Source organism: Micromys minutus (genome assembly GCF_963924665.1).
Source record: "Micromys minutus genome assembly, chromosome: 29".
NCBI lineage: Eukaryota > Metazoa > Chordata > Mammalia > Rodentia > Muridae > Micromys > Micromys minutus.
In genome coordinates, this window is record NC_137964.1 from 5,500,095 (window position 1) to 5,572,183 (window position 72,089).

Sequence of the window (72,089 nt, forward strand, 5' to 3'; positions counted from 1 at the left end):
AAGTAGTTAACAGTGCTAGATCCCAGACTGAAATGTGCCAGGCTAAGTGGTCTATAGTAAGTGCTGGGAGTACAGGTCTACCCTACCACTTCCAGCTGAAGTAAGAGCAATGAGAAATGAAGTTGGAAAGGTGTAAGACTGTTCATTCACCCAGCTCTTCAGCAAACAGTTAGGGCACCACACTGTGCACCAGGCTCTTCTGCAGACACTGGGCGCCTGAAACAGTGGAGTTCTCTACCTCCGGGGCAGATACTACACAGACTGTAGCTGAACCCAGACAGGTGCTGAAGGATCTGGAGTCACTTTAGAAGGTGGTACGATGTGACTTTCATTTTTTAATGTTCCCTCCAAGGCCCACATGGAGGCTGAACGTGACAGGAAAGGCTCACGCAGTAACTTAGATGAGGAATGATCAGATCCGGACCTGAATAGTGGCCAGTGGGTAGGGAGATGGGGGAAAGAGAAACTCCTCAATTTCACCAATGATGTAATATTAGAGTGTAAGGGAGGAGAGACTCTACAGGGATCCACCCACCCTTGACAAGAAGAACAGGAAGGGCACCAGGCAGACAATCGCCTGATGCGGCTGAGGACAGCGGAACAAGAGAGATACAGCGAAGTGTCTGAATTAAAAGTCAACTAAACTAGACTGAGTTCATTTTAGATCCATCCCAAGAACACTAGTATCAAGTTGAAAACAGATATTTAAATACCAATATAAATGTTTAAATAATACAGCCAGGCATGGTGGCTCATGTCTTTAATCCCAGCACTCAGGAGGGAGAGGCAGATTGGAGCTATAGAGTGAGTTCCAGGTCAGGCAGAGCTACACAGACAAACCTTGTCTCAAACAAACAAAGCCCCCTAAAAGGCAGATTGTAAAATCAACACCGGAAGCAGAAAAAGAAGAACCCTTGAGATCTATAAGCACAAATATGATAAAAGAAAAGACCAGAAAAACAAATATACGTATATACCATGCCAAAACAAAACAAAAACCCAAAACATTTTAGGTTTATAAAGGAAAGGAAACACAACACATAAAAATAGAATACAGTTGATGGTTTGGAAGACAGAGCTGTTGATGATGTCCACAGGGTGGGAAATGTCAAGATGTCCAGGAGAATAGACTTCAACCATTCCCATGAGACACAGAGAATTAATGAAAGATCAGCCGTGGGAAGGAGATACAATAACAATTTGAAAGTTAATAGTTTTGTCTTAGTTAGGGTTTCTACTGCTGTGCTAAAACACCATGACCAAAAGCAATGTGAGGAAGAAAGGGTTTCTCTCATCTTAGTTAACAGTCTCGGGTGGAAATCAAGGCAGGAACTCAAGCAGGAACCAGGAGGCAGGAACTGAAGCAGACACCAAGGGGGACTCTGCTTGCTGGCTGGCTCCCCATGGCTCCCTCAGCCTGCTTTCTCCTGCGCTCCAGGCCGATCAGACAGAGATGTTTGCTCAATTGACAGGTAACCTTAGCTGTGTCGAGTTGACAGGGAAAACAAAAACCAAAAACCGAACAGCACAGTTTGCACAGATATATAGAGATGTAGATATGAAGGAGGTAAAAACAACAAAACACAAAACCCGAAGTCACGTACCTAGGTTCCTGCCCAAAGAAATTAAAGAAAAAGGGGACAAATATAAAGTTCGCAGAAATACAAGTCAAGAAAATAGAAAACAGAAACACAAAGAGAAAAATCAATGTAATCAGAGTTGGTTCTTTGAAAGAGTCAACAGTGACGTTTCTTCTGCACTGATCAAGACAAAGGGGGTTAATGAAAGAGAAAGCTGGACATAGTGAATCAACCTGGATGCCTCCCACACATAGATACAGTGATTCAGTGCTACCCCGTTACATAATACACAACTGGGGCATAGCCGTGCGATTTACTGGCCAGTGTTTCTAGTCTTCTTAATAAGAACGACTCCCCGGTGCTTGGCTCACAGTCACGCTCCAGGGAGACCATGCTAACAGGAAGCAGGGTAGCATGCGGACCTGCCCTCCAGACTGTCTCACGCACCTCGTGGCTGGGGAAGCACCGCACGTGACCCATGACCTTACACCTGCTGCAACAGCCCTGGGAAAACCGCATTCGGGATGAGATGAAACGTTCTGTTTAATTGGCCTATGAACTTTCACAACCTGTTTCTCGGCTCCTTTCTGTTTTATAAGTGTCTGGGAAAGCCATCTCTCACCGTCACCGTCCCACCGTCACCATCAGGTCCGGACATGCCTTTATTGCGCTGTCATTTTTGTGAAGGGTCCGTGGACGGCTCTCAGTTCATCGCAAAGGCTAAAGTGAGCTGTTTTTTTGTTTTTGTTTTTTTGTTTTTTGTTTTTTTAGCATCCAAGAGGTTTAAACACTTCATTGGTATCCAGAAAGATTAGGAAGGCTGTTAGCTGTCAAAGGAATCCTAGTGTAGGAAACCTCGGGTCCTGTTCTCCAGTGAGTTCACCCTGCAAGTGACACTTGGTAACTGAAGTAGAAGAATGCTCAGACACCGAGAGAATGACAGGAGACGAAAGAGAAAAGAGGTTCTCGAGCAGGTAGGTGGCTTAGATGTAGGCTCGGGAGCAGACTTAGGCTCTCTTTCCCAGACATACTTTACTGAATATGAAAACTTTCAACCACAGCATACAGATCCTGGAAGGGAGGATGAGTTCCATGTCCAATTGTCGTGGATGACTTAAAGCTGACCAGTGACACTCCTGGGCAATGACTGTTCTTTCAGAGGACCAGGGTTCAAATCCCAGCACCTGCGTGGCAGCTCACAACTATCTGTAACTCCAAGATCTAACACTCTCACGTAGACATACATGTAGGCAAAACACCAAAACACATGAAATAAAGATTGTGGCGGCGTGTGTGCTCATGCTAACTGTGTTCTCTAAAAACCTGCCTGCAGTGTCCCACAGTCTGATTGGAGCTGAGGCTCACATCAAAGGAGGGAATTCACGCCTGCTACTATAAGCCCATTCAGAAGTCCATGATAAGATTCTAGGCCCTTAATGACAAATTGGGATTCAGGCCCAGTACTTCAGCAGAGGAATGCTCCCCCATTTGGCTCTGTGCCAAGGGATCCGTTTGTGTACCTTACACCAGTGCAGGCCCTCAGTGGACGCCGTGAGAGCATCCAGGGTTACAAGTGGAACCAGATAATGACTTCTGTGTTAGTAAGAATAAGAAGTCGAGCCTCTTTGTTCACACTTTTCATCCAGTATTAGCGACACCAACCAGTCCTTACTCAGCGTGTATGAGACACTCTTGTACCATGGGTTCATGGTTAGCCTTACAATAATCTTACAATAATCTATTAATTTTGTCAACTTTACTGATGGGAAAACTGGAAGATGATGGAACAGAAATTAGATGGAGTTTTAAAACATTAAAAAAAAAATCACAGGTCCTAGAGGGGAAGTGTCTACTGTTGTTTTGCTAAGTGGGCATGCATGTGTCCATCAAAGTGCCCTGAAATATTTATGTTCATATGTATAGATCAGCATTGCTCCAGCACTGGTCAGAACAGCCTCTTTTTGAAGTAGGTGGTGGTTACCATAGAGACCCACAATAAGTGACTGTTGAATATCTAGTGCTAAATGGAACGTCTGTGTCACCCCCTCCCAGCCAAGGGAACATCACAGAGGACAGAACAGGAAGACGGCAAGAGCCCAAGGAGTGCTGTCTTCTGGGTGTGACATGACCGCTGACTCATGAGCTCACAGGGAACAGAGAAAGCTACCTTTCCATATGGCTATCAAGCTGACTTCTGGACACAGCCATCAACTATCTGAAATGTGTAAGCGTCCAAAGATGGAGCTTCAAATTCAACGAGAAAAACCTCAGTGGAGGCCTAAGACAGTCCAGCCAGCTCAAGTAAGGAACCCTAAAAAAATTCCATAAATACAGATAGAGTATTCAACATTCTTCTCACTGGGAAAGAGGAGCAGCAGAAAAATCAGTGAGAACGTAGATGAACGAAACAAGAGCATCAACCTACTGCACCCAGCTGACGAGGAGGAGCAGGGTGCAAGGACGGCAAACGGGGTACATCGTAAGTGCATAGGACATCCAGATAGACAAACCCGTGAGCCATACAAACCCACCTTAACGAAATTTTAAAAACTAAAATTGTATGAGAGACCAGAGAGCTGGGCTATGAATAACAGAATAACTTAGGTCAGCAGGAGCCGGGTTTTGGAGCTGGGGCGTTGGCACCGAGTGTGCTGGCAGTGTGTGAAGCTGAGCAGAGCCGGGAGCCATCAGTGTGAAGTACCCGAGTACCTGTGACATTCCTCCCATGTAGCCATGGGCCACAGGGGGAAGCGGTTAGCAGGGGCGAATCGCAATCCCACACGGGCTTGTAGCTCGCTGGCATTCCACACGGAAGGATGTGACAGCAGGTCACACCAGCTTTGCAATGAACTCCTCGCTCCATACTTCCACCTCCTTTCTCAGGTCTGACTCCAAGCAGGCGTCTCACTGAAGTTCCAGGACATCAGGACTACACCGAGGGGGGAAAAATCATCTCCAAAAGCAAGTGAGCTAAAATTAGAGTTTACAGTAAGCCCTTTATAAAAGCACCCAGAAGATTCTATTAAGTGTTGGGAGCTAAGCGCCTCTGGCTTTATGTGCTTCTCTTCCCAGAATGAAGAAAGTGAGACCTCATACTCTGGAATCCATCCCAGGGGTACCCTGATCTGCATTACACTAAGTGCCTTAGCTGTGGGCTAGCCACAGACTGAGGTCGAGTGTGTGTTAAGCACATGTATACTCATTCTGAAATAGGATCTCATTTTGTAGCCCAGCCTGGCCCCAAACTCAAGGCAATTCTCCTGCCTCATTCGAGCGGTTGGGATCACAGGCATGAGTTGCCTCGCCTTTTACACACAGTGTCTGAACAACCTAAAAGTAATCCTACAAAGCAGCCACCATTTCTCAAGTTTGATTTGACTCGAAACAGCCTGAATAAGGTTAAGTGATGTGAAATTTACACAGATGCTTAGGCAGAGAAGTCAATATCTGACTCCAAAGCTCCAGGCTTTTGTCTTCACCCCATACTGTCTTCAGATAACCTTCAGTGGGCACAGGAGCTGTGACTAGTGTTGGGATGATCAGTACTTTCCTCTTTTATTTCCTGATAGCTCATGAGTAGAAAATCTGTGTCAGAAGTCCATTTCTCCAGAGAGTGCTGGTGTCAGGACAGCTGCCGTGTGCAAGAGGCTCTCTCTGCTCCTGTATTGCCGTAATCTCATTTTGGAGAACAGCAAACCAGAGGATAATTCAGGGCCAAATATGTTTTTAATCAAGTAGCCAATGCCACTGATTATGTAATAATTTCATTCTCTGGTTATGTTTAATCCTCAGGAAAATAGCAACTCCCCTTATTAAACTCTTTCTGACCCCAATTTTGAAGATTCCTTGCAATACCAGAATCTGACAAGACTCACACCCCAAACATGGAAATGAGGTGCATAAAACATCAAAATGAAGAGAGTCCCTTTAATTGCAGAAGTGTCTTCCTCCGAGAATCCAGACACCATCCTAAAAGGGCTTATGGAGAGACTTCCTCCATTTTGTTTCCACAGTGACAGCACTGTCACTGACAGCCACACTGCTTTGATTTTATAACTGCTGCTAGGAAACCAAAGAGCTTGGCTGAGTGAACCAAACACAGCACCACCTAGAACTCTGATAAAGCCTGGAGTCCTTGGTTGTCAACTGAACTCCATCTGGAATTAACTAAAACCTAATGCTGGGCACACCTGTGAGGATTTTTCTTCTTAATTAGATCATTTGAAGTGGGAAGGTTCGTTTCTTATCTGGATCTTTAGAGATGGAAAGATCCACCTTTAATCTGGTCCACACCTTCTGCTGGCAGTCTAGATGAGAGATGTGGACCAGATTTGCCTGCTTGCTCTGCCCTCACCAGCACATCCATTCCTTCACTGGCATTAGCGTCTACTTCCTAGGGATTCCAGAGTAGCTGAGATGTCCAGCCTCACAGACTGAACAACTACTAGATTCTTGTTGGTTAACAGCCCTAGTTGAACTAGCTGGACTATAGCCTTTAAGCCATTCTTAAAAATCTCCATATACATACACATACATACATGTATACACACATGCATACACACATATACACATATATACACATATATACATATACACATACATACACACATATACACACATATATATACATATACACATATATACACACATACACACATACATACATATATATACACATACATACATATATATACACATACACATACATACATATACACTCATACACATACATACAGACAGACACATACATAACATACATACACAAAGACATACATACACATACATACATATACACTCATACACATACATACAGACAGACACATACATAACATACATACACAAAGACATACATACACATACATACATATACACACATACATGCACTCACACAGACACATACATATATATACATACATGCACACATATACACACATACACACATACATATACACAGAGAGACATACACACACACACACACACACACACACACACACACACACACACACTGTGGGTTCTGCATTCAAATGGATTCCCCTCAGACATATAATAAAAGAAATAAGTAGGGCTCAGCGTTACGAGGATTGCTGCTCTTGCAGAGGAACCAGGTTCGATATATATACGCACTCATTCTGTAAGTTCTGCCCTCTAGAGAACCCTGACTGCAAACCAAAGAATTAACCTTCAGAGGTCAAGGCCGACAATCATCGTGTAGGGGACGTAGACATGAGCAGGACAGGTCGACTAAGAGACTTCAGAAACAGAGATAGATGACCCATGCTGACCCTGACTTTCCGGGTTTGTGAGTCTGTTGTTTTCTGGACTGAAACTGACCCTGAGCGCTCGTGCAGTGGGGTTAGCCTTCAAGGAGGCTCAGAAACAGGGAGAAAATAGGGAGCTGAGGAAACGTGCGATGCGCATCCAACATGTTGGCAGAGCTTTTTAGACATCTAGTCTCATCTTAGTGTCCACATAAGCAGAGCTGTAAAGAGTCCTTCATCCCTCCGCATGTGTCTGGGCCAGTTTTCAAACCAGTTCCGTGAGCCTGACCTTTCTGCTTTGTTTTGTTGAACTGTAGTGCTTATCAAGAATACTGGTTCTGTCGACTGACACACACTAGAATCGGCCATCTTTCTGACACTGCAAGGAAGGACATCGAAACCCAGTCTCAGGACACTTGAATGCTAGTCCATTTCAACTCGATCTAACCTCAAGTCCCAGTGGGATGGCTTTGCCCTTGTGATGTGTGCTGCCCAAGCTCGAGAAGTCTAGTTAATGGCACGCCATCCTCTCATTAGCATCCCAGGCCTCTGGGAATAATAGGCAAAGTCAATTTACTAGAAACAAATACTAGTACCGGAACTCTAACCACCCCGTGCTGTTGCCAGGTAACTGTGGGGCAGAGCCTAGACGAGATGCTAAGGGTCCTCCCCCTGCATTCTCCCTCTTTCCCATCCACCTGGGGAAGCTGGAGAAACGGGGATCTTCTGGGGTGCTCCTCTCCCTCATTTCACAGCCGAGTCCCACCAGAGTCTCATCACAGACACTACATGCCCTGCTCCATACTGTAGCCCAGGGGTACCCTGCACAGGGCAAAGCTTTCTACCGCCCACTTTGGAAGAGCATTATAAACTATCTCGCTCTGTGTAACATCAAGTTAATGTACTTTACTATTAGCTCTAAAAGTTTGGCATGAAGAACAGAATGCCAATGATACAAATTAGCATCACAATGTTCATACTGCATTTGAAACGGGCCTTTCGGAAGGGGGGGTTTGTTGGTGTGTTGGTTTGAAAGAGAATGGGCCCCATAGATAGGCTCATATGTTTGAATACTTGGTCCCCAGTTGGTGGAAGTGTTTGGGAAGGATTAGGGGTGGCCTTGTTGGAGGGGGTGTGTCACTGTGGACAGTAGTTGTGGTTACAAAAGCCACCTAGCATTCCCAGTGTTCCCTCTCTGCCTCTTGTAGATCAAGATGTGACATACTCGGGAGGCAGAGGCAGGTAGAGATCTCTATGAGTTTGAAGCCAGCTTGGTCTACAGAGTGAGTTCTAGGATAGCTGGAATTCACAGAGAAACCTTGTCAGAAACCTTGTCTGGGGGGAGGGGGAAGGAGAGGAGGTGTGAGCTCTCAGCTATTCCTGTAGCCACGCCTTTGCTCCACCACCATGGATTCAAACCTTCTCAATGTAGAAGACCAATTAATACCTTTTGTCATATGTTGCCTTGATTGTGGTATTTTACCACAGCACTAAAAAAATAACTAAGAATGGCATACACACTCAGTCATTGGGCAAAGGTCAGTCGCTTACCTGTAGCTATATTTTCTGGTTTCCATGACTACAGATAAAAATCTGTCCCACTGATAGAAATTTTGTGTGTCTACTTTCTGAGTCATATTATCACCACTACAACCCCCCCCCCCAAATACAGATACAACTCTGGCATATTATAAAATAGTTGCCAGTAAAAGTCTGGCCAAGAACATATCCATTCCTGTGGCCTAAAATAAATACTACTTAGAAAATGGTCTCTAGCCAAAAAGCTCCGCGGGCAAAATTGTGGCTAATAGGTTAAAAACTAAATGGTCTAAATATGCACACAGAATATTACGCTTGCAATGGATGGAGGCTTTATAAATTAAGTGTGATGGTTTGAATGATGGTTCCTACAAGCTCATTTGAATTTTCTCCCACCATCCATGTCTCCCTCCACTTCCCCCACCACGTAGACCAAGCTGGCCTTGAACTACTCAGAGACCCACCCACCTCTGCCTTCTTAGTGCTGAGATTAATATGTGTGCTTCCTTCTTTCCCCTGGCTGTTTGAATCCTTGGCCCCCAGTTGGTGGAACTGTTTGGGAAGGATCAGGTGTGTCAATGGCTGGTAGACTCTGAGGTTTCAAAAGTTTCCTGACGTCCAGTGTGCTGTCTCTGCTCCCACACCTTTACTCAGCTATCATGGACTCTAACCTTGAAACCATAAGCCTAATTAAACACTTTTTTTTCCAGAGTGGATATTTTTACATCAACTGGTTTCAATAAGAAAACAAATGAATACTTAGAAACATGAACTGTTTCTCATAACTGTGGCCAGGGGAGGGAAGTTAGAAGGGAGGTCTGCAGGTTTATCTCTTTGTTAAAGCAGAAGCTGAACCCCAAAGAAAGGCCAACTCCCCTCCATTCCGCTGGGAGTCCAGAAACCACACTAAGGCAAGTTTAGGACAGTTGCTGAGGGAGGGTAGAGGCAGCCAAAGGCTAGGCCAGAGAGAAGGTGGGCCGGAGTCCAGGAACCAACCCTCCGAGGTGGCATCACCATGGGGGTGTCATGGCTGAGGATTCAGCAGACAGGACATCACCACGGCAGAGACAGAGCATGAAGCTACTCATTATCTGCTTAGTGTCTTCTGAGCTGGCAAAGCTGATAAAGGAACAGTGGACAGCTACCCAAGCACACCGCTTCAGCTCAAGCATGGGGCCGCACACGCTGAAGATCACGCCAAGAAGATCCATGTAGTCCGGAGTCGGGTCATCCAAACCGGGTTACCCTCGCTTGGAGGAGGCTTATTCCTCAGCACTTTGTTGGGCCTCCTTGGGCCGGACATAATGTTGGTGGACATAGCAGACTGAAGACCATGACGTCCTTCTTTCACAGGTAGAACAGCAGCCACTTTTTTTTTTTTTTAAGTTACACTGGTCATATTTTGTAACAAAGAAAAGTAACCACACACCAAGAGTAGCATTAAAAAAAAAAAAAACACACATAGTAAAATTGTTTAATTTTTCCTTCAATGTTGTCTACAGTGTGTGCTTTCAGGAACTTACTAGGGAGTTATTAGAAATGAACACTATCACATGGTTGGTCATGTTGCTGACACTTCATTTTGGAGTTAGAGTCTCATGTAGCCTAGGATAGCCTCAAATCTCCTGTGTAGCTCAGGTTGCCTTCGAACCCCCAAACTGCCTGCATCCACTTCCTGAGTGCTGGGTCTGTAGGCACACCACCATGCCTGGCTTCCTTGGTTATTTTTAAATGTAAGTCTCTCATTACAGAGGATATAGACCAAGAACATATCTACATTCCTGTGGCCTAAAATAAACACCACTTGGATTACTTCCCGTGGCTTGCTCAGTTTGCTTTCTCATAGAACCCAGGACTACCACCCACCCTTGATCACTAATTGAGAAAATGCCTTACAGCTGGATTTCATGGAGGCATTTCCTCAAGGTAGGCTCCTTTCTCTGTGGTAACTCCAGCTTATATCAAGTTCACACACACACACACACACACACACACACACACACACACACACACACACACACACACACACACGGCCAGTACTTTTTACTTTTGTTTCCAATATTGCACGAGAATTCTTATATAAAGCACTAAGGGTCCCTACCCCCAGTTGGTTCTGTTTGATAAATAAAATTACCAGTGGCCAATGGTTGGACACAGAAATAGGCAGGACTTTAGGATTCGAGGGCAAGAGGGCCAAGAGAAAGGAGAATCACACCAGGACAGGAATAAGGTCCAGGCTGAGAGCTGCAGGAGATACCAACCACGTGAGAGCAGAGGAGTGGCCCCAGCATCCCTGTCCCCAGCTGGGTCTAAGGTGGCAAAGACAGAATATAGATCTTGGTAATAACTCAGGAGTATCAGAGGGGAGGCACTAGCAACATGGACATTTGGGAGTGGTGCAACCATTGAGCTGATTACGGTATATTAGATATAAGACTGCATGTGTGTCTCGTTTGGAAACTCAGAGCACTGGGGCAGGTAGCAAGGAATGCACGCATGCATGCTGCTGCTGCTGCTAGTAGCAGTCAATGTCAACGGAAAACTGGCAGGCCAAATTCTACGAAATGGAACTCACGTAAAAAGACTACATACCAAAACCTTGCGGGGTTCACTTCTAGAATGCAAGATAGTTCCTTAAATGGCCAGAAGAAATGTGATGTTTCCAATCTGCCCTCGAAATGATTTCCACGCCACATGGAAAAAACGATAGACGATGTCATCCTCAGCGAGAAGTGGAGCTTCACCTGGGGTCAGGAAGATGCCCCACCCACGTCCACAGCTTCCAGAGTGATGCTGGAGGTTCTAGCCAGAGCAACTGAAGAGAGATGCGAAGCGTCTGAATTGTAAGCAAAGAGGCCAGGCTACCACGCTACCAGCCTTGGCTAACACTGCTACAATCTTATGGTCAACGAGTGTGAGAGTGCACAACAGGGAACCGCGAGCCAAACCATTAGGGGATACAGCACTTCACACCTATCTCGATGGTAATTACTCAACCAAAAACCACAATAGAGGTGTATCCTGGGAGGCTGAGAAAGCTGATTGGTGAGATGCTGGCAGGGGTACGGGAAACGGCATGGTTGGTTGTTTAAACTTAGCACAGAATTCCGCATCACCCAGCATTCCCCACATACACGCCCAGGAAGAGAGACACTCAAGGCTTGAGGTTACACATTAGTGCACGTGAATCTCAGCCTGTCATCAAATGATGGGGCAGGGACAAGGAGATGTTATTTAAGCTCTACTTTATGTCTTTGGTTTTGTATGACAGTCTCTGTTATTTAAGCTTTACAGGAAAGGAAATTCAGAGGCAGAAGGATGGCAAGCTTGAGACCAGCCTGTGATATTTAGCAAAACTCAACTTAAAAAAAAAAGGTAAATGTTGGAACTCTACTGCACAACGGAGCCTTGGGAGTCGTTTAAACACAAATCCTTCATAATCCCCATGAGGGGGTGTACAACAGTCACACACAGCTGTGGTGACCGGAGGCTTGGCTGGTGGGAAGAATGAACGACTCCCAGGTAGGCACAGGTGGGGGCCATGACTACGGAATAAAGATGGAGAACTCCCAAGGCGGCTGGCTTCCTTACCTTTCGGATCTGAGACTGGCAGCTTAAAACAAAAGCCTTGAAGGCTCTCATCTCTCTCCCACACCCACACCCCACAGATGGACTGGCTCATCACGTCTGAGGCCAGGACGGGTTATAAAACAGTTGTAGCCAATCAAACATGTATCTTCAATCTGACTGACCCTAGTTACAGGAAAGAAACCTTCAGATACTGAAAACAAGAGACTAAAGTTCTGTTTCTTGAATTTCCCACTCTGCTTTACAGAGGGTCTGTGCCTGTTTCACACACCCCAAAACTGCCTTCCCTCAACCGCTCACTGCGGCTGTTTTCTGTGTCTACGATTTCTCCACTACCACCTGTTATGCCAGAGATTTTTCCCCCTGCCTTTTAATTCTTTAACTAGCAGAGAAAATGAAGCCGGTCAGGACCCTCGGACTGCATCATGAGGAGTCACTGTCTAACATGGACAGACTCTGCCCACATGGACAGTGTGGGCAGCCACACAAAATGCTAGGTACACTTGCTGTTAACTGGACCCCCGAGAAGGGTCAGAAGGGCCATCGTTTTTGCCTCACTACAATGAAGAAACAGCTACAGTTACGAGCTCAGGGACCCAAGTTGTACCCAACTGGAACCTGATGTACTACTCCCGTCTGAGTGTGTCTTGTGAGATGAAGTTGTCATGGCTGACTGACATCCGAAGAAATAAAATACTCGGAGCAGGGCCAGAAAGACCAGTATCCAAACATTCTTCCTTCAGAAGCTCTGAGACAGGCGAAAGCGACCGCCGAGGGCTGGGAGGGACTACAGGTGGGTACTGACCAGTGAGGGGGGCTTCGAGGCTGTGAGCAAACCTGGGAGGCATAATTTCATCTGCTCCCAGTGAACGGGAAATGTGCTACAGACGTGGGAAAAAGAAGTCACCCGAGGTACGTCATGTCCCGGCAGTGGAACTCACTGCTGAGAACTGCTTCTCAGAGATCTAACAGAGTAGACCTCCCTCAGGCAGCTCTCGGGAGTCAGTTCTCAGAACAGAAGGCTGCTGGGAAAACACAGGGAGGCCCAGAGACAATGACCTCACCAACTACAGCTCAAGCTATTCAGACCTGCGCCTGAGCATGCTCCAGACGTTACAGCAGCAGAGGAGGGACAGACGGACACTGGCCTCTGGGAACTTACCCCTTATAAACTAGAGATGTCTCAAAAGGCATGCCATTGCTTAACAGCTAGTCTGGACACAGCATCCCCCAAGGACACGGAGGTAGCTTGCTAGGACCAACAGTAGGGAGTTGACTGTGACTTCCCCGAAGCAAGATGCAACCCTAGACCTTTGCCTCTTGCCAGAGGCTCTCGGTCGACTGTGCCACCATGCCACAGGCCCCAAGTGACTACCAACTGAGGCCCCTAGAACCATAAGCCCAAACAAACTTCTCCTTGATGTTCAACTTGGGAAGTCTGTCATAGGGCTGGAAAGGGAGACCCCCAAGAAGCACTGTTTTACATGTGTGGTTTTCTAGGGGCTCTGGAGAACAAAAGTTGCCAACTCAAAAAGGACTGATACATATTCCTAAAATGTATCTGTCTAATTTCAAATACATTTTAGGCAAAAGGAAAAAAATATAGTTAAAAACCAACAAACACAAATAAGCCAATTTTAATAGATATTATTTTGTGTTTATATAGCGCCTTCTTCAAGAACCTTTTAAATGATTTACAGACTTCCTCTCTAATTAATCCCCACAACAACCCTGTGAGGTAGGTATTACTCCCATTTACAAGAGGGAGACTGAAGCACAGAGAGGCTAAGTGACTTGCCCAAGGTCACACAGCTAAGCTCACTGGAGAGTAAGGATTCCCGCACCTTGCCTCCCAGCTCCCAGCCACATCCCTCACGAGAGAATATTTAATGAAAAGCATCTTTACAGAAAGTATCAGGAGGAGCATGTTATGAAAGTGAGGTCTTCCTACGGCCATCATGGAAAGAAACACCTGACGCTGATGGCTGAGGCCATAAGGCCGCTATAGCACATTTCCGTGCCCTTCCTGAGCCACCGGCTCCTGCCTTGAGTCACCTTCTAAAGGTAAAAGCCCCATGACAGAAGCTGCATGACTCAGAAGTGGGCTTAACTTAGAATATTTACTTTTAGTTATGATAATTCATAGAAACTTTTGTTCTAATATACAAAATCTGGGGCAGCTGCCCGAGCTAACATGTACATAATTACACAGCAACAGCCTCATCTGCACTCTTCATAATCACAGCCAAACAACAATCACCTGAAGTGTGCTGGGCGGGCCACCTTTCTGTCACTTCCTATACCTGCCATCCCCAGCCCCAGCCCAAACCCTGTATGCTCTTTAAGATTACTGAGTTTCTGATGAAATTCCAAATGTCTTACTCAGATCCATCTGCACCATGAGTAAAAGGTAAATTTAGAGCCAACACCCAGGACTCCTTTCCCCGCGAGGCCACAGCGCAGACCTGAGCCCAGCAAGGTGGGCTGGAGCTCGGCTCCCGGGCTACGACTTGCCTCTTGGAGAACTTCACTAGGTTTTTCCTGCCTGTGTTTCACCTTCAAAAAATGTGTGCAAGCAAACACAGTACTTCAGTGCTGCACAACGCAGCCTCAAGGACTCAGTCCTACTTTATGCCTTTTCTTTGAACACAAAGCTGCAGAAAATGCAGTTCTGAGTTCCAACCCAGCTGGTGTGGCCCTCGGCAGGTGTGTGCTATCGGCTCTAGCTCCCACGTTCTCGGTTGCGGTTCTCTGTGCAATCCTCGCAGATCACAAAAGCCAGCCAGGGTAAGGCTTCAGAAACTATCAAAATGAGTTTGCCAAAAGGCCATCTTTTTCTCCCAGCACATCTGTCTACGAAGCCCGATTAGCTAAGTGACCCCGTTACAAATCTGCTTATGGGATGAATAGATGAAGTCATTTCCTGAGCTAAAGGTAGAAAATAAATGTTAATCATAGCAGCACAAAAAACATTTCTTTTTGCTGTTTGCTTCTCAGTCAACAGTTTTAGTAAAATAGCTTTAGGAAACCAGGGGCTTTATCAACAGGCTGCCACCCAGCATGGCATGAGGGGGGCAGGGTGAGGCTACCCAGAGTCTGACAGCTGGGACCTTGACTACAATCCTCAACCACTTCCTGCAAGTTCCATTCAGTCACTGTCACACCACTGATGCCTGGCTTCTGTGCAGACTCCCCGGACTGTTCTGTAAACTCCCAACAGATCTAGCTGTGTCTCAACGCTGTTCTAAAAGGACGCTCATGTCGAGAGGGGGAGGGACTTCTTTTTGAGATGACAACTTTATCAAAATGTAATCTTCCAAAGGTCTTGAGCTGCCTGGCTGCTGGGGTTCTGGCTGCTCTACTAGTCCTTCCCAAGGCCAAAAAGAGACTAAAGAGTGCAGCAGCTGTGTGCAATCTGTGCCCGGTCCTGGGGTTCTGGCTGGCGTGCCGCTGGCTTCACACTGGGGATCCCTTTATCATTCTAGCAACAGGGAATTCCTACTTTACTGAAATTAAAGCTTAAAAAAAAGTGACAAACTATAAGCAAAGAGCAAATGTTCAGCCAGAGGCAGTCCCTCCTGACAGCACTGGCCCTGCAGCTGCAGTCCTCCCATGATTATCTTAGTGATTTCAGCTAGAATGTTCAGTTCACCTTTTAAACAGACACGAATGGCAGGACTACTTCCGCTGACAAACTAATAAAATATGCTAGGACTTGCTGGTGGAGTCACCGGCACGTCATACAATGCTTGGACTCCACCAGTTTAAGTAAAATAAATAAGGAAAAAAGACCATTACAAAGCCAGTCTTTCCCCTTGGGGAATCAAGAAGCCAGTTTTGACCAGCTGTTCCCTCCATGTACATACACTGTATATGATCACACGCTTCTCCAGAGAAGCAGGGTATCCTTGACCTCCTGACACTAGGCTCCGGTCTGTGCTCTGTGCGTCAGGAAGGCAACTGCAAGTGTTGGGCCCAAAGGTACTTTCCGGATGCTGGAAAAGACCGACACTGCTCCCACGCAGTGCACGCATCCCACACGCTGGCGCACAGTGCAGTGTGCTCAGTCAACCTAGCACATTCTAATTCTTCCACTGCCCTCCCGAGGAACTCCAATCATCATTGGTGCAATTACTACAGAAAATGTGTCGGCAGCTGGCAGCTGCTTTGTGAGAGAGCTGGAATCTCTGATTTCACTTCCTTGTGTGGAACTGCACAGACAGCATGATTCCTGAGCAAAAAATTCAACTACTGTGACCGGAAGGGCATGTTAATCCAGTCTTTGCTTTATTGTATGCAAAGTGAGCTACTGCCCTGAGCGTCCTGCGTCTCTCTCTCTTCTTGAACATCAGCTTCATCCTTTCTGAAACAACCAGAGAAGCATGCAGAAGCTTCTCTCCACGGTGGCTCCTTTCAGTCCCGAGACTGATAGAAAAGGATGTACCCAGACTCGGAGTTCTTGGAGATATCAGATGTCAATCCATAGAATTCTTCAATAGCTTGTGCATCTATTTTCTGTGAGGCAGAACAGAAACATTAGCACTTCCGCTTTGAGAACCATGCTTTTAACACCAACAAACAACAATATCCAATGTCACTAAGAATGGGGCAAGCAGTGTTCAGCCATACAGCTGAGAAGTCGTGTTGGAAAAATCTTGAGCAACAAGTCAAAGCTGAACACCATAGCTACCCTTGGGCCAGCACCTCTCCTTCCAAGTGACAGCTGAACCGTGTGAAACACATTAACTGTCCACTACTTTGGGTGCGTAAAAATGATCAACCCAACAGTCTAGCCTAGAATCAAGAAAGGTGAGAGACTCTGTCGGTGAAGCACAAGGAGGACTGTTTGGAACGGTCATCACGGATGAAACCCCGTGTCTCAGTCTCCACTGCTCCACACCGCAGCCAAGTACAGAGTGAGCAGGAGGCTCTGTCGTGGGAATGAATGAAGCTCAGAGAAACATAAGGCCAGGCTCAGAGGACTGTGCAGCTGTGCTCACAAAGCACGGGAAAACACTAATCACCACTGTACAAATGCAAACAGCAAGTGCCGGGATGGGATGGAGGGCAGGCATGTGGAGTGCTGTGCTGGGCAAAGAGGAACAAGGGAGTCTGCCCGGGTGAGGACGCACCACACTTTCTTCTGCCTAGTGGCTGTGAACATCCATTTCAGCACGTTCACCTTTGCAAAGAAAAGTTTACAGTGGGCGTGGTGGTTCGACTGAGAACGGCCCCTATGAGCTCAGACCTCTGGATGCCTGGTCTTAGCTGGAGCAGCTGTTTGGGAAGGAGTAGGAGGGGTGTCACTGGAGTGGGCTTTGTAGTTTATCTTCCTCTCCCCACTCCCAGAATGGTTTCTCTGCCTCCTGCATGTAGATCAAGGCCTAAGGTCTTCCTGCCTCTATCACAGACTCAAGTGTCTGAAACCACAGGCTCAATTAAATGCTTTAGTTATACGGCACGTTGGTCCTAGTATTTATCACACCAACAAAGTCTCACTACACTGGTTTAGACATCTGTACATGAACTCTGACGATCTAATCAATGCCACCAGCCACACGTGAATGAGTAGCTATGAAGGGAAGAAGAGAAACGCACAACTCCAAGGAAATTAAGAAGTTACTTACTTCTACAATGTCGTCATCAAATAACAACCAAAAATCATGACTCTTAACTATTGCAATATAATGGCCTCGATTGGGACCACTAAAACAAAAAAAAAAAAAAAAAATGAGTTAATTTTTAAAAAACATATTTAAATTTTTTTGTTCTAAATTTCAAAGTTAGAAAAATTTAAGTGTCTGTGTGTGATACACACACACACACACACACACACACACACACACTCATGTGCAGGCACCCTCAATAGGCCGGAGGAGGGCTTCTGAGCCCTTGTAGCTGGTGTTAGGGCAGTTGTCAGCCTCCTGAGATGGGTGCTGGGAGTTACCTTTCCTGCATTAGAGGAATGCTAGGCACTCTTAGAGAGATCTAGGTGTGCAGCTAGGTGGTACAGCATTTACTTGGCATGTGTAAGACTCTGGGTTTAACCCCGAAATCACACACCCCTGCAAGAAAGGGCTACAAAACATGTATCCACACAGAGAGCTGGCTGGCTGGGGATGATGAGGCACACGAGTTAGTCAGACCAGTGAACTGTTGAGTGTAACGTCTCACAGCCACTGATGAGAACACACCTAACCACGCTTGGGAACAGTCTGTCTTGCAAAATCTATTCAGGCATTATCATTTCAACACCAAACCCAAAAAGGTACAGGAAACCAACAGATGTCAAGTTCTATAAGCTGTGACATCAGCCTGTAGACTAAGCCAAACAAGAATAAAAATGAAAGCATAAAGTTAAGGTAGTAAAGGTTTTAAGGAAGGGGTGATTAAAGTTATGTATTTCAAAATAAACTGATCTTGAAGGACATCGGAGTCTAGCTGGGTGTGGGAGCACAGACCAAGGACTCCAGTACTGAGGAGTCTAAGGTCACCCTGGGCTTCACAACAAAGATTCTGTCTTTAAAAAAAACAGGGACGTGAGGGGGCTGGAGAGATGGCTCAGGGGTTAAGAGCACTGGCTGCTCCTGCAGAGGACCTGTGTTTAGGTCCCACATGGTGACTCACAACCATCTGTAACTCATTTCAGTGGATGACGCCCTCTTCAGGCCTCTGAGGGTACCAGGCACACATGTGGTATAGAAACATACATGCAGAAAAAAGACTTTTGCTCAGTCACTGTGAATAACCTGAACATGGAATTACCTTCCACAGTGAACCACAACAGCGACCAAGTCATACATTCTGTCAGGGTTGGTTGCGTCTCCTGAAGTGTTAAAGAGACGGAGTTCTAAAGGAAACACCACCCGGTAAGAAAGCTTTGTATATCGATGAAGCTGGTCCATATACTTAAATCTCTTCAGGTGCAGAGCCAGGATCATGGGTAGTTTCTTAACTTTCATTCTGAAAAATAAAGATGAAGACAGAATTTCAGAAAACATTCACTGTGAGCTTAAAAGAATTATTAAGTTGGTGCAAAAGAATTATGTTTTTGACCCTGTTGGAATCTGACTGATACTGGAATAATTTCCCCTTTGTGTAGCCCTGGCTGTCCTGGAACTCACAAAGATATCCCTGCCTCTGCCTCCTGGGTGCTGGGACTAAAGGCGCGCATTGCCATCATGTGTCCTAAGGTTGCTTCTGTAGACAGCATGTCAGAGTGTACATCTCACTCATGTCTGTGATAATTATTTACTTTATTTACTTATATTTATTTTACACTATGGAACTGATGTCAGGCAAAGAACAGATGTGAGAAGCCTTCATATTTGAGTTGAAAATTCCTCAAAAAGCAGCAGAGACAACTGGCAACATCAGCAACTCATCTGACCAGGAACACTAAGGAAGACAGTGCGGTGCTGGGTGAAGATGTTTCATAGAGGAGAGGAGTCCCTGAAATGAACACCACGGCAGCGTCAGAAGCTGACAATGACCAGCTGAGATCGGCCAACAGAGCCGGTCCTCTCTTCCCTAGTGACCCGCTCCTAATCAGACTGTGACCTGGGAACAAGTGGAATGTGACCGGTGCAATGACTGGCTAAGCAGCAGCTGCAGCAACACCAGGGCCCACCCCAAAGCCAGTCACTGACAGTCTGCTGCTCTATGAGCCACTACAACTTTCTGGATCCCAGCAAAGCCCGAGCCTGAGGCAATGCTCACCGCAGAGTGCGCTGCAGAGTGCGCCGCTGCAGACCCGTCTGTTTCTCTTCCACAACAGAGCAGGACCTCACACAGTTCAGCCAATGCTTCCGGTAACAAGTGAGGCTGTGGAGCTTTGTCTCACCTGCCATGTTCACCTAACCAGTGCTTTCCCAAGCATCCTGACTGCATTTTACAGGGAAGACACTTCCCCAAGCATCAGGGTACAGAAAATGCTTTCTAGGAGCTTGATGGATCCCAAAGCACAGATTTTTAATACTAAAGAAATAAACCTATTTCTTACTCACTGGCAAAAATGTCTTGATTGTGTTGGTTCCTACTCCAATGGGTAAACACACGCCTGAACCTGATTCTAATGACTTAAAATTGCTCTGCCTACGTAGCAGGGTGATAACAGTAGCTTTCCCTAGAGCCTCTAACCTAGTCTCAGGTTCTGGGCCTCACTGACAGCATTAGATATGGGTTTCATCTCAAGCAGTGGCCCTTAAATCCAATCAAAATAAATCTCTCAACATGAATCCTATTGGTTCCTCTCCCCAGAGAACTCAGACGACACTGGGAAAGAGAAGACTCCATGGGAGTGACCTGCACACTGAGCATGGAGACCAGGGGTGTAGCTTTCCAGAGTCACCAGCCATGCTCCAGGGAGTCAGCAACAACCTCAACGCTACACCAAGCCAGACGGTGGGATTTCTATCTTCTGTACCTGAGCTGAACTGAATGGTTATCGCCACAAGGAAACGTCCACAACAGTATTAAAGGCGAATTCAGAGTGTTTGCCACAGTTAAGAATCACAAGGTGTAACGATGAGATATATTCTACAAGAGGATAAAATAATCTGGGAGTCAAAGAATTTGGCTTTTAACGTCGAAACGTTCAAATAGTGTTTTGTTTGCTTCTTTGCTGCTATTTCTCCCAATGTTGCCTGCCCTCACGGCCCTCACTCCACAACCAATTCTCTTAAAAGCAAAGCTCCTGTTGCTCCTCAATCCTCCACTGACACTTAACACGTGGGCCTTGATCCTTGCTCCAGCCCCAATCTCATCTTTTTCCCTTCTTTGTATGAGCAATCCATTTGGACTGTTAGGACCAGAATAGAGCAGTTTATATTAAGCAAGGGAGGAGGGTGTCTCCAGGAGGAATGGGAGAGGGTCAGGCTGGGAAAGAGACCCACTACTTACAGGGGTGCTAACCAAAAACAGTAAATGCTGCAGGTTATTTGATCACATTGTGAACCCCAAGACTGTATTGTTTACTGGAAAATCTTGTTTTTTATTGTGGTGTGGCTCAGCCTTAGCACACACCCTTAATACCTCTAGCCTAGTACACACCAAACAATGAAAGTAAAGTTAGTTTGTAGAAGGAAGCAACCATGTTTGCAAGTGATGTCTAATTGAGAGGCAGACAAAGTAATGAAAGATTTGACAGAATAGATATGCCCAACTCTCACAAGAACAGAGAGCAAAGAACAATTAAGTTAGACGCTGAGAGAAGCCAGATTGAATCAGTCAGCTTGGAAAGGAGTTTGAGCCAGAACAGCTGAGGTGACCAGGCAGCCAGAGTTCAGAAAGAACTAGGAAGGGGTGAACTTATTCAACAGTAACTGTGCTGTCAGCTGCAATGGGAGCCACAGCAAAGCCACAGCTTTCAGCACAGATAGGTACAGACGTAGACCTATGTCCATACATCCTCTGCTCAGTTCAGGAAGAGCTCAGGAAGAGTGACATCCGAACAGCAAGGCACACATCCAGAGTCCTAGATGTCATTCCCCTAGGACAGGAACACAGAGCAGCCTGGGATCAGCTAGTTCCAAGGCAAGTGAAGAAGCTCAAGTGAGTTCAGACCGTGATGAAGCAACAGCGCTGAGGAGCCACAGGGACCTGCCCTCGTCACCAGCTGTGCTGTATGTAGATAACCAGAACACGAAAACAGGAAGAATAATGGGCTGTCTGAGCGTGCCTCAAGGTTTTTTGTTCTTTGTTTTAAAATATATTTAATTTATATGAGTACACTGTAGCTATTTTCAGACACGCCAGAAGAAGTCATGGGATCCCATTATAGATGGTTATGAGCCACCATGTGGCTGCTGGGAACCAAGCTCAGAACCTCTAGAAGAGCAAGCAATCTGTGCTCTTAACTGCTGAGTCATCTCTCCAGCCTGTGCCTCAAGTTTTTAAAATGGCAGTTTAATGAAGGGTGGAGTTTTTGCAATCTTTAAATAGCTCTACACTAAATACTTAAAGATTGCAACATGAGAAAATGTAACTTGCATGAAGAATTCTAGGAAAAACCAAGAGTTGGGTGACAGTGGCAACAGTGGTGCCAGTACAGAGACACAGCATGGCCAGCAGACTCCCAGGTAGCCTGGCTCTAGGAATTACAGAAAGTGGCACTTGGGAACACGGGTCTAAGGAGCACCTCAAATCCCATACATCAGCTATCCTCTTGGGCCCAAACTATCTGACCTACGGTATGGTTAATACGAACACATGCTTCCCTTCTGAGAACCTGGAATTCAGAGCAAAGTAACAGAGAAAGCATATGATAAGCATGGAATAGGAATCCTGGGCATGGAGCCTGCAAAGAGCTTCCCATGATGTCACTGGGCAGAGGAAATTCAGTGTCTTGTGTCACTTCACTGGAACAGGGCCTCTTGGAAATCCGCCTGGCTTTGTCCTTTGTGATAACATTAGCTGTGAGCGTGACTGTATACCAAGTACTGAGTCCTAGAGAGTCAGCAAGCATGGGGACGAACACCGAGGACACACTACAGTTACATGCCACTTACAAGACCTGTATCTGCAAGACTCCTTTCTATGACATTGAAGCCCACACCTGAAGATGAGCCACAGATGTAGTGTATGGTTCCAGCCTGGGCACTGCTCATCTAGCAATTCCCACTGAGCCTTACTGCTAACACTAACAGTAAGAATGTGGGACTGGGCTGGAGAGATGGCACAGCCATTAAAGGCTAAGCTCACAACCTAAATGTAGAACTGGAGAGACGGCTCAGTGGGTAAGAATGCTTGCTATGCAAATGCAAACATGAGAATGTGCATTTGGATCCCAGCACCCAGGTGTTTAAAAAAGAACAAAACAAAACCCTGAGCCAGATATGGTGGGGCTCACCTTTTATCCCAGCACTTAGGAGGCAGAGGCAGGCAGCTCTATATAGGAAGTTCTAAGACATCCAGGGCTCCAGGGCTGCATGATCTCACACTCTCTCTCTCTCTCTCTCTCTCTCTCTCTCACACACACACACACACACACACACACACACACACACACTCACACACACAGTCAAGAAGGCGCACTCAATGTGCAGTTCTGCGGATCATTTTCAGATAGAAAAGCCTACTACCCTCAACATCCACGACCAAAGAGTCATGAGACTAATTTTGAAAAGGCTGGCGCAATAGTTCTACCCAAGCCTGAAGACCCGAATTCAATTTTAAAAGGTGAAAGAACTGAGTCCTGACTGCGGTCCTCTCAGCTCTCTGTGGTGCCCCTGCACATGCGTCAGCGTCCGCACACACTCCCAACTGTGAAGGTGGGCCTACCGCTTGTGAGCTTCCTGCTTGCTCCGGCACTCTTCACAGTAGTATTTATATTCACTGCACAGAGTTTCTGTGTTGCTGAAGCCTCTGTGAAAAACAAAAAGTGAGCTTATTAGGTATATCTAATATATTCACTTAAAAATATTCTAAACCAAAAGTAAATATTAACCTGCAAAGGAAATAATTCTACACTAACCTTAAGCAGTGAGTAATCGATGTGTTTTGTTCCACGTCAACAGAAAGGTCTAAAAAATCTTCATCTTTGCTGCTTATCTGTAAAACATGAGTTATTTCAATGACCATACAACCAGTTTCCAGCTGCCATGTTAAAAGAACTATACTCGGAAGACAACTTCAGTCTACAATACCAAAGAAGCACTGAGCAAATGTCCACCTCTTACATCTCCTGTCTGGGAAGACACTGAACACCTGACCATTTCATGGGCTGAGGATGAGAGGACAAGAATTTTGCTGTTCCCCAGAGTGATGACATTCAAAGTATGTCGTGTCTCACACTCTGGTTCTCAGAAGCTCAGGCTACCCTCTGATAAAACAGTATCACTTCTGATCACTGCCCAGTTGCTTTGACTAGATCCTCAAGACCAGGGCGTGTAGGAGGAGCCACCTAGATTGGAGATATAAATGGGGCTCACTGGACCTGTGACAATGACTATGGACTGATGTCCCTGATGCAGAGTGAGAGCCACATACAATGAAACTCGGGAACATCCACACTTCAGGGGAAACAATGGGAAAAGGAAAGGTAAGGTGAGCAGCTGAAATCAACCTTGGAAGAATAGAGGAAAACAGAGAATAGCACAGCAGCAGTAGCCGGCTCCCTTCTGAAATCCTCCACTGTGTCTACTACACACTCAACTCAGACAGAACCCATCCTGGTCTTTAACACTGTCTCAACATCACTGGTCAATCTTCCCTGCTGGGCAATGAAGCTAAGACTCCAGCTCAATAATCTCCTACTACCTTCCACTCACCTTCTTTCTGCCAGAGTTGGTTCTTAAATTTGTGTTATAAAGAAATGATGTGTATCTATACACTCTGGACAACACCTAGATTTCACCCCTAGCTTACTTCAATAAAGGCAGCAACGTGAGCGCTTACTGATGGCTCAATTCTCCAGTGTATGCTACAGGCCACAGAACCTAGAAAAATAGTGCCCATCCCGTACAAGTTACATTAATAAATAGTCAAACACTGGAACAGAATAGCTAATCTAGCTTTCTCCTTCAAAAAGATTTCTTCTCTGTCTTTCCCATTCAATATAAACCTGACTTCAGAAGTCTGGCCTAGCCTTCCACAAGTCTCCCAGAGGCCCCAAAGCTACATATTAGTCTTACCTCTTACTACATTTCTCAACATGTAACTGTTTTGTTTTATGGAAGACAAGTGCGTGTGTTCCACATACATAGGTGTACACATATTTTGATACCTTATAACAGATCAAAGTTCATTATAGTAACAAAATAACGTCCAATTCCCTGATCCTATCTTATATTCCATTGGAAACACTGCTGTAATAACTGGCAATCAAACACTGCCCTGAACCACTGACTGCTGGTTCAGGCAATGAAAAAGGCCCACACCACAGCCAGCCTTTCTCTAGCCAAAAACATCTTCACAGACTGCTGTGGAATGTGCCTCTTCCCTGACCTGGATGAGATCCACCAAGAATCACAAAGGAAGGGCAGTTTTATTTATTTCCTAGTGCAAGGCTGTCTGATTCTTGGCAACTGATTTGAAGCTTCATCTTGACCAAGTGTCCACTCAAAGGGTGCTCCCGTCCTTGAGTGCACACGGTGCTGTTCTATTCCAACAACAGACATGTGTACAACTGTAGAAAGGGGGAAATAAACCAATACCCAGTCATGTGCCACATTGCTGTTGTTAACAGTCCACAGAGGACGGTGACCTTGTATGATTATTATGGGACTGAGAAGTCCCCATCCTCTAGCATCAATGTAGCCACTTCACAGTGTGTAATCATAACACAGGCACTGGAGATGATACCAACAGACCTACTCTGCTGCCAGTCACACCAGAGGTAGAGCACATCATGTTTAACCGACATCCGTCACATGTTTGCTCCACTGTATGCTTCTGCTTTTGGTTTTATTTTACAAGCCTGTATCTTAGCAAATATTCACAAAAGAACACTGTTATACGACAGCATCACACACCCTTATGTTGAGCTGAATAGTCAGACTCAGCAGGAGGGAACCACACCTGGCTCAGTACGTGTCCCTGAGGTCAAGACTCGGAGCTATGCTTCCAAGACCTTTCTGTGTCCTCTGATCTCACCTTACAGAAAGTTTCAGTGACATGGTTTTAAAGCCTCTTAAACTAAACCAACATCACGATGCAGACTGCAGTGAGCACCCTTGCATCCTCCTCATGGGCATGCTGCACCTGACAGGCTACACAGAAGCACAGGCAGGGCCTTAGACTGACAACTACGCTGATGGACTTACAGTTTCACAAGTAAGACACCTGGTTTCATTAGTTAATGTTCCCTGAAAAATCTCGTGGACCCACGTTGGGTCTGGTGTGCTGTTGTTATCCTCACTGTCCACGTCCCCATTACGTAATCGGCCATTTTGCTTCTCCTGTTTTCTTTCTTCTTGTAGAATATCAGCAATTGTATTGAGTAGGTAATTTAAGAATTCATGGGCATCTTGTTGCATGTAGTTGTCAAACAGCTCTAAAAATAAAACAGGAAAGTGAATGTTTGGTATAAAATCTGGTATTTTACCAGAACTAGAAGTACATGTTAATTGCAGACAATCTACAGAAAACAGACAACTATAACTTCTGACTGAATCGAGGGAAATGGAGTTAGGATGCATGAAGGCTTTGAAAACGCAGCACTATAGATCCAGGCTGGGGAGGCGAGCCGCAGCTGATCCTGGGTCCTTCCACGAAGGCTTCAGCAGAGGCAAACCTGTCGGCAGGAGTGACACCGCTTACTAATGGGGCGAGTACTCTGAGAGCTGGCATATGAAAGGAAATTACTCCAGAGTCTGACTTAGCAGGAGAGGGGTAAGGCTTTTCGAGACTCCTAAGGTGACTGACATGCAGTCAGGTGTGGATATGGCACATGCACTACAGTCCACCTGGATTCTGAGCTCCACGACCGGGCCTTCCCAGCAGCCGTGGGCTGACACACACAGACAGGCTGCTCCTTGGGCCCTAAGTGCACGTGAGTTCTCTACTCACATGAGCAGAGTGAGTGCATCTGAGCTCAACAGGCTCAGGCCTTGCTTTGTCCTGCGGACTTTATTCTACAAGGACTGGAGAAAGTAGTCTTCCTGCCAGGAAAAATGGAGCCAAAAAATAAAAATAAAACACACTCTCAGCAATATACAAAGCAGGCCTACTAAGTGCAAGCCCACTAACTGAAAAGAGTTGTACTAGTAAACTTTATTTTTACATCCTCAAAGCATAGTAAGGAAAACCACAATTGTTTCTTTGTAAAGCAAACACAGACCTGGAACTATAGCTCAGTGGTGGAGCACTCGCCTAGCATCATGAGACCCTAGGTCAATTCCTAGCACCTCACTACATGCACACACATGCACACCAACACAAAGAAAAGAACAACAAAAATACATAGTTAGAAAAAAAGTAGGGAATGTCTAAGACAGAAACTACTGAATGCTGTTTTTCAAGAACTACGGATGAACACATAAAGTCAGCTCCGTGCATTACGTCATTTCCAAAGCCAGGGCATTTATTTACAACATTCCAGTGGCAAGTGTGGCTATTGGACCCAAGAGTATCTTAACTCTGCAGGCAATGCCATTCATCTGAGGCGGGGTCTTCACTCAACACCAGGGACCCACCTCCTGCAGCTGTAACAAGGATTCTGAGCTCCGAGAACCCAACACTATACTGTACTGCCCCACAGCTGCACTGCCCCACAGCTGCACTGCCCCCAGGCTGCACTGCCCCCAGGCTGCACTGCCCCACAGCTGCACTGCCCCACAGCTGTACTGCCCCCAGGCTGCACTGCCCCCAGGCTGCACTGCCCCACAGCTGCACTGCCCCCAGGCTGCACTGCCCCACAGCTGCACTGCCCCCAGGCTGCACTGCCCCCAGGCTGCACTGCCCCACAGCTGCACTGCCCCCAGGCTGCACTGCCCCACAGCTGCACTGCCCCACAGGCTGCACTGCCCCCCAGGCTGCACTGCCCCACAGCTGCACTGCCCCCAGGCTGCACTGCCCCACAGCTGCACTGCCCCACAGCTGCACTGCCCCCAGGCTGCACTGCCCCACAGCTGCACTGCCCCACAGCTGCACTGCCCCCAGGCTGCACTGCCCCACAGCTGCACTGCCCCACAGCTGCACTGCCCCACAGCTGCACTGCCCCACAGCTGCACTGCCCCACAGCTGCACTGCCCCCAGGCTGCACTGGCCACCATGGCTACTGTTGATGCTGCTGCTGGAGAACACTAGCTTCACAGACATCAGGAACAAAGGACAGAGCAAAAGAGGAGTGCACACTTCATAATCAGTAACCCATGTGTTCTAGAACAAACATAAGACCAACTCCTAAACCTTTTCTGCAAAGGTAGGAGAAAACCACCAGAAAATTGGCAAAGAAGATGAGCAGGTGACACAGACTAAAAATTCATACACGTAACCAATATTTAACTATTAAAACAGGGAAACCACAATTTTGCCATCACTCTGACATTATAAGAGCCTGGCTTAGTTGGCTTGGATGGAAAGGGTCCTTCACTAGCTTTTCACTTGCTCACTAGTTTTAAGAACCAGAAGAATGATAAAAAGACATTAGAAACTCAGAAATGGTCTGGGTGATTCCTTTTACCTGTGACCTTGACACTGGAGGCTGAGACACAGTGAGTTTGATGCCAGCCTGAGCTACAGAACTCAAGGGTGGTGTTGACCTCAGAGGAGATGCAAGGGAGAGAAAAGGCAGGGGTGAGGAACTGAAGGGAGGGAGAACGGCTTTCTAAGAACAGCTGGGAACCTAGTTACCAGCTTTGGATGATTACCTCACTGTAGTGGGCAGCAGATACTGGATCAATGCCACCCCCTTAAAAACCACTTTCACATACATGCATGTTCTTTCAAAATAACTGCTATGTTTATCACCCAAAAAATGCAAATGAATTTTTAAGGAAAACCTTCTTGGGGTGATTCACGTAACAGTGACTTCAGATCCATTAAAAATGCCCTATCTTGAACTTTTAGAAATGCGTGTTTTCAGTAAATGTTATGTTCAGTATACCAGCATCTTGCAATTCTTGGAAGATGGCTACTTATAATTTAAAGCGATCAGCAAGATTAAACAAGTATTAGCACATAAGCCAGAGGGAAGAGCTGAGGGTTTGCACTGTCTCATTTTAAAACACTGGTTTTCTTATGGGTGGTTTCCCACTCTACTAAGTATTATAATGGCAAATATGGACTTCAAAATTGCTTTGGTAAGTTAAACGAGTTCATTCATTCATTCATTCATTCAACAAATATTTAGTAAGCACCTACTATGTGCCAGGAACTAGGTTATGTGCTAGGAATACAATGGTGAGGAAAAACAAATGGGTTCCCTCCATCACGGAACTCACAGTGTAGTGGGAAAGACAGGCAATTTCATTATTAAATAATGTATGAAAAGAAGCTCCTTAAGTCCAATACAGCTGCAACATTAACACAAAATAGTAAAAATTAAGTCACTGCTTACAATGGCCATGTTTTCTTCCTAATAAGGAAATAATTAGTGAAAGAGAGAGAGAGAGAGAGAGAGAGAGAGAAGGAAAGAACTATAGAGCTTTCATCAGCAAACACTGTGCTGTTCTTAGGATGAGAGAGAACGGGATAAAATATGAAAAATTTACTTAAATCTTTCTAATTAATTTCATTTGCAAACAACTGCTATCTGCTCATTTGAAGCACACCCAGGCTTAAATACACATATTTATGTTTTCATAGACACATGATTTTGTCACCATTCCACCGAACCTGAGACTCGCTCTTCACATTCAGATTCTTTCAGAACCAAGACCCTATTCAGTCACAGCTGCATGGCTCACACAACAGGAGTGGCGGGTGGGATCCAGGATGTGCTTAGCAGTTTTTGAATGAATGAATGAACAACTGAACAAAAGACAGGTGTTCAAACAGTTACGATGATATGTGCAAAGAAAATGTGGCTCATAACTTGAAAAAATGTTATATATACACACATACACACATGCCATATATAGTATAGATGCTGAGGTTTATCCAGTCAGAGCTCACAGTCACTGAGAAGGCCTCAAGCCCACCCTAATGCCTGTGCATTATGTTGTTCAGTTGACAGCTGCCTCACTGACCTGTGCTGCATTTCCTCCAGTTAAAATGGCGAGCCTACAGGAAGCAGCAACGGCTCTGCCCTACCTCTTGAATGCCATTCTTGCCAGCCAACCAATCTATAGAGCTTTTGACCTAATGACAATTACAGCCCCTGAAAGCTTCCCAAGCTTTGGGCTCTGGCCTGCACATCATGGTCTTCAAGGTACCAAACTGTTGCCAACTGTGAACTTTCTGGCTGGCCATCCTCCAGTGTGCCTACATAGCACTTTCTGCTTCCAGTATGCTTACCCTAGGCCATCAAGTGGCTTCAACATGTCGAGCCTCTAATCTCACTTGATCAAGAGTGTCCCAACACCCACACCCTAGATGGCCACTCCCACGTCCACGCCACCTCTGCAGGCTTCTCCTTCCTAGTAAAGCCACGGTGTAAATGTAGTTGTCACCTGCCTCCCCTGTGGAGGGTCAGACTCCTGAGGGCTTATTTCTAGATTCCTAGGCCTCCACAGAGAGATAATAATCAGTGTGAACAATTACCTAGTGTCCAACCTGCCGTAACTGTGGAGATGGAGGAGTCACGCTCCCTGTGGGGAGCCCCTGTGCTTATGCAGATAGCAGGAGTCAAAACCCATGAAAACAGACTTACTGAACTAATAGAAGCCAAGCCTGTCCCTTCTCCAAATACCAAAAACAATCAACAAGTTGAAGTGGCATAAACACAGCCAAGGTGACTGTACTGAAAACGCAGCATGGAGGAGGGTAAGGCAGGTTAACACTGCAGTCAGCACTGGGTACCAATGCCGAGGTGACCAACATGTTCCCCAGAGACTTAAAATAAAGCATCAAAAGGAAACATGCACTGGATAAGACAGTAAAGCACATTCATCTGTGTATCCCATGCAATTCTCAGGGAGAAATCCAAAACCCTGAGGTAAATATTAATGTATACCAAAACATAATTACAAATGCCAGCAATACCAAGAAATAAGAATTCTTTTCTAGCAAACTGATTTCTGAAGTTGAGAAAGAAGAATAGAAAGTTTGAGAAGACACGTTTATCATAAATATTTATTCTGGCATCTGTCTCATTGAAGCAGGTATTAAGTAAGTCTGTTGCTTTATCAATTTATTCTTCTTAAATGCAAAAAAAAAAAAAAAAAACAAAACAAAAAAAAACAAAAAAAACTTTTAAACCCTCTACAAAAATGTCTCAGGTTTTGGCAAACAGGAAAAGTCTTCAAGCATATAAATGAATAGGATGCTCAAACACTGTAACTTCAGGGCTTGGGCCATTGCTTCCCCTCCGTTTCTGTTTCCTGAGGGCTGGAGTTCCAGGCACGCACCACCACACAAGGTAAATACAACCACTCCTGACAGACACGTCAGGTGGGCAGAAGAGAGTCGGAGGTCCTCACTTGCTGGCACGTGGGATTTTAGCTGAGGAACACAGTCCCAACACTGATCACACTTCCTGTGAACCTCTGGAACTAAGACAGGAGCCCCACATTTCTGCCTCCCCACAGGCTCATGCGTTTTAATACTTGGGTCCAGTGTTTGATGCTTTGGGGAAGGTTATGGAGCGATCCAGAACTGGAGACTTTCAACAGGTAGTAGTCACTGGGGAAGATGAGAACTTTTACAACTTGACTCCACTTCCTGGTCTTTCCCTGTGTGCTTCCTGTGTCAGGTTGAAATATGGTCTCTCTAATGGGCAGCCTCTCAAGTTCCTGCTGCTATGTTTTTCTGGACCAAACAAAATACACTCCCTTCTAGATGAAAGTCAGAACAAACTCTTCTCCCCCAGCTTGCCTTTGTCAGAATATTCTAATAAAACAGCTAACACAGTATGAGGTATAAACAGATGATGCTCAAAAAACAACCAACCTGCGTTACGGAATGCTATTTACCTTCCTAGGACACAAGCAACAAACAGTAGCTAGGAAGTAGATGAATTACCGTTTTCCTTCCGCAATCTTGTGATGAACTTCTTGGGCGGGATCACACCAACCTTCTTCTTCTGGGTGGCTATGCTGTGGAAGAGGTCTGCCAGGCAGGTGAGAAGGTTCTCCTTTTTTCTGGGCTGACTCTTGTATGCTAAAACTTTTTCCCGAAACGGACGGCAGAAATAAAGTGCTTGAAGAACTGAGTTGCAGTAGCAGGTATTCCCAAACTGCAGGAGCAAAGAGTGACACCATTAAACGCAAAGAGCTAGTCTGGGGAAGCAGAGGGCTGTGTTCTCTGTCCTATATCCATTATTCTTACTCATTATAAACTGACTTTGGTCAAATCGTAAGTGTTTTATACGATGGTTTTAAAATACGACTCATAGGCCAAGTGTGGTCACCTTTAATCCCAGCACTTGGGAGGCAGAGGCAAAACTGGATCTCTGAGTTCGAGGCCAGCCTGGTCTACAGAGTGAGTTCCAGGACAGCCAGGGCTACACAGAGAAACCCTGTCTCAAAAACAAATAAACAAACAAACAACAGCAACAACAACCAAAAACAAAACTAACACAAACTCTTCCAAGAAATATACTAGAGTAAATATTTTCTTACCCGGTCTCACAGGAGCTACATGCCAAGCACAAACAGAAAACAGAAACTAAAACTCAGAAAGCCTTGGAGGGTCACGGAAGGTGGCAGGCAGTGTTGGGAATGGCAGCACCGTGTAAGTCTTGGGGAAGCGCTGCCACCCCTTACTCAACTCCTACTTCTTCCCTTCAAAAGCACAGTGACACTACCTTACAGACCATACACAGGCTGATAATTCCTTCTCTGAGGTAAATGGGACCATCATATGTCAAGGTAAAGCAAATACAGAATCCGTGTAGAGTAACAGCAGCAAGGCAGGACCAGGCCCAGCCCACAGTTCCAGAGTTTAAACTCAAAGCACAGCAACAACATTCTGTTTGCAGCTCTTCTCCAAGAGACAAAACCCTCAGAATAGCTACAGTCTTTTTTAAAGAAACCTGACTTAAAAAGATAGGAAGGCCTGTGAGAATGTGTAACTTCCATCTCCATGCCTGCTTGGGATATCAAAGCACTGGCTTCAGAAAGACAGTGTAAAATAAAGACTTCCCAAGACAGCTACTGGAGTCTAGGCTATGGCTCACTGGTACAACTGGCTATCTCCAGAGAAAGTGTCCCTGTGGAATACACTTCACCAAGACTCATTATTAATTAGTCAGCACCATTTCATCTGCAAAGTAGAGGTCATACCACAGCCACAGAAACCTAACCATAGAAATCTAAGTCAGTACACTCTGGTTCTGTCAAAGAGAGACAACATCCATGATTTAGACAATAACTAGCACTTGGATATCCTTATCAGAAGATATGTAACATATTTATCAACTTCCACAGAAATAAGAGAAAAACACATCACCTCATAGTTACATCAGAAATGCTTATGACAAAAAGGACTCATCATCTGTCGAAATATAAGAAGCAAATGGCACAGGCTGAGAAACCAGAGGGCACCCATAACATGTACATGTATAGAAAGGAATATAAGCCAGGCTCTGTCTCAGTCAGGGTTACTTTTGCTGTGATCAAACACCATGACCAAAAGCAACTTGGAGAGGAAAGGGCTTCTTTGTCTTATCCTTCCGGTTCACTAATAGTCCATCACTGGAGGAAGTCAGGACAGGATCCTAGAGGCAGGACATGATGCAGAGGCCATGGAGGAGTGTTGCTTACTGGCTTGCTCATCATGGTTTACTCAGCCTGCTTTCTTATAGAACCCAGGACCACCAGCCCAGGGATGGCTCTACCCACAATGGACTGGGCCCTCCCCCATGAACTACTAATTAAGAACATGCCCTACATACAGGCTTACGTACAGTCTGATCTTTGAGCAATTCTTTAATTGATGTTCCCTTCTCTCAGATGATTTTGGTCTGTGTCAGGTAGACATAAAACTTTCCAGTGTAGGTTCCCATTGTGTCAACACAGCCATGAAGTAGCACACACCCAAACTGAGCCCGGCCATCAGATAATTTTCCTTTACTTATTCAGTTCTATTAAGGAAATCATTGAGATGCAGGATTCTTTCTCAACAATCAGCTTATAGTAAATCCTTAGAATAATAACCCCCCCCATGGTGGGGTTTGAATATGCTTGGCCCAGGGAGTAGCCTCGGAACAGGTGTGACCTTGTTGGAGGAAGCGTTTCATTATGGAGGTGGGCTCTGAGACCCTCCTCCTAGCTGCCTAAGAACAGTCTGCTCCTGACTTCCTTTGGATGAAGATTTAGAACTCTCAGCTACTCCAGCACTGTAGGCACTGCTGTGCTTCCCACCATGATGATAATGGGCTTAAAGAGTTACCTTGGTCATGGAGTCAACATGGGTTTTACAACAGTAAAACCCAAACTAAGATCACACTCACACAGAAACTCTCTCTCTCTCTCTCTCTCTCTCTCTCTCTCTCTCTCTCTCTCTCTCTCTCTCTCTCACACACACACACACACACACACACACACTCACACACTTCTTTTGTTTCTCAACACAGGGTTTCTCTTTGTGTAGTCATGGTTGTGGTTGTTCTGGAACACACTATATAGAACAGGCTGGCCTTGAACTCACTGAGATCCACCACCTGGCCTCCCAAGTGCTGGGATTATAGATGTCTGCCACCATTCTTGGCTTAAGAAAAACTTTAGAAAAGGGAGTAAGATAGCCTGGAACTAGAGTTACAATTAGCTGCAATTCTTCCATATGTGCTTCTTGGAAAAGCAAAGAAGCCTGGAAATACAGCAGCTTACAGGTTGATGAAAGTAGTCTATCCTTTAAACAAATCCCTAAGTTTCCTCCCCTTCCTGCAATTCTCCTTGAAATTCCAGAGCATGGAATCCTAGGCCTTGAACTCAGACCACAGTCCACAGTGCTCCACCACCCAGGTTGTCCGACTACACTTCAGAGTTTCTAGAACAGCTCCAAGGATGCAGTACTGCCCACGGTGCACGTAAGTTCCAGAGACAGGAGCATGACTTCAAATACCTCTGAGTCACCCAACCCATTCCCACATCACCACCCCCAGGTCCAACACTTCTGATGTCTTTAAGCAAAGCTGGAGTTTTGATAGAGACTTAACCACACATAATAAAACAGAAATCCGTGCTTGGGAAGGAACAGTTGTGCACCAAGTGTGGGTGCAGGCGTGTCAAGAGAGTTGAGCCAGTCTTGATATTTAAGGGACGTCTGTGAGTAAGTAGTGTTATAAACCTAAAAATGAGAAAGCAGCCAAGCTAGCCAGAGAAAAGCGGAGAGATGGAAAAAGGAAGAGCTGGGAACAAAAGGTGAAAGAGACCGAAGTTGTCTGAAGGTTAAGTCACAGGGAAGCCTGTCTCCTGCAACCAGACTTCTGAGTAGAGCCCACGACTCTCAGCCACCTTAACTCGTGGGTCCTGAGACCCTCAGAAGTGGCAGGATTTGAAGAATAATGAGGCATGAAGAGCAGAGGCTGCATTTCCATCCATCAAACCATTCAACGGTCTCTTCTTAGCTCAACCCTCCTGTCTGTCCTGACCTGGCTGCTGTGTGGCTCCAAGAGAAGCATAAACACTGTCCATGCTTACAGCGCCTCACTTCATTATGGCCTAGGGAGAGCGACCTTCCAGACAGGGCTGTGGAGTCCCACTGTCAAATGTGGTTTTATGCCCTATCTACTACCAACACTGAAATATCCAGGACAGACTTGTGAGTATCAGCTGTGTAAAGAACATGACCAGTTAAACTCCAAAGTTCTTGCCAGGCTTTAAGAATGGAGGCACAGCGGCCTCCCCTGGGGGAAGCTTTTACGTGGCCTTACCTGTGCAACACTGCTAGGTAACTCTTAAATATCAAGCAATCACTCCTCTAGTTACATGTCAAACTTCTGCTATGAGAATTCTGTTGCCAGAACAGTGAAATTAGGCTGAAAGTCTGAAGACCTCAGATAACTTAACCGTCTTTCAACTACAGGTCACTTTAAATCCTAATGACACAAACAGGTTTCCTTTAACAAAGGAAGAAGTACACTGACTCAGTGCTACAAAGCTTCAAGGCTGGAACTACTTACATTGACTAATCCAAAATAGTGCTCGTTGACCGGAAACTGTTCTGGACCAATCTCTTTCTCTAATGCCGAGGCATTGGCGCCCTGTAAAATGAAAACCACAAATATCAGGATTTACAATATTTCTATAATATCCAGTCAAACAGGCTGAGACATCCTTTAAAAGGCCATACTCAAATTACAACAAGCCAACATTATTCAAAAACAAAGATAATGAAAATAAATACATTTTAATCACATGACTAAATACTAGTTTACACAAATTAGTCTGGAATCATGCTCCTAGCACACTTCCCACCCCCAAGCAATCAAGGAAAACTTTCATACCGTAATGGGACAAGACTTTTCTGGCAACCACCTTGGAGCCAAAAGGAAGGAAGGGAAGGCTCGCACTGTGCAGAGCCTAGCCAGCCTGGGTAACAGGACTCCTAAAAGACGGGAGACCTAACTGGACCAGTATCTATAACCCACTGTCCTAGAGAAAGACCCAGAAGTAACAGCAGATGCCACAGGGTAAGCAGCACCAGTGGCCCTGCACGGCACACCAACTCCCTAAAGGAGGCAGACTTTCTGGGACCATAGATACTAGAAGGAAGGGAGCCAGAAGCCAGCCAGCCAGAGCATGCACTTCCCCCACTTACATCAACACCCACGTGGGCCCCTGCTCTGTGCCTGTTCTCCCTTACTCTGCTCTTATCCCCACTCTTCCTTTATCGTGTTCTTCCATGGTACACAGCTGGCCTGACTGCTGGGCCCAGTGTTCCAGCCTCCTGAGAGCTGGCACTTCCTGAGTATATTTATCGTTTTAGAAAATTATTTTTTACTATTTTTATGTGCATGTGTGTATGCAGGGTTATTCTACGAACGTGAGTGCAGGTGTCCCTGGAGCTGGAGTGAAAGGCGCTATGAGCTGCCGACATGGGTGATGAAGTGGCCCCAGGTCCTCCTCAAGAACAGTACTTGCCCTGAACTGCTAAGTAAACTCTCCAGAACCTGGTCCCACTACTTTACCTCTTTCAGTCTACTTTAGCCAAGAAATAAGCCAGTTTCACAGGAAGACAACAAGGAAATGTGCTGCTGGGAGAGCAAGAAGAGGAAACAAATCCCTTCCAACAACTCATAGCCATAAGCTACCATAAGAACTTAACCTTATGCGTGGGTTAGTGCATTAACAGCAGCACTGGACCTTCTCAGGAAAGAAGCTCAACAGCGCCCTAAAGGAACAGCGTTTTTCCTACTCCACAAATGGCAAAATTACTCACACAGTGGAAGGTGGATTCAGTTCCCCACAAAAAAACGTTCTAGCAATATGCTAAAAAGTTTGAGTTCTGAGTGAAAATTACTAACACAGGATAGAATGCATAAAGAGCAAGAAGCAGCAGAACACCAAGCTGCAAGGGCAGAAGAAAGGCCAGCACTGCCAACAAAGAGCAGCCCAGGGCATGAGCCTGAGACCCTAAGGGTCAATCAAGTTCTTAGAAAAGACAGAATACTTAGTGTAGTCATATCATAAGAAAGCCTGTGATGTCTAAGAATCAAGCAAGTGCTTTAAACCATTATTCTGTCAAAAGGTGGCCAACTAGAACTCATTTCATTAAAAACAGTAATGTTGCCGGGCAATGGTGGCACACACCTTTAATCCCAGTGCTCAGGAGACAGAGAGGCAGGTGGATCTCGATAACTAAGTTTTACGCTAACCAAGGCTATTACACAGAGAAAGCCTGTGTTGACCCCTCTCCCAAATATTTTACAAAAAAACAATCCCATGAGAGGATGAATCCACTATGGAAGGGACAGAAAGCAGGCATGCTAGAGCACCACTGAACTGCAAAGGCCTCAGTCTGGTCTGGGAGTGTCTCTGCCTGGACCTGGGTTTCCTGAGGAACAGAATCCGGAGCCACTTTGCCTTCTTTGCAAACACAAGTAGGAACAGCAGCACATTACACTTCACTAAAATATGGACAGCACAATGGAGGACAATCTGCCAAAGGCCAACGTCTAGAACAAAACACAGGGAGGAGCCAGCCTCACAGGTCAAGATTGCTCTTATCGAGAACTATGGTGTTCAAGCAAATTCAGGTGTACCTCTCCTGACTGTTCAGGGCAAATGTCTGGAAAGATGGGGACTTTCCATACAGAGAGATTATCATCAAAGGATGACAGTGACGCTGCAGAGACACCGTGGCCTGTCATTCTCATAATAAAGCAGTAATGTGCCAAACACTGCTGGTAAAGCAAGGACACCATCTGACCGTTTCCCTCTCTGACACAGAAGCACATCAAACAAGCCTTCCTTCTGTTTCAGATATACAAAATCACATGAAAGCAAACTGATAACTTGTGCTGTTTTCATTAAAACAACTCTCTTACTTTAGGATAAACATTACATCAGTAGAAATAACCTAGACATTCGATATCTCCTGCCTCCAGAGCCCATATGTAAAGCCAGATGTGGGGGTGGACGGTGGGGGTATTATGAGACATTTACTTTGAAAAGTCAATTATGACCAATGTTCATGTTACATGAGAAATAAATGAATGCACAGCATTCAGACCTGCTACCTAGGAAATGTCAGTATGCACTGAGTTTGCACGCTGCAGTCATTCTAAACTATTATTTCTCACTGCTCTTGTTTAATATAAATGAGAAAATTCAATAAATTTTTCTCAGTCTCATGTTTCAACCTTATTTTAGAAGCTCACACTTCTCATTGTCAGGTTGAACACTGAAGAGAGTCAGCTGAGGTCAGTGCATTAAAGAGAACAGCAAACCAGGAAGGAAAGAAGCCTCTGTGGGGTGAGGAAGCCAGTGACCTTGGAAAACTAAGAAAGCTTCTGGAGGAAAGGAAGCAGCTGTGCGGCTGCAAGGGCAGGCTGGGAAGTTCTCAAGTACATGGCAATGCAGACACCATGGCTTCATGCCATACAGGAGAACAAAGCCTAACCCTCATACCAGTCCTAGAATGTCGTCAACAAATGATACAAGAAAACAAACCATATTTATGCCGAGTTAAGAAACACCAGAGAAAGAAAGGATGGGGAAGGATCAGAGAAGACTTCTTCTAATTTGATGTCTGTCAAAAGGCTGAGAAGTAGTGAAACTCCAAATATGTGTATCTTTCATCCTCTGGTCTTTCTTGCTGAATTGATTCTTGAAATAAAAGCCACATATGCATTTAATGCTAGTAATCAGGAGGTTGAGGCCCAATGGGTTCAAGGGCATCCTGGTCTACATTGAGTTCTTGGCCAATTCGATCTACATAGTGAATTCCAGGACAAACATAGCTACATAGTGAGACCCTGTGTAGAAAATAAGAAGGGGGGAAGAGAAGAAGGAAAAGGAGGAGGAGAAGAAGGAGGCAAAACAAAATAAAGACCCATGCTCCAACACTGACCACCCAGCCTATGAGCACAGGAGTAGACCACACTCTGGAATGTCTGGAGTGCACATCAGCCAGGCCAGGGTTTTCCTTTAGGGAACCTTACTACAGCTACTTGGTTGTGACACAAACCCCTGCTATACAGCCCACAGGCTGGCTGCAAACTGGCTGAACGGCAGCCGCCCATGGGGAAGTTGCACTCCTGACCTAGTTCTCACATGAACCGCAGCATCACCAGGAATAACCAGGTGGCCTCAGTTATTCCTCAAAAAGGGAGTGGATCTTTAGCATGCCCTGCAAGCCCTCAGCACTGCCACACAGAATCGTAAACGGTGTCTCTCAAGTAGAAACTTAAGGGTTCTTTGGGAAGTCGGCTGGATGGTGCTTTGCCGGGGCAAATATGTGAAGGAACGTTTTCTTAAAGTGGACACAGGTGTGAAAGGCTAAGTGAGACCTCAAAGAAGCAGACACAGGAGAGAGGATGTTCTGCTAAAGCAAACACACGAAGGATTCTGCTAACAGCACGAATGCATTAGTCCACCTTTCATTGCATAGTTGAGCTGCATTTGTCAGGACTCCATGGAGAAAAACCCGCACTAAAAGCTTTTGGTGGTGTGCTGCAGTTTCTTCTGTGAACTCGGTCTGAATGGATACACATGCTAAAGCAAGGCATGTGGAGGACACGTGGTGTTTGGAGGGAATAAATAAGATTCCACAGAACGACAGAGAGAGAACATGGCTTGCCAGTACAGTGCAACACTTGTGGGTTAAGTCATCGCTGACATTCACTTCCCTGAGAGGCACAACCAAGAACTTTTCTCCTGGTGTTCTTGTTGGCCCCTCCTGCTGATTCGAGCTGAGGCCTGGCTGTCTCTGCTAGGTTGTGTCACTGCTGTTGCTAACCCAACTCTACCAAACTGGATTGCTGGTGTATCCATGGAGTGTTTGTGAGTGGACTGTGCTGCCACTGCCTGCTGACCTACGAACTACTGATTTCCAAACAACACAGATGGGAGTTGCTCCAAAAAACCTTTCTAAACAGGCCCAGTCCCACCCTCACCCCCATATCCTTTCTTTTCTACTACCTCTGGTGGTTGGTGGGTTACAAGGAAGGCTAAAACATTTAAGAACCATCATTAAAATAAGGCTTGAAACAAAATAAGTTACAGTGTCCTAGTACAGACACAGCTCTTAATTCCTTAATTCCTTCGAGCTCCATAGTTACAAAGCCACAAAGTTGGGTAAAGACTACTAAATCATGGCCTGCTTCTCTAGAAACGTGCAAAGGAAGATGAAAACAAGTGCCAGCACCACAGCAGGCATCACTGGGAATATAAACGCCCTCTCAGAATGAGGACTTGCCACAAAGTAACCTGGGTAAGCACACCTTATGACTGACGCTGTCTCTGGGAGAGATCAAACTTTGTACAAGCCAACACCATGCTCTACAATGGCAACTGCTGCCTCTGCTGCTCCTCCCAAGGCCTTATGAAAAGGACTGTTTCCCATGGAGCACCCGGGCATGTTCATCCCACCCTACAACCTGCTGCCCACCACTCCCCCAAAACCTCCAACCCCAGAGGGAAAGCGTCCAGCAAGTCCTCCAAGTTTTTGATGTTTTTTTTCCTCACAGGGTAGTACATGTGGCTTGCTTTCTCTTATCCATCATCTCAACAGCCCATGAGCAGCACTGAGCATGGCCACTAGTCAGCTCAGAAAACCTTCAGCTATGACTAAATTAGTGGCCAAATGATGGCATTCCATATATGTACTCCCTCCTATCCAGTGGTAGAATACATACCACCACGTCATGTAAGAACACCAAGCAACAAGTGTCATTTGCCTCTTTTTATAGTTCATTAATAAAATGATCAATAAAAACAATAGGCATGTAACATTAACCTATTATTAATAAAGATAATGTGTATATATACACACATACATATGCACATAAATAAATATAATTTGCTCAGCCCAGATAATACTACTTGGGTATACAATTCTACGGCTGATCAACTGGCATTAGATAACCAATTAGGGTGCTCATCCCTAAAGAAGATGATTTCTTCCGCTCTCAGTAGTCATTAGTTTTCTGTCCCTTTTTGTCTAGGGGTGGGGCCCTGTGAGACGTGCCTTTCCGTGTTAACACGTCTACTGATTGGTGGTGTACTTGCTGTAGTCTTGTTTAGGCAGCCATAGTTAAGATATCATGGGAGAAGCTTCCCTGCCATTTCTAGAAGACTTAATCTCACAGCACATGTAGGCAGAATGTTAGTGTACCCTGTGTAAAGATTATCCTCGTATTAATCAAATGCTGAGTTCTCTGCTCTCATGTCTGGTTGCCATCAGAACATGGCATTGTAATGTTTATTCTAAGTATCTCCTGCCTGAATGCTGTATAAACATCGCTTCCCTTTTATTCTGAACTGTCAAAAAAACATTGGGGATGAAAAGCTGGTTCAGCAGCTAAGAGCACTTACTGCTTTTGCAGAGACCCCAGATTCAGTTCCCAGCACCCACATCAGATGTCTCACTATCTAGAACTCCAGCTCCAGGGGATCTGATACCTTCTTTTGTTCTCTACAAGCACTGCACATACCTACATGAAACAGGCAGGCAGGCAGCCAGACACAATTTATAAATATTTCAAAAAGAAAATAAAAAAATCAGGCTGGAGACATGGCTCAGTGGTTAAGAGCACTGACTGCTCTTCCAGAGGTCCTGAGTTCAATTCCCAGTAACCACATGGTGGCTCACACCAACTGTAATGAGATCTGGTGCCCTCTTCTGGTGTGTCTGATGACAGCTACAGTGTACTTATATATAATAAATAAATAAATCTTAAAAAGAAAAAAAAATCTACAGCCAGAACTTTATATACATCAGCTTAAAATTTTGGAATTTATCCTCAAAACAAACTCTTTAGAGATCCTAATTTTATATATAATAAAACCAGTATTCTCAGTTAAGCCCTAAGACATTATTATTTTAAGATTTATTTATTTTATCTATGTGAGTACACTGTAGCTGTCTTCAAACACACCAGAAGAGTACATCAGAACCCACTGCAGATGGTTGTGAGCCACCATTTGGTTGCTGGGAATTGAACTCTGAACCTTTGTAATACTAATTTGATTTGAAATTATGATAAACTCACAGAAAGAGAGAGGGGGAGGGAGAGGGAAAGAGGAGAGGAAGGAAGGAAGGAAGGAAGGAAGGAAGGAAGGAAGGAAGGAAGGAAGGAAGGAAGGAAGGAGGGAGGAAGAGGGAAGAGAAAGAAAGGAAAGGGGGATGGGGAGGTGGGGGAGAAGGAGGAAGAGAAAGGGGAACACACCAGAAAGCACTGTTTCTCAGCAGCATTCTCCACTGCATGGCACTGGAGTGCAAGGCCATGGGCTGCAGGGGCACAGTTACAAGAGAAATACAGAACAGGACAAGGAGCACAGGACCCTACGTCTGTCAACCACGTGGGGAAATCTGAGCCTTCACTGTCAATGGTGACGAGGTTCACAGTCTATACAGGCAAAGTTCATGCTGCTTTAAGTACATGAACAAATGAATGAGACCCCTCCTTCTTAAAATGAACTGCCAACCACATTCAGAAAACCCTAAATCTAATGAATAAAATTCGATGAGAAACAGCATGTTTACAGTCATCTCTAAAGTATCTCCCCAGAAATTAATTACAAAGTAAAACATGGCAATAATGTCACACTGGAAAAACCTGATGAACTAGTATTTGTACTTGGGAAAAAGTGTATATAATCTGAATCTAATCATGACATCAGCCAAACCCACCTGAGGAACAACATGCAGAATGTCCGGCTTGTCCCACTCATCACGTCAAGATCAAATGAGACCAAAGCCACTGCCAATGCTACAAAAGAAACTATCCAGAGAGATGGAGTACGTGCCAACATCCTATCTACAAAACAGATTTAGCAAAGACGCAAATACAACATAGAGAACATCCGGACTTGCAACTTTCCTAAACCTTCTGATGACCAGGTTAACACAGTTGCCACAATGAAGCAGCCTCCATTCACAAACCTGGAAAAACTGTGCATCAAACATGAAAGTGACTAGCTAGCATGCACTAGCGCATGCACTGCTTCTCAGCACAGGGCCAGGACACTTTCTACCTTTCACTAGGTCCTGTGGGACGGCACAGTCCTAATTCACTCCTCCTTTCGTACTGATGGGCAGATGTCTTCCTGAGCTTTGTCTCAGAGACTGAAGTTGAGGGACAGCACCTATACTCTAAGAGCCAATGCTCAAGCCCCCAGTTTCCAGTCGCTGTGGGCAACCAGTGTACACGTCCTACCCACAAATGCTGTGCTGAGTCCCCTTTACTGATTTTAATGTCATGCTGGAGTCCTTATTTAGGATTGTAGCTGGCTGTTGACTCAGTAACCAATAACTGCCTGTTTTTGCTGTGGAAGGTGCTGGCAAAGCGGCAAGCCCATGACTTTGGCTATCTAGAGTAAAGCGATGTTTACAGGGAAGTCACTTCCAGTCTCCCTCTGGATGCAGTGATGGTTCTCCCAATTCTGTCCCACAGGGAGTCACCAAGCATCCTTCCCAGAACACTCCAAGCCTTTGCACCTACTCCACTTTACAGTAAATCAACAAAGAAGCACATTTAAAGACCACAGGAAACAAACAAACCCAACAAGTCCTCTGTGTGACAACCAGCCTGCCTGCTCAACAGCCATGGAGGAAAGAGGAGGCTGCACTTGGTTAATGGAGACACGGCAACCAAATCAACAGCATGAGTCACTACTGGACCATGACTCCAAAGAACAAAAGAACACACAAGGTGTGGTGGAGACAACCTGATCTGCTGAAATACAGTCTCAACACTAGGTGATCTAAGTAAATCACATTACTGTCCTTCAGTAAGAAGTGGAGATATGGGCTGTGGAAATAGCTCGGCCAGTTTGTGGTTACCAAACACTCTATTTGGAGCCGAGTTCAGTTCACAGAAACCACACACAGAAGTAAAAGTAAAGCCTGCCGTAGTGGTACACACCTTTAACCCAGCACTGTGGAAAGGAGGACAGAGGCAGGCGAATCTGTGTGTGTCTAAGGCCAGCCTGGTCTACACAGCAAGCTCTAGGTTAGCTAGGACTACAGAACTTCTGCCTCAAAAATGAAGAGGAGAATAAATAAAAGCAAAACACAGTGCGGTAGAGTGTACTCTAATGCCAGCATTGGGAGGTGGACACAGACAGCCCACTACTTGCTGAAGTTATCCTCTGGCATGTCCATGCATTTGTGCGTGCACACACACACACACACACAAACACAGGAAACATTCATAAAAAAATCAACAACAGGGTTGAAAAGATGGCTCAGCGGTTAAGAGCACTGACTGCTCTTCCAGAGGTCCTGAGTTCAAGTCCTAGCAACCACTTGGTGGCTCACAACCATCTGTAATGAGATCTGATTCTCTTTTGGAGTATCTAAAGACAGCTACAATGAGTGTATTCGCATGTATATTAAATAAACAACAAATCTTTTTTTTTTTTTTTTTTTTTTTTTTTGGCCTGTTTCCATCCACACAGCACAATTTTACACCAAGAATCTTAAGCCCATACAAGAGTTGTTGGAATAAACAGGCTCTGAGGAGCTGGGCATAAGACATAACTGCTTATTTCTACATCTTCTGCACTCAACAATCTTTAATAAGACCACAACTTCACCAAAACCACCCACATACATGGGAGGAAACGTGATTTGTACTCTCCAAACTCATTTAAAAATAGATAGATAGATAAATAAGCAAATACTCTGCAGACAGACAGAATCAATGCAATCCCTATCAGAATTCCAGTGAGTTGTTGAGACATTGACAAGATGATTTTAAACCCATGCAGAATTAACATGAGACTCAGAAGAGTCAACTGTGATCATGAAAAGAACAAAGTCTAGAAGCCCCACTTCCTGATTTCAAAACTCACTTCAAAGTACCCATAATCAAAGCAGTAACACTAAAGGAAGGTCACATGGGCCCAAGGAAACAGAACTGAGGTTTCAGCTGCAGTGGAGGCACAGGCCTGTCACCCAGCATCTGTGAGGTCATCCTCTACTTAACAAGTTTGAAGACAGCCTTGACACTGTCTAAAAAACACAGAACTTAAAAGCCAGATCCCACAAATAAACCCACATATTCATTCATCTCTGCTTGTTTTCAGCAAGGGCGCTGAGGCCATTCAATGGGAAACAGGTGTACATGTGTGAGTGTGCACTCATGGGTGGTGGGAAAATGTGAACTGCACCACACACATGTAGAGAAGAGAGGACCAGAGTTGGTTCTCACCTTTACAAGGATTCCAGGGATGGATGCAGGCCACTAGGCTTGAGTGGGGAAGGCCTTTTCCTGCTGCACCTCCTCACCGGCCCTAACCCAGCAAGTCTAAGCAGATGCCCAAGATGAGAAGGCAGGACCACCCAAACACTACTTGCTGTACTGACTTCATAGCAGCATTTATCCACCAAAAGGCACAAACAACTCAAAGCCAAAAACGAGCAAACAGGTCAAACGTGATGCAAATACAGTAGAAAACGTATCCACTAAAAGTGACAAAATGCTGGTACATCTTATAACACAGATGGGTCCTGAAAACCATACCAAGTGCAGAGCCAGTCATGACGGGCACAAAAAAATACTCCAATGGTAGTTGCCTGAGGCTAGGAGGGAGGAGAGTGGGAGGAAGGTGCAGAAGGATGGCTGCCGAAGGGGAAATGTTCAACAACTGACCGCTCTACTGTGTCCCATAAACACAGCTCATATGGTTGTATGAGCTGTAGCTGAATGTTTTAAGAGCTGGGCCTGTTGACACAGGCTTGTTGTAATCCTGGCTAGTACAGGCTGAGGCAGGAGAGTGGTAAATTCAAGGCCAGCTTTGCCAACTTAGACTTTTCTCAAAATAAAGCAGTAGGAAGACGGCTGGATTTGCAGATGGTTGTATTTGTGAACCTAACTTGGGTGGCAGGCACAGAAGAATCGGGAGTTCAAGGCCATCCTCGGCTACACATACACTTCTAGGCCAACCTGGGTTACATATAAGACCCTGCCTTTAAAAGTAAATACTAAAGGCCTCTGCCCCCGAAGCATGAGGAGATGTAAGGCTGTGGCAGCAGAGCGAGAAGAAAGAATATGGGCACCAACTGTCCAATGAGTGCCACGGCCGATGTATTTAAAGCTTACAGTGTCCAAACTCAAATCCAGTTTTATTCTTCAATATAAATTTAGTTGTGCACATAAGGTACAGATCCGCACTATATAGAAAGTTAAAGTGACAGAAAGTTCCATAAGCTCTAATAATAGAGTTCAGAAATGGGACTGGTAAGAGTGGACCCCTTGCTTCCAACGTGAATAGCTGTCCATCACCCACTAGTCGGTACAGCTTCAGATCTTGTGACCTGACTTCTCGAAAACTCTCACACATCACACTGTTCTGTCAGATCCGAGGCTCGCCTTGAAGCATGGCCACATCTACCTTAGGAACAGGAAGCACTCTCATTTCATCTAGCTCAAACACAAATATTTGGTGGCTTTTCTTGTACCCTGTCATATTCTGTTGAACAACTTCTAGACTTACAAGGAAAATGAGAAAAATTAAGTTGCTAACTGTCCGTTTTGGTTTTTTCCTCATCCTAACCAGTAGCTTTACTGAGATTCCAAATCTAATCCCAACAGTCCTGTAACAGCTGACAGATCATACCTTGGGATTCTTCTGACTGTACTTTTAGCCATTGACCCTACCTCCTCCCCCACAGCAAGCTCTGAACCTATGACTGGCTTAAGTCAGTGCCCCAGGTGCCCTCTCCTGCCCTGCTGTCCTCAGAGGCAGGATGTGTCCAATGTTTCCTCAAGGTAGGTTTTAATGAAACCCTCCCATCCTTTTGATAGGAAGTTTTAAGACTAGCCAGGACTAGAGGATATCAGGGGAACATAAGTCGCCCCTTACTCCTGCTGACTGAAAATATCTTAAGCTTTAGAACCATGCTTGCAGTCAGTCAGACTCCCTGATGTCCTTGTGAAGCGCACACCCGGAAACACTCCCTTGACCTGTCTGTCTTAAGGACTCATCTGTGCTCTAGGACTGTAACCTTCAAGACAAACCTCCAGTCACCTTACAGTCTCAATCACTAAGTCAAGTTCCTTGAGCAGACAGTGGTGCCTTTAATCCTGGCATTAGGGAGAAGGTTGAGGCCAGCCTGGTCTACAGAATTCGAGCTTCAGGATAGCCAAGACTACACCAAGAAACTTCCTCGGATTAAAAACAAACACATCAAAACATTGTTTTAGATTTACTTTTACTTTATTTTATAAATATGAGTGTTTTGTAGCATGTATGTGTGTGCACCATGTGTAAACTTACTGCCCTTGGAGGCAAAAAAAATAACAACCAATAAACAAACAAACAAACAAACCAGCCCTGGATCCCACAGAACTGGAGTTCCCAATAGCCATGTGTCACCATGGAGGTGCTGGGAATTAAATCCAGTCCTCTGAACGACAGCCATCTCTCAGGTACCTATGAAAACATTTTTAGTTTTTTAAAATCCTTCGTGTAATGCAACTTCAAAAGCCACAAACATCCTATATATAATTGTGGGTCAGACATTTAAATGTGACTCTCTTCCCTTAACATATATTCAGTCTGTATCAAAACACTTTCGTAATAAATTCTAACTCTCTATTCACATTGACTGTTCTATAACTTTTTTTAACCAATGTAAATCAATAATCCCAACTTTAGGGCTAGAGAGGGTTCATCACCCCCGTAGGAACCCCAGCAAACCAAATTCTCTCTTCTGGTGTCTGTGGGCACCTGCACACAGTAAAACAGACACACATATATAAAAATAAAATCTTTAATTAAAAAAAAAAACCTCACAGTAGTGGTGGCACAAGCTTAATCCTAGCACTTGGGAGATGTCTGAGTTCCAGGACTGCCAGGGCTACCCAGAGAAGTGTGTTGGGAATCCCAGCTTCACCTGAGCAGAGGAACTGGTCCGAATGGGGGAGCAGGGTCTGTAGCAGCACAGGGCTGTGTCCCTGCTGCCACTGCAGCCAGACGACGTGTGATCCACTCCACTTTCACCTCTCAGTCATTTCCTTAGATTCTAGCAGCTGATTCCCTCACAAAGACTGCTCTGCTGAGACTAAGCATGGCATCGGACTCAAGTAACCGCTCTCATCTGCCACACTTGTAAAAGCGCAGACTCGAGGCCCATCCTGCAAATGTCCGTGCTACAGTCCTCAGAACACACTATGGGAGCAGAAAGGAAACGCCGGCCACACCCCACCTTGCTGCCACCTCGGTGTCCACACTTTAATCCCCAGAGCATGTAAATACAATGCCTTACAGGGCAAGGGGAAATTAAGGTTGCATAAGGGCTTAAAGTTGCTAAAATCCAAAAGCCTTAGTTTGGAGATTATCCTGGATTATCCAGATGCCCCGCCCCTTCCTGAAGTGTCAGTGACGGACTCAAATCAGTATCTGAGGGATGTAAGAGTGACCAGACGCTGCTGACCTAAAGACACGGGAGGAGCTGAGGCCAGGGAACATGGAAAGCCTCTAAGGTAGAAAAAGCAAAAAAAAAAAAAAAAAAAAAAAAAAACTCTTGGGCTCCCTAACCCTCCTAAAGAATAATCTCTCTAATATTCACTTCAAAGTTCTGGCCTCCAGAAGTATCACTGTGAGCATACAGATGTGGCTAGAACTGTGCAGTTTATAGGAGCCACTGGAGATTAAAGCAAGCACAAATGGTTTGGTTTGTTGTAGACATTGTGTATAGAAACAAATGCACTCTAACAGTCTTAAAATATGAAAACTGAAGTAGTCAGCCCATCTTTGAGAATTACATATTTAGGAATCTAAAGTAGCTTATTTTAAACAAATAGGTTTAATAGATATGTGGTCTCAAAATGCTTGGTTTTAAAAAATAGAAATGTGCTGGGTGTGGTGGCGCACCGCACCCTTTAATCCTAGCACTTGGGAAGCAAAGGCGAGGGGATCTCTGTGATGAGAACAAACAACTTCGGGGGGGGGGTGCCCTCTTCTAGCCCACATAGCTACTGCATACATGTGGTTCACAGAGAAACACTCACACACTTATTAAACATTTTAAAAGTCTAGAAAAAAAGACAAATTCTTCAAAGTCATAACAGACAACAGGCTAAGACACCCACAAAGCAGAAGAATGTCCAGTCTACAAAGTGTCCCACAGCAACCACACTTTCGACCCCAAGGAAGGCTTTGCTTTATCCTCTCCCGGCCACTAGCACTTCCTTTATGGCTTACCTGACTCACACAGGCACTTCTAACTTTAAAGAATTATTCAACTTCGCTTTTCAGATACCCTGAGAGAGCCCAGAAGACCCACTGTACTGTACACATTAACCCAACTTACTTCTACAACTTCAGACCTTTTTAAAAATGACATTAGCATTTGGACTTTGCAGACATCAGAAGTTAACTGCTCTTAGGGTGGAGATGTAGCTTGATTAGTAAAGTGCTTGCCTCGCATTTGCAAAGTCCTGGGTTCCATCTCCAATACCACACAGAACTCAGCACAGACTCCTAGCCTGTGGTTCTAGCACTCAAGAAGACGAAAACAATCTGAAGGTCGGAAAGATGCCAGCAAGATGGCAGTGAGCTAAGACACTTGCTGCAGAGCCTGACCACCTAACCTCAATCCCCCAAACACAGAAGAACTAAGTCTGAAAGGTAGATCTCTGACCGCCACACACGCACCATGACGTGTACATGCACAAATACATAAACTTTTTTAAATTTAAAAATGCAAAGGTTATCCTCAGCTACCAAACTCCATGTCAGCCAGGGATGTGAGGGAACCTACTTTTAAAAAAGAAAAAGGTGCTGGGCATAGCAGCCCAACGCCTTTAATTCCAGCATTCAGGAGGCAGAGGCAGGTGGATCTCTGTGAGTTTGAGGCCAGTCTTATCTATAGATCGAGTCCAGAACAGGCAAGGGTACTCAGAGAGAGACCCTGTCTCAAAAAACCAAAAAAGAGGTTAACTGTTCTCCTGTATCAGCAAAAGAACCAAGCTACAATACCTTACTGTTTGTTTTTAAAGAGGTTTCAGCACCTCAGCCAGCCAGCTCCACTGTCTCACATCACTCTGTACCATCAGCAATCTCTGTTTTCAGTTTTCCCCCAACACAGGGTCTCAACACATGGCTCAAGTTGGCCTGTTGCTAAAGCTCATGATCCTCCTGCCTCAGCCTCCCAGGTACTTTATATGCCCACAGTACTATACCCCATTACAGTCTTGATAGCTTCTTCCAAAACAAAATCTTTACACCATTCCTACCTCCTTTTTAAAAATTTTTTCATTAGATACTCTTTGTATTTAATTTGAAATGTTATCCCTTTCACCCACCCCACTCCCATCCTCCCTCCCCCTCTACTTGTCTTCACAAAGGTGCACTAGCTCCCAATCAGTGTATTGGCATTCCCCTACATTAGGAAAAATGTGCCCTCACTGGACCAAAGGCCTCTTCTCACGTTGATGCCAGACAATGCCATCCTCTGCTACACATGCAACTGGAGCCACGGGCGTCTCAATGCATGCTCAGTGGTTGGTGTTCTAGTCCATGGGAGCTGTGGAGGATTTGGTTAGTCGACAATGTTGTTCTTCCCATGAGGCTGCAACCCCCTTCAGCTCCTTCATCCCCCCTCCCAGCACCCTCACTGGGGTTCCCTGCTCAGTCTGATGGTTAGCTGCAAGCATGCTCAGCTGCATGACTCTGGCAGAGCCCCTGAATAGGCACCCCTATCTGGTTCCTGCTAGCAAGAACCTCCCAGCATCAGTGATAGTACTTGGGCCGTTGGCTGCACATGGGGTGGATCCCCAGGTGAGGCAGCCCCTAAATGATCCCCTCTTCAAGCCCTGCTCTTCCACTTGATCCTGTACCTCCTCCTGTGAGTGTTTTGTTCTCCCTTCTAAGAAGGACTGAGGCTTCCACATTTTGGCCTTCCTTCTTTTTGAGCTTCATAAGGTCTGTGAATCCTACCTCCTTCTATACAAACTGTGCATATTAAACAATCATCTATATGAATTCTATGCATGTTAAACACTCAGATCTTTCAAGTATTTCCCACAACATTGATTCTGAGTATTCAAATGAGTAAGCTCATATTCACATCTAGGACTGAATTATGTTTTTTTCCAACACCTCAAGGTAACATATAGGTATTTAAATAATCTTCAACCCAAAAGACAAGGTTATCTACTAACAGGTGTACCCCAAAGCAAAAAACAGGGCTCTAGAGAGGATGGGCAACCAGGCAGCTCCGTGTGAGCTATAATAGCCTGAGTTATAGCTGGAGAACATGTTGGAGGAAGGCCAAGGCTGAAACTGACATGCCTGCTCTGATTCAAGGGTGGTGTTTGTCATATTTAGAATATGATAATAAAGTAAAAGCTGGCTGTTGGGGTGGCAGAACATAGGCTTAGCATGTGCTTAGCATGTACAAATCACTGGGTTCAACCCTCAACCTGGTTATAAAAAAAAAAAAAAAAAAAGTAAGCATCACTGTTCTCCTCACAGTACTCTCAAGACATCTGACTCCCTAAGACAGGCCGGGTGCCACAGATCAGTCACTGCTGCTCCCCGACAGAACAAAGTAGTTCTCAAACTATTCGAACCAGAAGATCAATTTCATTCTTAGCTTTAATGTTATAATATAAATTATATATATATAAGTGAGCATCCTCAGAGGCAGCTGCTACTAATAACTAATGATGGATGAACTTTGTTAAGTTCAGACTCCAGCAAGTGTTTGCTGGGCTACATTCACCAGGGCAACAGAAACATCTGAACCCCACCCCATCCCGACCCCTGCGATCAAAGTGCACCCCTCTGAGCCAGCAGCAGGTTGTTTAGCCCAAGAAGCCATTTTCTAAAGACAAGCTCACAGTTAGGAAGTAAATATGGATCCTTAAATAAAGGAGCCAATCCAAATGCGTGCTTTTCTTTCCTGTAGTACAGGTAAAAGCTGGAGTCCAAACTGAGAAAGCAGGTGTGGGGTGCAAAGCTGTGAGCCTGAACGTCCAGCTCTCAGGAGCTGGGACACATTATTGATCAGGCACAGGCAGCATCAACTTAAAAGGGATGAGACCTCATTTTAGATCTAAAGAAACCAATTCAATAACTACCAAAAACCGTCTAATTTGGGCCAGCAAGATGGCCCCCTATGTAAAGGTGCTTGTCATTCAGCCTGACAACCCAAGTTCAATCCCCAGAACCCACCGACACATGAAAGGACATGCTCACCACGGCACATACACTTACATGCATGTCAGGTACCAATACCACTAGTAAGTTTTTTTTTTTAAATCAAAAGAAACATCTGACTCAATCCTTGTAGTCATAGATGACGAAAAACAGTTTGGAATTATAAGGAAAGTTTTCCTCACACATACACACATCTAAATGTCAAAATATGGGCTCGAATTTACCTCTTTTATTATAGCATGACACAGAATAAAATCCATAATAAAACAGCATACTGAGTTTCTGGAAATGACTACTGAAAGAGAAGCACCCTGCCCCCAAATGGTTATATCTCAGTTTCTAGAATTATAAGAAATACGCACAATTAGTCTTTCCTGAGATGGCAAGTTGTAGAAGTAGAATTAACATACTTTACAGACAGGAAGAAAGGAATGTGGTCAGGGACCAGGAAACAGCCTCATCTGCAGAAGCTTGGTCAAAAGCATAGAATTAAAAAAAAAAAAAAAAAAAAAAAAAGCCAAGCCTTGTGTGAAAGCAGTTGACACAGTGATTCAGTGACAGAAACTAACCGAGTGGCTCAGGGCTGGGTAGTAATTGACCAACTCGGGATCTCCTTTAATAAAGTTATGGAGGGGGGGAAGGAGACATCAGAAAGGCCACATGGCATGAAGCAGAACCACTGTCGTAGCCCAGTGTGCTGTTTTACTGCAGGTACCTTTACTTGTGGTAAGTGCCAAGATTTGCAAAAGCCTATGTCTTATATATAATTTCATGCGTAGTAACTCTACTGCTTTACCCTCTAATACAGTGGGGTTCTCAACCAATGGATCACAACCCACACAACTTTGTATACTGAGGTGTTTACACTATAATTCATAACAGTAGCAAAATTACAGTTATGATGCAGCAATAAAATAATTTTATGGGTGGGAATCACCACAGCATGAGGAACTGTATTAAAGGTCTCAGCATCAGGAAGGTTGAGAAACACTGCTCTCATCCCGTAAACACAACCTGCTGGCCACCTAATTACTTACCCCTGTGGCCCGGTCCTCTTGCCAAATTATCTTAAAGCATTCAGCTCTCCGTGCTTATTGGTCAACTTTTGAAACAATCATGATAGTGACTGGTGGGACATACTTACTGTCCACCAGAGCCTGGCTTGGGGAGCGGGCAAAAACCAGGCTTATGGGATACACAGCCCAAGGCTCAGCTTCTTCACTTGGGCCTCCATTCCAAGATCTCATAACTGAACCAGAAACACCTGTGGCAAGCTTCAAGCATTTGTGGATGACCAATCACCCAAAATTAATTCCAAAATCAAATACCAGGCTTCACTAGAAATCTCCAGACTAACAAAGACGGAAGGGAGGAAGGGAGGAAGGGAGGAAGGGAGGAAGGAAGGGAGGAAGGGAGGAAGGGAGGAAGGAAGGGAGGAAGGGAGGAAGGGAGGAAGGGAGGAGGGAAGGAAGGGAGGGAAGGAGGGAAAGGGAAGGAAGGAAGGAGGGAAGGAAGGGAAGGAAGGAGGGAAGGAGGGAAGGAGGGAAGGAAGGGAGGGAAGGAGAGAAGGAAGGGAGGGAAGGAAGGAAATGAAGGAAGAAAGGGAAGGAAGGAAGGAAAGAAGGGAAGGAAGGGAAGGAAGGAAGGAGGGAAGGAAGGGAGGGAAGGAGGAAAGGAAGGAGGGAAAGGAGGGAAAGAAGGGAAGGAAGGAGGGAAGGAGGGAAGGAGGGAAGGAAGGGAGGGAAGGAGAGAAGGAAGGGAGGGAAGGAAGGAAATGAAGGAAGAAAGGGAAGGAAGGAAGGAAAGAAGGGAAGGAAGGGAAGGAAGGAAGGAGGGAAGGAAGGGAGGGAAGGAGGAAAGGAAGGAGGGAAAGGAGGGAAAGAAGGGAAGGAAGGAGGGAAGGAGGGAGGGAGGGAAGGAAGGAAGGAAGGAAGGAAGGAGGGAAGGAGGGAGGGAAGGAGGGAGGGAGTGGACGGTGGTATCTGAGGAATACAGCACCCAAGTTCTAGCCTCCGCCTCCCCATAAAGAACTTCTGATTTGGGATCGAGACAGAACATCTAAGAGTTTCTTAAAAGTCCCTAAACACCCTTCTGGCATTTCAAATGACATGTTTTATGAGAAGCAGTTTCTCACCATAGACATAAAGTAAAAGTATCAATCCTGATGACTGCAGAAAGGAAGTACATCGAGAATGTAGAGCCCACTTTTAATCTCAGCCATCCATCAGTCAGCAGGTGGAGGCAGAAGACTCAGGAGTTCCAAACACAGGAAGGAGTTGAGAGGCAGGGGACAGGAAGGCAAGGCAGTGACCCCCTCATTTCTCCACATTCCTTCAAATAATGCATAAGTTTTAAGGCTTTGCCCCCTCCTTTTCTGGAATGATGCTAAGCTGAAACACGCACACCAACCTAGGGGTCAGAAGGCAGCAGGAAAAGGCAAAATAGCCAGGTTTACTTGAGACTGCTTCAGTAAGTAGTTTAAAGTTTTCACAAGAGTCCAGCTCTGCCTACAGTATAACCTAGCACATACCTTGTGGATTTGACACCACACACAAACACACACACACACACACACCTCCCTGCCTAGCAAGCAGCCAAGCTAGTGCCATCTCATTTTGAGAAGCCCTAACCTCCTTGTTTCTGCTCTATCCAATCCCCCCTCCCCAAAAGGTCTTTCCCACCTAGGAATCCCACAACCAGAGACAGTGGGTAGCTTCAGCCAGTGCAACATTTAAAGAACTCCCAGTGGGCAGCACTAGTCTCCAGCAGACATACTGGAATACCTGAATTAGCCACAGGATGCTGCTGACTTCCAACCAGAGCCCTGCGCGAGCGCTTTCTCCGCTGTTTGCTGACTATTAAGTACAGAACTAAGCATATCATGAACTACACTGCACTAACTTCGAGAACAAGAATTTCATTAAGGAGCATCAAGCTGAAGGTGTGCTAACAATAGGCGGTGCATAAATGTTTCTGGAGGCATTGAGAACAGTCTGAAGACAGTCACTCTGAGCCAGGCTACCCAAGACAAACACATCTCACTCATTCTCACACAAAAGCAGAAGAGCAGTGATCTAAATCAAGGCATATCTGAGGACGTATTTTAACCAATAAAGCAACTTCAGGTTTGCTCTTCGTCTTGTTTTGACAAGCGGGTAAGTTGTGTAAACTTCTGTATTTACAGAATAAAATTTCAATTCACCCCAAGTGCTTCTCCAAATGTTTCTGAAGCTAAGTCCAGGCCCTTCCCTCCAGTCTTCCATAGGTTCACTCAGCCTTACCTCTACTGCAAACTCACTCTGAGGAAATGAAGACCTCCATTGTAGAAAGATGTTAATGCTCCAATCAAATGGCAGAAATAAGCAATAAGTTACTCACTTTAAAGCCCTCACAGTCCAAACCTGGTGTGATGGTGCATGCCTGATATCTCAGTGTCTGGGAAGTGGAGGCAGGAGAATCATGAGTTCAAGGCCAGCTACCACGACGTACCAAATTAAAACTCAGCGTGACCTACACATGACCCTGTTTCAAAACACCAGTAAAAATGGAAATCAAACAAACAAACAAAGCCCTCCTAAACTAAAAAGGATAAGGGGAACATATACAGCACAGTCCAGCTGAGATCACAAAAATCCTGTGCAACTGTATAAGGCAAATGGGCAGGTGTTACTCTGGTCAAGTGACCCGCTTTAGAGTTACTTACTCGTTGGACAGTTCACATTCCAAGGAAAACAGAATCTACAGACACAGCAGGACCTTTGCTGTTTCTGGTTTTTACTTTCATTAATCCTCAGAAGGAAAGCAACCTTCCTTACACTCAAAACCGCAAACCACTCTGATGATACTCAGCACCTACTCAGGGAGGGTAGCAGGATTTATCCAAGTAGGAACAGACACACCCAATCTTAATAGCACCTTTGTAACAATCTCACCCTGGCCGGGCATGGATGTCTATGCATTTGCCAAAAAGCATACACACACCATGTGCAATTAATGCACCTGGGCAGAAGGCCTAAGGAGAGCTAGCTTGGGAGTGGACTTCCTTGATATCAGCATCTCACTGGACATAGAACCCTGGCTGGGCTCTGTCCTCTGCTGCTCTTTTCCAGTGCTGTTTTGTGGAGTTGTTGTTTTTATTTTGGGGGGTGGGGGGGAGGTGGTGTTATTGGTTTGGTTTTGGAGACAAGGTGGCTGTCCTGGAACTCACATTGTAGACCAAACTCAGAGATCTGCTTGTCCCTACCTTGAGAGTGCCACCACCACACCCTTTGTTGCTCTGACTGTATTGTCTCCCTCTAGCAGAATGGAGACACGTGAAAGTAGGCACTATCTTTGGTTGGGAAGGAGCAGTTTTTTTTGAGACAGGGTCTTAACTACATCTGCCTGGAACTTGTGATCTTTCTGCATCCAAAGTCCTGGGCTTCTAGAGCACACTGTAAAAAGCCCTACGGTGGGAACTGTCTGGGTCACTGCTGTACCCCCAGTTCCAGTCAGCTGGTGCTAGATATATACTTGATGAAACTGAGTGAATGAACAGTCTACAGGAATTACACCACTCCTGAAACCCTAGACTTAGTCAATGAACCATGACCCCAAAATATGTGGAGCTCAGCAATCTGGCAAAATTACCACTATAAAAGATTTGATTATCCCATATCTAAAAATAATTAGCACAACCAATCCCAGGAACTGTTAATACAGCCCCCTTCTCAACACCAGGAAAGAACAATTATCCACGTGGGAAAATGGATCCTTCAGTGGATTCCATAATCTTGTGACTTTTTTGATGTTGTGGATTGAGCCCACCGATTCCACTCCACAGAATGTAGCAGAGAATTCACTTTTCCTACCTGATTCTCCACTCCTTAAACACACACAACCACAGATCACTTGCAGGTGGAAGATGGTTTGGAGAATCTCCTGGATAAAATCCAGAAGACAAAAACGGAACTGAAGAGTGCGGGGTCTCTGGTAACCAGACCCACACTGCAAAGAGTAACTTTTTTCATTGATTCATAAATCAAAACCTCTACGTCAACGACGTTCATAAAGGAGGTAATGGATTTGCCATATCACCTGGAAAACCGTGGCGCTTCTAGCAATGCACAAAAACACGTTTGGAACCCACCCACGTTCCGCTTTCGAGGGGGGTGGGAGGCGGAGGGGGGGGTCTGTGTACTTCAACCCCACACAGCGGCGTCTGCTCTATTAAAGTAAACAAATGACAGGAAAGCTAATGTAGTTTTTCAAGATTAACACGGATTCCCAGAGACAAGGCTGCCATCTGGACGGACACAGGTTGAAAGTCGCAAGAGTTCCTTTCTCCACAGAGAGTTGAAAATAAGAGAACATTTCAACAGCACTCTTTCAAAGTTTCCACCTTCACACGCCCCCTTCCCGAGCCGGGGCCCCGGGGCTCCACCTAACCCGAGGAGGAACTCTGCCAGGACTTCCGTCCTCCGGTAGGATCGAGACCCTTCCTTCCTGCCGCAGACCCCCGCCCTGCCCGGCTCGGGGCCCCGAGGAAATGCCGCGTCCCTTCCCCCGGCCCAATCCCCTGGCTTCCCGGTACCAGTCCTCAGTTTTAAAGTCCCGGCTCCAGCCCCCGGTCTCTAGTCCCCAGCCCCCAACCTCAGTCCCCACCTCGAGTCCCCAAGTCCCCAGCCCGCAGCCCTTACCCCTCAACCCGGTCCCTGAGCCCCCAGGCCCTAGTCCCCGGCCACAGTCCCTGATTCCCCGGTGCCCAGCCCCAGACCCCGAGTTTCCCGTCCTTAGCTGCGACCCCCAGTCAGTACCCAACCCCGAACCCCAGTGCGTCCTATCCCCAGAGCCCCCGCCCCGCCTGCCCTGTCCAGCACGCCTTCCCCGCGGTCACTCGGCCCCGCGCCCGGTCCGCTTGCACTCGAACAGGCCCGCGGGCGGCGCCTCGAAGGCGGGGACCGGCCGCCCGGGCCGCGCTGCCGCCGCACCTACCATGGTACAGATGGAGGCGAATTTGGAGACTGTCATTAGGATTTCCATCCGCCCGGCGCCATCTTCCAGACAGTCGCGGCGGGCGGGGGACGCGGGGAGCCGGGCCGCCCGCTCGCTCCGCAGCCCGCGGCCGCACCCGGAGCCACCGCGGACCCACGCTTCTAGCCTGCTGGGCCGCCGCTGCCGTCGTCGCCGCGGGCGCTCAGGCTTCCTACGGCCCAGCCCCCGCCCGCCGGCCGCCCGCCCGCCCCCGGCTCCGCCCCGGCGCACGGCGCAGCCGCCGCCTCAGGGCCCGCGCTTGCCCGGGAAGCCGCACACCGCACACCCCGCCCAGCGCGCTGGGTGGGGAGCGAGCTCCGCGCAGGCCCTTCCGCCCGGCGGACCTGGTAGCGTCGTTCCGCCCCGCCCCCTCCGGCGCCGTCACGCCCACCGCAGCTGTGCCACGCCCATCTACCACGCCCTCCCACGGGCAGAAGGCTCCACCCAGTGCGCGGTGGGGCGGGGCGAGACCGGTACCTCGTCCCTCCTGCAGATGGGTCCTAGCGCCGACACGAAGTCACTACCTTAGCATGCTTAGAGCGGGTCTTGAGTGGGAGAACTCGATCCTTTCTTTGCTCTGCGGCGTCTGTGACATCAAAAGGCCTTTAGAGCGAGTGACCCATAGCTCTAAAGGGCAGCCAGGACCACTGTTGAAACAGAAAACGGAGACTATGTCTGGGAAACTGGACGGGTTGGAAGGCAACCCCACCAGCAGCCCCAAGCACTTGGATGTTTTTGCTGGGGTGAATCATCTGGGCCAAGTTCCCTAAGAAAAGACTAATTAGGTTTTTTAAAAAACTGGGAGAGACAAGATTTAACTATGAATTAGCAGTAGAGGAGGAGAGGACGGGGAGCCCGCCCTGCCTGACAGTGGGATACCAACTTGGAATTTGTAAGGGACTGGGGGGTGGGGAGTGATATCCCCCAAAAGCAGAAGCCAGCGAGAGAGGAACACAGGCAGTGTTAGCTAGTGAATGGACCCTTTCTATTTTCTGCCGGCAGAAATTCCTAAAACTTCATCAATTACTACTTTAGAAAGCCTGTAATTTGCTTTGATTGGTGATCTGAGGGTAGGACCTTTTGTGCCCTTTCTACCCAACTCCCACCACACCCGGTCTGTGGAACTTAGGGCCCAAATTCCGAGGAAAGCTCTAAAATCTGATAAGCCTTACTTCATACTCTCAAAGCATTCAAGAGACAAAGAATTTGAGCAAAATTTAGTCGAGAAACAGATTTCTGGTACATGAATACTGTTTCCATAGCAATTCCATTGTAAGCGTTGGGGGAGGGGAACACCCACGGAATACAGCTAAATTCCTCTGGCAGCTGCCTATTCTCCAGGTATCTACCTGCGTAGAGGCGGGACCTCCCTCTTTTCTATAGATACCGTGGCAGGGGCTTGGACTCTGGTTTACCCCAGTTCAGTCTCTGCAGTGTTTGTCTCCTCTCTCTCCTCTCTAGCCTCTACAAGAATAGAGCATGGGCGTACAATATCTATGTTTTAAAGGTCAGGATGGGAGCTGGACATATGGCTTAGTTGGCAAAATGCTTGTGTAGTGTGTAGGTGTTTCACACCCAGCCCTTCATAAATCCTAGTATGGTAAGGTCATCTTCAGCTATGTAGTGAGTTCAAGACCAGCCTGGGTCACTTGAGTCCTTGTCCCAAAAAAAATTAATAAAGTCATGCACCTATAATCCCAGCACAGGAGACAGAGAAAAGTGAGTTCAAGACCAGCCTGGACTAAATAGCAAGTCTACAGATCAGGCCAGATCTACATAGGAAGACCCGGCCTCAAAAATAAGTAAAAGAGAATAAATAGCACATGTATTAGTTGTCAAAAAGAAATTAGCAAAAGTCAACAGGTAACTAATTAAAATGGAGAGCAAATAAAACTCTCACACTGTCAGTTTGCTGCTTCAGAATCCCTGTCATATGCTAGGAAGTCTGCTAAATGTATTTTCCTTTTTAAGCCTTCTTTATTTTTACTTTATGTGTATGGGTGTTTTGCTTGCTCATAAGCATATGGTGCCCACAGAGGCCAGAAGGCATCACATCCCCTGGAACTGGAGTTCTAGGAGGTTATGAGATGCCAGATGGATGCTGGGAATCAACCCCAGGTCGTCTGCAAGAGCAGCCAGAGCTCTTAACCTCCAAGCCGGCTCTCCGGTCCCTTTGAGTGCACTAGGGATATGACCCCAGGGATCCATCACTTCAGGCTTGCTTTCTAAGTGAAGTATGACGTTCATCATTGCAGCCCCGGTGAGAGCAGAGCCCAGGATCATACACACAGAGCACAGGCCCTGTCCCTGAAATCTGATGTCTCTCCCCATCTCTACCCTACTTCCTGACAGCTGGATGAGTCAAGCTCCTTGGTTGCTTTTAGTCAAGTGGTCTAACTGTTCAAATAGTAGGTGTCAATCAAAATAGCGATCGTCCTAAATTAAGTCCGAGTTGGAAATTGTCTTAGGGTTTTTCCATTGCTAGTGAAGAGACACCATGACCAAGGCAACACTCTTATAAAGGACAATATTTAATTGGGGCTGGCTTACAGTTTCAGACGTTCAGCCCATTACCATTATGGTGGGAAGCATGGCAGCGTGCAAACAGACACAGAGCTATAGGAGCTGAGAGTTCTACATCTTGATCTAAAGACAGCCAGGAGGGACCTCTCCACCTGTGTGGAGCTTAAACACTAGGAGACACAGTAACACACTTCCTCCAACAAGGCCACGCCTCCTATTAGTGCCACTTCCCATGGGCCAAGCATATTCAAGCAACCACAGGAAAGAAACCCAGCACCTTCTTTAGGCTAAGCAAGTGTTAAACCACTGAGTTATACTCCCTGTGCAATAGCTTTTCAAAGCTCACTTCTAATCCAGCAAATAAAGTTGAGTATCTATACAACTAGGTATAGGTCTTAAATAGGCTGCCCCAAATGATGGATAGCCTATAGGTCTAAAAACTTGTGTGTATTTATTTATATATGTGAATACACTGTCGCTGTCCTCAGACATACCAGAAGAGGACATCAGATCCCTTTACGGATGGTTGTGAGCCACCATGAGCCAACTCAAGACCTCTGGTAGAGCAGTCAGTGCTCTTAACCACTGAGCCATCTCTCCAGTTCCCATGTTAGTATTTAAACAGAGATTTAAAAGGATTGAAAGGCTAAAATGTAGTTTACAGGAAGACCATATGCTTAGCAAGAGATCTTGGGTTCAGTCTCCAGGATCACCAAAACTAATGTAACTTAACTAAAAGAAGAGAGTTATCAGCCTCTACTTAAAACTGAGTCACTCATTCCTTCTGGGCCTTCCCTGAACCCAGAAACACCCCACCATATACACGCCTCACCTCATGCCTCAAACCCCACCCATCCCCCACCTCCACTCCGGCCATGCTGAGCAGAATACAGAAGCAGCTGGCTGCAACACACTCTCCACGTGAGAGCAGCTGTTTCACAACGGTGTCTAGACTACATCGTCTAGATGCTTTTCTGTTTGTGACAGTACACCTTCTGTAGATGTTCCTGACGGCTGGGTTCGATGTGAGTGGGGAAGATGTCAAGGCAACGAGATGGTGCCAGGGATGTGTGCCTTTACCCCTGGCTGGTCCTGCTGAGAGCTCTCTAACTTCTGCCAGCCTGCTCCATCCACGGCAGTATGCTATTGCTGCTCGCCTGGAGGATGTCTGATCACACCCCCGTGGTCTCTTTATCTCTGACCTCTAGAAACTTGCTTTCCTCTTCTCCAACTTACCCCACATCTTCCTCATACCCTATGGATAGTTCTCCATGGAGTCTGAGGGCTTTGCTGGCTCCCGAAAGGATGTCCTGGACCAAGCCATCCCGGCCCTTGGTGATGTTGGTACTCCTTGTTGCTGTTCATCAGCCATAGTGGACAGCAGTAAATCTCCCGGTGACTTCTGGGAGATACTACCTCCTCTAGATGCATTTCTGCATCTTCTTCCTCGAGGTCTTGCTGCTCCTGGTATATACCCAACCAGGTCTCACTTATATGCTCCTGACTACTGAGAAACTGCTGGTCAAGCCTCAGCTATTAGAACAGCTGAACCACTCTCCCTTTCAAAGGGTTGCTCAGACCCTCCTTCCTCTTCCTGCTAGCTGCCTCCTACACAGGGCTGATATGCCAGATAGGCCCTGGTTCTGCAGACATAGAGGGTCCTGTTGGAGACCCAGAGGAAGGCTTCAGCACAGCAACAGAACTGGAACTACTGTCTGGCCTTGCTGTGTTTGTTGGCACGCTCTGTGGCCACCTATACCCAGAAGCTGCTCATGAACGAGTGCATGTGGGTGCCTCCTCGGACCAAGTGTCTTCCAATCGGGCTTTTTTGACAGCGGCATCCAGATTGTATCCATCTTCTTTCTACCTGATAGTGTCCTAAGTCACCAGGCCCCTTCTACAGCTAACCACTCTTCCCAAGTCACAGAGCATGAAACAAGTCATCAGAAAGCACGTCTATTTCCTGGTCCAAAGCTCAGAAATCTGTTCTCTCTGGAGCTGAACAGGTCTTAGCTTGCCCTGGAAGTAGTGTGTGTGTGTGTGTGTGTGTGTGTGTGTGTGTGTGTGTGTGTGTCCACTCATGCATGCACATGGGGCAAACTTACAATGATTTTTTTTTTTTTTTTTTTACCATGTAGATTCTTGGGGTTGAACTCAGGTTTTTTAGTCTTGACAGCAAGTGCCTTTATCTGCTGAGCCATCTCACTAACTCTGCTAAGTGGCTTTGGACGTTTCAACTGGCTGAGCAAAACTTCTACACCCGGTTCTTCTGCAAAGGCAGCTTTCTATGAGCTTACCACATTCCTTCATCATAGTTGTGAAGACAGAGCTGACAGATGTACAAGCACACACACACATACACATATGTGCACACACATGCACATACACACACACATTCATGCACACAAATTTGCATGTGTGCACACATAAGCATCTATGGAGAACTAACAACAGTGACCTCCAGCAGAGGAGTCAGGAGGAAAAAAAGGTACACCATCATCTGCCACCTAGACCTGGAGATGAGCCCAGGGGTATCTGGAGCTCAGGATGTGGAATTTTTGAAACTGTGGATCAAAGGGCTGCCTGCTTTGCTTAGCAGACTTACCTGTAGCTTAGGACAGAGATTGGTTTGGATCTGGCTCCTGTCTTACACAGCATTTACTGTTGTTCTGGGTCGTACCTGAAGACATGTGTGAAGAGGACAGATTGTCTACAGCATGCTCAGGATAAAGCAGAACCTCAGCGCTGAAGGGGCTTTGGGCCACTGGAGACGGATGCAGGGAGGAAAAACAATAAAGTGGAAGAAGAGGCCGTACTTATTAGCAATAAAGTGTATCTCATGTATACACATATCACATATATAATTATATCACACACACACACACACACACACACACACACACACACGTCTAGAGAAGGTCAGACTCCATTGTAAGAGATGTTGCTTTACGGAAAAGGAACTCAGAGAACAGCGAACAGTACTGTTAGCTCCAAGCGGTATGCCCAGCTCTTCCTGCAGAAAGCACAAGCTGAAGTAGCTTCCCCATCTGGAGCATGGGATAAAGGTCTCCCAGCAGAGGGAAAAGTACATGCTTCAACATGGATGAGAAGGAATGTAGACTGTCTACTGCTGTCACCCTGGATATGTTGCAAAGTGACTGTGGATAATACACCCAGTATAGTTGTCAGCCAGCTAACAGACTTTTTATTGGCATAAACCCATGTTCAAGCAGTCCTCTCTGGTGAATGCCCACAACAATAAAGAACCACTATGGTGATTTGAATATGCTTGGCCCAGGAGTTAACACTATTAGGAGGTGTGGCCTTATTGGAGGAAGTGTGTCACTGTAGGGTTGGGCTTTGAGACCCTCCTCCTAGCTGCCTAAAAACAGCCTTCTGTTTGCCTTCAGAACAAGATGTAAGACTCTCAGCTTCTTCAGCACTGTGCCTGCCTGGACACTGTTATGCTTCCCACATGATGGTAATGAACTGAACCTCAGAACCTGTAAGCCCAGCCCCAGTTAAACATTGTCCTTTATAAGAGTTGCTTTGGTCATGGTATCTCTTCACAGCAGTAAACCCTAACTAAGGCAGAAGTTGGTACCAGGGATTGGGGTATTGCTATGATAGACCTGACCATGTTTTTGTTTGAAAGAATCTGGATTTGGAGCTTTGGATTTAGAAAGTGGTAGAATGACTGAAGTGGGGCTGAAGACATTGGTGCTGAGGGTGATTTGAACTGTTGGGGTCTGGCTCAAGAGTTTTCAAAGGAGAAGAATGTTAATGGCCTAGAGACTGTTCTTGTGGCATTTTGGTGAAGAACGTGGCTGCTTTTTGCCCTTTTCTGAAAAGTCTGATTGGGGCTAAAAGTGAAAAGATTTAGATTAATTGTATTGACAAAGGAAGTCTCAAAGAAGCCTAAGCCTAGTTTAGACTTTATCCTGTGGTTCAATCTTATGAAGAACATTTTGATCAAGCATACTAAGATTAAAAAAGAAAAAAGTACAAAATATATAGTTCAAGTAATAAAGGGATACCAGGAAGTGAAATAGAGCTGAGTTCAAGAAGATGAACAGATTAAGGGAGTGGAGATCTCAGTGCAAAGATTCCATCCAGCTAAGCTTATTGTTTGTGTTTGTGGTTAAAAAATGAATAGTTATAGTATTATTACTTTCATTTGGACATAAGGAGATATGATCATGTGTGAAATTGACATGGGATAGCACACACTTTTGATCTGGATCTTGAAGCATAATTGTATGAAAAGACTGGGCCCAGGGATGGTTGTACATGTCTTTAATCCCAGGACACAGAGACAAGTAGTTCTCTGAGTTCAAGTCCAGCCTCCTACAGAGCAAGTTCCAAGTAGACAAAAGCTTACGTCCAAGTGTGGTGGACTACGCCTAGCATTCAGAAGACAGAGCCATAAAGATCTCTGAGTTCAAAGTCAGTTTACGGAGCAAGTTCCAAGCTTAGGCAGTGAAGGATGGGAAAATAGAAAGCTGGTAATAGAACAAGGGGGCATATTCCAGCCCCAGCAAGCAGTAGAACTCAGCAGCTTCAGCCACGTGGCTCTGGCTTTAGAGTCAAGAATAAAAGGGACCACTGGGACAATTAATGCTGGTCAGCTGAAACTAAGCAATTAGTGGTGATTAAGAAGAGACCAGCATCACTGAGGTGAAATCTTCTGGGAAGTGTTTTCTGAGAGCACAAAGAAGCTGTGTTCCAGAGATAGCCAAGGTTGTACCTCATGCTGTGGCTGGACTTGGTAATGTGTAAGAGTCACCCAGGTGGTACTGGTTTTGAAGACATGAAGGGGTCATGAAGAGCAACTGAGGCTCAGCACATGGACGTGGAAGGCCATTGGTTAAGGTGCAGCCTCAGTTGCAGTTGACAGCCCAGGACTGAAGGAAGGGTCATGCAAAGGACTTGAATCTTGGCATCATGAAGATAGCTTCTGAGAGGCTATTGGTGAAGAAGCCTAGTTGCAGCAGAAGGCCCTGGGTATTGAAAATGCCAGTAGCATGGGGTGACCACCAAGAACAGCAGCAGTAGTGGAATGAAGTCAGCCAGAGCCTAGAGTGCTACAGAGGACAGAGTTGAAGAAGTGGCCCAAGCCCCTTTGGAGTCGCCCAGGAGTTCCAATGTGTGGATTCCAGACATTAGGACAAGAAGCTGTGAAGCTGAAGTAGAAGTTGACTTGGAGACCCCACGATGTTAGAAATGCCAGAGCCATGGGCTATCTGCTGAAGAAAGCTGCTAAAAGGGAGAGGAAGCAGCCCAAGAGAACAAGGTTTGTTGCTGCTGAATGCCAGACCTGCCAATAGTGGTCAACAAGGATGAAAGGAGTTGGAGATCTGAAGAGCACTTGGACATCGGATGTGGAGATGCAGAAGTTGGAGTTTGCCCAGCTGGCTTCTGGTCTTGCTTTTGTCCTGGAGTTCCTCACTGTGACATCTTGAAATGGTGATGTATATCCTGTAATATTGAAAGTATGTCATCTGCTTTTTGATTTTGATTTTATAAGGAATTACAGTTAAGTGACTGGATGAATCTCAGGAGAGACTTTGCACTTTTAGCACTGTTGAGACTGCTATAGACTATGGGGACTTTGGAAGTTGGACTTAATGTATTTTTTTTATTATGCTATGGCTAGGTGTGGCCCCCACAGACTCATGTGTTTGAATAAGCCGATGGGGGCCAGAGAGTGGAATATGGTGATTTGAATAAGGTTGGCCCAGGGCTGGCACTATTTGAAGGCATAGCCTAATGGAGGAAGTGTGTCACTGTGAGGGTGGGCTTTGAGACCCTACTCCTAGCTGCCTGAAAACAGTCTTCTCCTGTTTTCAGCATGACAAGATGTAGAACTCTCAGCTCCTTCTCTAGTACCATATCTGCCTGCACACTGCCATGCTTCCTGCCATGCTGATAATGGACTGAACCTCTGAACCTGTCAGCCAGCTCCAATTAAATGCTGTCCTTTATAAGAGTTGCCTTGATTATGGTGTCTCTTCATAGTAATGGAAACCCTAAGACAAACATAAAGAAATTAATTTGAAAATAATTATTTAGTACACACATAATTTTATCATTAAAGAGTTAAGTAAGTTGACCTATTAGTGAGATTATTTTATTGTTAATTAATTTATTTATTTATTATTAGTTTATATTTCCATAGAAATGTAAATCTTGGGCCAGTGAGATGGCTCAGTGAATAAAAATGCTTGTTACTATGCTCTGGCTAAATTTGATCCTGGAGCCCACATGGTAAAAAGAGAGAAGTGACTCCCATACAACCTTCACATTTGTGTGTGTGTGTGTGTGTGTGTGTGTGTGTGTGTGTGTGTGTGTGTGTGTGTACAGAGTGAGCTCCAGGTCAGCCAGTGCTACATGGAGAAACTCTGTTTCGAAAAAAAAACCAAATAAACAAATAAATGTATAAATAAATGAAATAGAACAAAAATATCATTTAGCTAAGAAAAATGTTGAAAATGTTCTGTATCCTACCATGTCAAACATTCAACCAAACTTTAATTGTTTACTTTAAACATTTATCTATTTTGTATATTTTGTGTGTTGTATACACACACACACATACACTGGGATTAAAAAGTGTGTGCCACCACTGCCCAGTGACATTTTTATTTTACATTTGTCAGTGCAGAGGATGAAGCTTCCCCTCAACATACAGTGCAAAATGGCAAAAGACTATTTGGAGCCATCTTGAAAACTGTTCTGGGCTGGAGAGATGTCCCAGTGGTTAGCAGCACTGCCTGCTTTTCCAGAGATCCTGAGTTCAATTCCCAGCAACCACGTGGTGGCTCACAACCATCTGTAATGAGATCTGGTACTCTCTTCTGGCCTGCAGGCATAAATGCAGGTAGGACACTGTATACATAATAAATAAATCTTTAAAAAAGAAAGAAAGAAAGAAAGAAAGAAAGAAAGAAAGAAAGAAAGAAAGAAAGGAAAAGAAAACTGTTCTAACTAAACCCAAGTTAAACTACACTGAACAATTTTTTTTTTGAGTCAGAATCTCCTGTTTCCTAGGCTTGATGACCTTGAACTTACAAATCTTCTGTTCTACTCCCAAGACCAACATTACCCTGTGGTTCATGAATGTTTGGCAAGCACTCTTCCAACTGAACCTCTAGCCCTTAATAAATTTATGAAATTCCTGTTAGCAACTCAAACTAATTTCAAGAACCAAATACCTTAACACAATAGAACCCATAACTATACTCATTTAATACTTATATACTGAGGAACTAGGTAGGGAAATGTTCAAAAGCCTATTAAAAAATTAAACCATGTTTTGGGAAGAGCAAAACCCTTTGCATGTCCAGTAGAAACACTGCAATTCAAGATGTAGAAAAGTCTAGAACCAGAGCTGAGGTGTTAGGGTGGCATTTATAGCCCACAGTCTGGATTTGGTGGGTTCAGACCCAAGGCTGCGATGAGTCACCTAATGTAACCAAGATACTTGCTTCTAGAACACCTCAGACCAAATGTGGGCTAGATTTTCAATTAATTTTTAGTTGTATGTTCAGTGTAGTTTTCTTGTCAACATTTTCATAACTCCCATGTTCAGTGATACTCAACTCTGTGTTGGGTCTCCAAACCTACAGTTCTGAAAGCTGGGGTTTAGAACACATTGAAAAGTGGCTAAGCCTCAGGTGAGAGGCTCAGCTATAACTTCCCCCTCTGGCTGCTCAGTAATACAACAGCATGGCCCTGAATCACATTTCTCTCTGTCACCATCAGACTAGTAGCTATTAATTCTTTCATTGATATGAAGGGGGAAAAAGACAAATGTGGTTTAGGAAGGAGGAGTTTATTTTGACTCACAGTTCAAGGATCCAGTCCCTCATGGTGGGAGACTACAGGCATAGGAGCTGCTTCCACCGTCAGGAAGTGGACAGCAGTGAATGCACCTCATGCCCAGACACCTTCCTTCTTATATGGTCCAGGACTTTAGGCCTGAGGAATGGTGCCTTCCACTTTTAAGCTGGATCTTTCCATCTCAACCTAATCAACACAATTCATAATTTCCACATATTCCCAGAAACTTGTCTCCTGAGTGATTCTAAATCCAGTCAAGTTGACCATTAGCACTAAGCATCATGGTCGCTCTGATGTGATGTTTAAAAAATTAGAAATGGGGGCTGGAGAAATGGTTTAGTGGTTAAGAGCACTGACTGCTCTTCCAGAGGTCCTAAGTTCAAGTCCCAGCAACCACATGGTGGCTCACAGCCATCTGTAATGGGATCTGATGCGCTCTTCTGGTGTGTCTGAAGACAGCTACAGTGTACTCATCAGATACACTAGATAAAAAATTTTTAAAAAGAAACAAGAGATGGTCAGGCCTTGTTTCCTAAACCTTTAATCCCACACTCAGGAGGCAAAGACAGGTAGATCTTCTGTGAGCATGCTAGAGAGAGAGAGAGAGAGAGAGAGAGAGAGAGAGAGAGAGAGAGAGAGAGAGAGAGAGAGAGGTGCATGATTTCTCCAGCAGTGTCATCCTGTTGATATTTTAGGGACAGTACACCACACCTGGGATTTTCTGAAAAGCTCAGGCAACATCCCCATTTGAGCTAAATTAGACAAGTGTCAATCATGCGGTTTCTAGCACAACAGGGTTTATTGAGAACATACTGTCTCCTTTGTAAATCATCCAGTGATCACACACTGACTACCTTCCCTTCCTCTTCTCTCCCCTCTCCTGATCTCTCTTGTCCCTCCCTCTTCTTCCGATCCTTCCTTTTCTGTCTTCCCACCCTCCCCTCCTCTCATTCCTTCCTCCATATTTTCCCTCACATACCAGCAAGTTTCATCACGTCTCCGAGTGTCCACACTTACCATCCCTCCCCTCTAGAGCTCACTCCCTCCTTTTTACCATGGGAGACACCCAACATCAGGTCTCAACCTATATGTTACCCCCTCAAAGAGGCCAGGCCTGAGCCTGGAGTCACACCCCTGACATCTGGGAAACTGTCCTGTGATATTTTTGTTCACTGGCGAGAACAGTACATGATCAGTTAAATCACTGTTATACAGAATAAACTGAAACATATAAATGCATGTCCGACTCCAGAGGAGGTGAAAACACATCTTCACTTCAGGTGTTGCCCAGGTTAGCCCATTTGTCTAGCATGTAGGAGGCCCTGGTTCCATTGACACTATTGAGGGAGAAAAGTAAAACAATTCTGCCCCAAAGTGGTGGTGGCACACACCTTTAATCCCAGCACTTGTGAGACAGAGGCAGGTGGAGCTCTGAGTTTGAGGCCAGCCTGGTCTGCAGAGCGACTTCCAGGACAGCCAAGGCTCCACAAAGAAACTCTGTCTCAAAAACTATTTTTCTAACAAATAACGTTTACCATGTCCCAGCCAGAATAATAAATGAAACTCTCCTCCTCTAGTACTGGCAATATCCCTTCCCACTGACCTCTCCATCTCAGGCTTTTGTTCCCCCAATTTGTTCCTCATTTTCTTGAACTCAAATAACTCTGAGAAATGCACACACACACACATGGGAAAGTCTCAAGCTCTGTGTTTAACTTCCCCAACCCAAACTCTCTCATTTCCTCCAATGCTGCTCACTTCTCCCTGAAAGGTGGTTTTTTTTTTTTTGGGGGGGGGGGTGGGGCTCTGACATGTGGCTTTGCCGTCTCCACCACATTCAGATTTGTACATCAGCACTCAACTGACGCTGAGTAATGAACCTCCCATCCTGACGCTGAACCCGGTTCCTCTGCCAAGATTCACTGTGTAGCCCTGGCTCTCCTGAAACTCACTCTGTAGACCAGACCAGCCTCGAACTCACAAAGCTCCTCTTGCCTCTGCCTCCCAAGTGCTGGGATTACAGCCACTTAGCAAACACTAAGCATTCTTAACTACCAAGCATCTCTCTAACCCATGTATCATGTGTCCACCATCTCATGTCTGTATTCTCTGTTAGAATTATTTTTTTTAATCATTTACTTATTCATTTGCTTCCTTTTCCTGTGTGTGCTTATGTGGAGACACACATGTGGAGGTCAGAGGACGACTTGTAGGAATCCATCTCTCCATTGCTCAGAGTCCTGGGCATTGAACTTAACCCATCAGCCTTGGCAGTAAGCATCTCTACCCACTGACCCACCTGCATGTCTCTCTTGAGTGTACCATCTCTTGCCTCTTTGGTACTCAGAAGAGACCCTGGCATATAGCCAGTTAATGTCTAATTCCTTCTGAACTTTCTGTCATTGGGGAGTTTTATGAAATATGATGCGGTGAGGGGGTACCTGGAAGGCCCATGTCAAGGTCTCCCCCTGAGGAATTATGCCATGTAACAGATCTAGTATAAGGGGGTTTATTTGGGGGAAGGGAGGGAGTGAAGGCCTGGAGAAGGGGTAAAGGCAGACAGATGGGAGCAGAGCCGTGAGGACAGAGCAGAGGATGGGGCATAGAGAAGGAAAGTGAAGGAGGGAGGGAGGGAGGGAGGGAGGGAGGGAGGGAAAGAGGGAGGGAGGGAGGGAGGGAGGGAGGGAAGGAAAGAGGGAGGGAGGGAAGGAGGACCTATGGGAACAAAGAGAGAGCTGGGGTGCCTAGCAGCCACCTTTTATATGCTGCCCACACTTGGTCACAGCAGAGGAGGAGGAAAACATAAGCTGTCGCTAGGTTCCCCGGGAGGTGCCTGGTAGGATTGCCTGTAAGCTAACAGAGAGGAAGCCATAAATGGATGCTCAGTAAAGAGGCCCACTCCAGTCAGAAGGGAAACTTACATTCAGGTCCGAGCAGCCTTTGGACAGGTGTTCTAAGTTATTTATTTAGGTCGGGGTTTTCTGTATCCTGAGGTAGGCTCAAACTTACTATACAGTCAAGAATGGCTTTGAAATCTCTGTTGTTTTATTTTGTTGAAACAGGGTCTCTCTACATATCTACAAATCCCTGGCTATCCTGAAACTCTATAGATCAGGGCCTCAAACTTGCAAAGATCCAATTGCCTCTGCCTCTGGAGTGCTGGGATTAAAAACTTGTGCCACACCCCCTCTGTGAGTTTAAGGTCAGCCTGGTCTACAAATTAGGTTCTAGATTCCAGCCAGCCAGGGCTACAGAGTAAGACCCTATCTCAAAGCAAACAAATAAACAAACAAAACAACAAGCAACTTTATTGTCAACTCTAGCCATCCAATCATTGCCCCATGTGCATGATGACAGTCCAAATGTTTCCTTATAAGATCTGAAGAGAAACCTGGGTGCTCTCCTCCAATCAGGATCAAAGGCTA

The 72,089-nt window shown here is 45.7% G+C and overlaps 1 protein-coding gene and 1 pseudogene across 2 annotated transcripts; both read right to left on the reverse strand.

Annotated features, from left to right (window-relative positions):
• Positions 1–9,387: 9,387 nt before the first annotated feature.
• LOC308439438 (PAT complex subunit Asterix-like) lies at positions 9,388–9,695 on the reverse strand (annotated as a pseudogene). Its single transcript has one exon. The product of its transcript is annotated as a PAT complex subunit Asterix-like (transcript).
• A 3,929-nt stretch (positions 9,696–13,624) lies between these two features.
• USP12 (ubiquitin specific peptidase 12) lies at positions 13,625–58,489 on the reverse strand. Its single transcript, XM_080941219.1, has 9 exons — positions 58,261–58,489; positions 35,631–35,711; positions 31,529–31,742; positions 25,729–25,958; positions 23,439–23,515; positions 23,246–23,329; positions 18,731–18,928; positions 17,593–17,671; positions 13,625–16,480 (listed from the first exon to the last, which is right to left on the reverse strand). The coding sequence occupies exons 1-9, from the start codon at positions 58,306–58,308 to the stop codon at positions 16,379–16,381; spliced, it is 1,113 nt and encodes a 370-aa protein (XP_080797345.1). The 5' UTR covers positions 58,309–58,489; the 3' UTR covers positions 13,625–16,378.
• Positions 58,490–72,089: the final 13,600 nt, after the last annotated feature.

Coding starts and splice junctions, on each gene's coding strand:
- USP12 (XM_080941219.1), bottom strand. CDS start 58,308: ATGGAAATCCTAATGACAGTCTCCAAATTCGCCTCCATCTGTACCATG. Junction 23,516..25,728: donor GGTGTCTTACTTGTGAAACT/GTAAGTCCATCA, acceptor CATGTTTTACAG/ATAAGCAGCAAAGATGAAGA. Junction 17,672..18,730: donor GTTGTGGTTCACTGTGGAAG/GTAATTCCATGT, acceptor TTTTTGTTTTAG/TGGTCCCAATCGAGGCCATT.